The sequence below is a fragment of the Ipomoea nil genome, unplaced genomic scaffold (assembly GCF_001879475.1).
Source record: "Ipomoea nil cultivar Tokyo-kokei standard unplaced genomic scaffold, Asagao_1.1 scaffold1558, whole genome shotgun sequence".
NCBI lineage: Eukaryota > Viridiplantae > Streptophyta > Magnoliopsida > Solanales > Convolvulaceae > Ipomoea > Ipomoea nil.
The window spans coordinates 1,121,352-1,193,440 of record NW_017617986.1 but is presented as its reverse complement, the minus strand read 5'-3'; the positions used below and the strand labels follow the sequence as shown (position 1 = coordinate 1,193,440).

Below are 72,089 nucleotides of genomic sequence, written 5' to 3'. Positions count from 1 at the left end.
CGATAAGCTGGAAAGTCATTGATTGTGCAAAAAAGCATTGCATGCAACTTAAAAGTCTCCTTCCGGTATGTGTCAAACACTAACACACCTTCATCCCATAATTGCTTCAAGTCATCAATTAAAGGCGCCAAATAAACATCTATATCATTACCTGGTTGTTTTGGCTCAGAAATCATCAAACATAAATACATAATAATATGTAATTTCGTTTCATACACAACCAAGGGGGTAGATTATAAATTATCAACATAACTGGCCACGAGCTATGCTTGCTACTTAGATTCCTGTGGGGGTTAATACCATCAGTACAAAGTCCAAGTCAAAGATTTCTCGACTCGTGACCAAATTCAGGAAATGCATGATCAAATGTTATCCATTGAGAAGAATCAGCCGGGTGTCGAAGCTTGCCATCAGAAATCCTTTGATCTGCATGCCATGTTAAGTTCTTCGCATCACTTGGATTTGCAAACAAGCGCTTAAATCTTGGAAGAATTGGGAGATACCGCAAAACTTTAGCTGGTGGCCTTTTCAAACGTACTTTACCAGCAACATTCTCGTTTGTTTTATAACGAGATGCCCCACATATTGGACATGCATGCAAGTCTTTGTAATCATTCCTAAACAATATGCAATCGTTAGGGCAAACATGTATCTTTGTATATCTCATACCCATTGGACACAAAATCTTTTTGGCATCATACGTACTATTGGGAAGTTCATTACCATCTTGAAGCATGTCCTTTACTATTTCAAGTAACGCAGTAAAGCTCTTGTCGCTCCACCCATTCCCAGCTTTCAAGTTGAATAATTTTAATATAGCAGATAATTGGGAATATTTACTACACCCCAGCCATAACGGTTGTTTTGAATCATTCAATAATTCATCTAACTCATTTGACCGATTGGTAAACTTTTCTCCAACATTGCGAAACATTTCATCCAACCGATCTTCAGACTCATTATCTTCATTGTCAATATACACATTAGATGTCGTAGACACATCGCGTTCACTGTGCCAAATCCATTGTGTATAATATGGATTAATCCCATTAACGATTAGATCATCATATATGTCCTCTTCACCTAACTTTTTCTGATTACAACATTTCTTACAAGGACACAACCACCTGTTATTACTATTCGGAAGGTTACTCTTTGCAAAGTCTAAAAATTTTCTAACTCCATCTTCGTATTCCTTACTAAGTCAATTAGCTATCATCCAACTTTTATCCATCACGTACAAGCCAATCTAGCTAAAATAATAATAACCCTAATTAAACATTTGTTAACACTATTTTAACAAATTTCTATAATAATAACTACTACAACAACTACAATAATTTTAGCATTTACATAGTGCAAACAAGTAGCATTTCATGGACGCAAACAAGTAGCATTTATCCATCACGTACAAGCCAATCTAGCTAAAATAATAATAACCATTTGTCAATTCTAGATGCTTTCTTATACATCCTAACTAACCAAAGAACATGCCAAAACAATGTGAATTGAATCTTGCTAAACACAATAGACAAATTGCAAAGTATAAAAAAAACTAATATATACACAAATTACAAAGTATACACAATATAGAAAAATTGCAAACTAATATAGACAAATTGCAAAGTATACACAATGTAAAAAAACTAATATATAAACAAATTGCAAAGTATACACAATATAAAAAAACTAATCACAAAGTATATAAAAACGATTTTTAATATATATATATATATATATATATATATATATATATATATATATATATATATATATATATATATTACTTACCGGCAGTGGGCGTGGAGGAGGAGAGCTGTGGCGGCGAGCATGGAGGAGGAGAGCTGTGGCAGCAGGCGTCGAGGAGGAGAGCGGTGGAGGAGAGCTGTGGCGGCGACATCGTCCAGTGGCGATACAGGCGACCCGAGCTTCCGATCTGTGGCGGCGGCGTCGGAGAGCGGCGGAGACCAGTGCGGTGGATGGCGACGGCAGAGAGCGGTGTGGATGACCGGCGGCGGCGGGCATGGAGGTATGGTGGTGAGGATCGGCGGTGGAGACCAGTGAGGTATGGTGTCGACAAAGATATTATTTTTTTGTTTGTATTCAATCGAACGGTGTTTCTGATCTACTAGGGTATATAAATGGAAAATATACGACGTCGGCTATATAATTAGCCGATGTCGTATATTTTTTAATTTTTTTTATTCACGATACGACGTAATTTTTTTTATTCACGATACGACGTCGGCTAATTAAATTAGCCGACGTCGTAACTTATTTAAATAAAAAAAATTGAAATTAAAATAACATACGACGTCGTCTAATTAAATAGCCGACATCGTATGTTATTTTAATTTCAATTTTTTTTATTTAAATAAGTTACGACGTCGGCTAATTTAATTAGCCGACGTCGTACCTATTTTATTTTTTATTTTTAATTATGATTATATATGACGTCGGTTATTTACTTTAACCGACGTCATATGTATTTTAAAAAAAATAAAAAAATAATTTAAATATTTAACGTCGGATTTTATAAAATCTGACGTTAAAACAGTGACGTTATAGCTGTTTTCTGTAGTAGTGGCAATATTATCAAATGAAACTAAAGTGTAATTAAAATGAGAGTTAATACCACAAATGGTCCTCTGACTATTGGTCTAGTACTCCTTTTTGTCTTCGACTTTTAATTCGACCAAAACATATACCTCGACTTTCATTTTTTACCACAAATAGTCTTCAGTTAGTCTTTCTGTTAAGTGAGTGTTTAATTTAAATGTATTATCTGTTGGAAATTTATATAGTAATGAAGATTAATGTTTCAGATCGACTACTATGAAAGCTAAAATAATATTTGGAGTTGTGAAGTTATAAATATTACTTTAGTTTGGTAGAAAGTTAATTGGAATACAGCATGTGGATAATGAGTTTGCTGGAAGGCTTTGTCCATTCCCCAACATCGGGGAATTGTTTCAGTTGGAGAATGAGTTTGCTGGAAGGCTTTGTCTATTTTCCAATATTGGGGAATTATTTGTTTCATTTGGAAAATGATTATACAGCACGTGAGCTTCCAAACTTTCCAAACTTACATGCAAATGTGTGCTAGGAAATTATAATATATATACATATATATATATATATATATATATATACACGTATATATATATATACATATATATATATATATATATATATACATATATATATATATATATATATACATATATATATATATACATATATATATATATACATATATATATATATATACATATATATATATATATATATACATATATATATATATATATATATATATATATATAAATATTTGCACAGTACCAGGACTATGTGGTCTAATGGTACCCGGGTTGGACTTTCATTTGAAAGATTATGAGTTCGAGCCTCAGTGGAGGTGTTATTGGTTCTTTATGTTTCGACCAGTAGCTTTCAAAAAAAATAATTCATGTTTACCATGATCTACGTACTTTATTTTCTCCAAATAATAAATATATCATTTTAGATATATTTTATGGAAGTTGAGTTTTTAAAAACTACAGTAACTTCCATGTAACTTCGCCAATAGCCATATTTGCATTTATAAATGTTTGGAGAAACATCTGAAAGTACAAGCATTTGTTTTTTATATGCAAGACAAGCAATTGATAAGGGGCAAATTATTGTGGTCCACACAATGTTACGTGGACCAAAACAAAAAATACATTTTTAATATACTAAATGTGCATTATTTTTGTACTAAATGTACATTATACAATATAACCCAATGTATACGCAGAACAAAAATAATGTACATCTCCTGAATATAATGTACATTATTTTTGTATTGAATGTATATTATTTTTGTACTAAATGTACATTATTTTACAGTAGACAAAATATGGTCCACACACATTGTATGGACCATGGTCCACACAATAATGATTGTTGATAAGGACATGCAAGACAGGCAATCAACTTGATTGACAATGAGATATTTCACAGTCTTACAGTTCTAAAGAAAATTCTTAAACAAAGAAATTTAAGAATTTCATTCATCTTCTTGTATCCCATAAGATTAAATCTTGAACCTTGTTGCTTTTATAGAGTGACATTTAAAGCTTATAGGAAATGATCCAGTTTTTTGTCCATGATATTTTCTGTAATTTTGTTGTATCTCACATGTATTACAGATTACAAGCAATTTTTCCAACAATCTATAAATTTTAAAGTTATAAACCTATGATCATTGGTCTTGCCTTGAAAGTTTTGAAGGCAAGATATTAGGCGTGAAAGAATAATTTCTCATCACAGAATATTATCAGAATGGGATTTCGAATTTGCTGATGAGAGGATGACAGAAATCACTTTTGGGTCTGTCATGTTTAATGTACAAGAACATTTTCATGCAGATTGTGCATGGAGTAGTGGAATGTATTGTACATGTGGATTTTAAATGTATGTTGTCCATTTTCCTTTCATCTTCACTTAAAATCATGGGGCTTCAAGCGGTGCCAAGATGATTAGTGAGATGTGTAAAATGATTCTATATAAATAAATCATTTTGTTAGCCATGATTTAATTGGCACGATAAGATATATTCTATCCACGGTGGGGTGTGCGGTTTCAGCGTATCAAAGGCTGGAAGAGATGGATCATCAAAAGCAGATACAAGTTACAGGATGTGATCGGTACAATACTTTTCATTTGTCTCGGCCTCGGCATGAATGTAATTTTTATTTTATTTACTGGTTAAGTTCTGGTTTCTGACTAGAAGATATGCATGAGATTCTTTTGAGTTTTGCATAGTCTGCTAAATACAAGGATATGTTTATGCATGTGTATAAATATTTTTATTTTGAGATTTTATCTCGGTTGCATACATAGTATACAAGATACATATATAATATGTTGGATCTTGAGGTGCTGTAAATTTGTCAAATTTGCATTAATTTGGTGATATTAATTTATCTGTTGCGTTCTGTATGGTTACAAAAGTTGTGGAATTGTTTTAATGTCTTGCATGACATTATTGGTTATTTTAGAACGAACAGAAATTTTATCCTTGTGAAATTCTTTTGAAATATATGTCATATTTCTGGAGAAAGCCTTGAGAATATTTTATTATATTTCTTATTAAGGCAGGAAGCCTTGAAAATATCTTTGATATTTCTTATGAAGGGATGCAGAAAGTTTATGCATGAGATATGCATAATGAAATTCATAAAATTTATGAATGCCTTTAACACAAAGTTTCTCATATTGAGAATGTGTTAAAATTCTGAAAGCCAAAAAGTTTACTAGTTTATCTAGTATGGAAATTGACAGTGAAAAGAAAGTTTAAATTTAAATCATGGATTATGCATGATTTAAGTTGGTATGCTTCTTCAGTTTAGAAGAAACATGAAAAGTATAAGCTTAAAATCAAAATGATCTATTCTCCAAGGTTGATGTTATCAGAATGGAGGAGGTTTATTCTCCAAAGTTGATGATGTCTCAAATGGAGGAGGTTGAATTTTTATTTTAAGGAGTTCTCACGGCTAATAAGTTCAACATGATGATTGAAATTCTTGGCTGTAGAATTTGCAGGATATAAATATTTATTGACTAGGAACCTATTAAGTGGGTTCCGGTATAATCAATTAAATATTTTATTTCACCAGTTCATTAATAGAATATTAAAATTCTATCTATCATCATGTTCAGTTGGCTAAGTGGATGGATTAAAAGAAATTTTGATATACTTGAATAAAACCATTAATTATGGTTTAGTATATTTAATAGAGATTTCTATCCTGGAAAGATATTCTAATGTCTGTTGAATGTCTAATCATGAAACTTGTTTCTCAATTAGTAGATGGATATTTCTACTTGGAGGATGTGTTGTTTTATGGGTTTCTAAGAGCAAAGTTGTCTTTTCAACTACGGCATCTGAATTATTTACGTTAGCTTTGACATGCAAGAAGTTGATTGCCATATCATATAAACAAGTGTTTATAATGGCAAGTGAAGGCACATGGGCTTGAGACTTAGCTATGTAGGAAATCCTAGGTAAATAGTGTTGTAGCACTGGACTTGGTACGCTCCTGGTTTTAACGGATCCGTTTGCAAATTAAAGTCTTTGCAAGGGACATGGTTCTAAAGACATCGGGAGGGATATGGAAAACCTAATTATTTAATTGCAAGTGAAAGAAAGCTCAACTCACATCTAAGTTATTACGTTAGACCTTGAGTTCAATGTATATGAGTACTTCATTTTGTGATTGCAAGCATCAAAAGTTTAAATTAAAAATTGTATCCCAAGAAAAAGTGATGCTTGGTTCTGCATTGTTGTAGGGATGAGTTTTTACTCTTAACTGATCTTTTGAAAAAATGCAAGATGCAGTATATGATATAAAAGATTAGCCTCTGTGAGCATGAAGTGTGGCCGCATCAAACAAGTTTGGACTTTACTTGGTACGTGCTCATTAATGGATACGGACACATGGTCATAATAGTGTCAAGTTACAGTGAGATGTAATGACTGTAAAACTTGTGTGTGTTATATCTACGTTTCTTCAATGAGACTGCGTGATTTAAGGTTCATCAATCACTGCAATCCGAATTAATGTAACGCATATAACACTATGTGAAAGTTCAATCTGTAAAACACTTTCATTTATGCATGAGTTTTGGATTTATCTTGGTACAATATTAATTTTTACTATATAAATGGATGAGGAATGTTGGAAATTTATATAGTAATGAAGATTAATGTTTCAGATGGACTACTATGAAAGCTTTAAATAATATTTGGAGTTGTGCAGTTATAAATATTACTAGTATTTTTTATGCGCGGTGCGCAAAAAAATAGGTGCCCAATATTAATACATTATATTAAAATTTTAAATTTATTTAAATTTTAGATATTTAAATTATTCTAAATAATAATAATAATAATAATAATAATAATAATAATAATAATAATGTAAATGATTTTTATAAATTTGATATTTATATTTATGTAATAATTAACATATAACTCAAATATTTAATGTGTATATATTATTATTAATGAAGAAGATAAGAAAAGATATGGTAGATGCATATGCATGGTAACAATAGTAGAAAAGATAACCGAAGTTATAACGGTAGGGGTATGTTTGTCCAAAATATTTTAATGTACAGCCTTTATAGCATAATGTACAAAAAAAACTTAACGAAAAAAACGGACATAAATCAGGGGTATAACTTTCATTCACACTTATTATGTTTTTAGATTTTAGTTTTGTAGAAAGTTAATTGGAATACAGCATGTGGAGAATGAGTTTGCTGGAAGGCTTTGTCCATTCCCCAACATTGGGGAATTGTTTCAGTTGGAGAATGGGTTTGCTGGAAGGCTTTGTCTATTTCTCAATATTGAAAAATTGTTTGTTTCATTTGGAAAATGATTATACAGCACGTGAGCTTCCAAACTTTCAAAACTTACATGCAAATGTGTGCTAGGAAATTATAATATTTATAAATATATTTGCACAGTTATTTGCATGCGGTTCATAACCTTCCAAAGTTCATAATTACAAAAATTCATGTTGAACATGATTTACGTACTTTATTTTCTCCAAATGATAAATATACCATTTTAGATATATTTTATGGAAGTTGAGTTTTTAAAGACTACAGTAACTTCCATGTAACTTCTCCAACAGTCATATTTGCATCTATAAATGTTTGGAGAAACATGTGAAAGTACAAGCATTTTTTTTATATGCAAGACAGGCAATTGATAAGGACATGCAAGACAGGCAATCAACTTGCTTGACAATGAGATATTTCACAGTCTTACAGTTCTACAAGAAATTCTTAACCAAAGCAACTTAAGAATTTCATTCATTTTCTTGTATTCCATAAGATTAAATTTTGTACCTTGTTGCTTTTATAGAGGGAGATTTAAAACTTATAGGAAAGTGATTACGCACCTGAAGATATTAAATGATCTAATTTTTGTTCCCTGATGTTTTCTGTAATTTTGTTGTATTTAACAGGTATTACAGATTACAAAGTAATTTTCGAACATTATTATCAAATTAAAGATAAAATAAAATAAAATTGATCGGGGAATATTATCGCCAACTAAGCCTAACACTTAGCTTCTTAAGGTCGCATAGAGGTCTCAAAACACACTTAACCACTTAGAAAGTCTAGACTGAACTCTTCCTAGGCTCAAAACCAAGGCTCTGATACCAACTGTAACACCCCCCAAACAAGATCTATATAAAAGCCTTAACACATGTAGATTAAACAACAAAACTAGCACAGCGGAAGATAAAAACAAGAACTGGATAAAAGAAATCCGAACGAGGTGTCACGCCACGTCTACCAAACACGGTAAACGCTACGGCAAACAATCTGCAAGTGTATACATCTATCCCAAAAACATCAGTCTAACTACATTGGCGCACAGGCCACAAAACAAGGATGAGGTTACTAAGCTACCAGGCACTAGACATCGCGCTCGTCTAAACATCACCTGAAAGATACAAAGATAAACATTGGGACGACGCCCGGTCAGCGATAAATGCTGGTAACCCACCAATGCATGTGAAATATCATACATAGATAGATATAAGGTGTAAAACCATTTTCGAAACGGAATACATATATATAAGTCAAATCCAAGATCAACAGTCAACACAAGACTCATCACTCTCAAAGATAACACGGGAACACATCCCAAAACACAAAGGCTAACCACAACGCGAAGGATAAAGACTCACCCAACGGCAACACATGCCAAAGCAACACATGCCTCCGTGACTACACACGTCACGAGAGAAGAACACACAACGCCGGCTTTACAAGCCCTCGCAACATCACCCATCACGAGTTGATATGCCTTCCTTATGCCCTGTTCCAACCTTGTGGCTACCCCCAACCTTATATCTTCTTCCAACCATTACCACCAGGACCCCTGTACTTCTTAGTCCAACCTTATTCCCCCGGGACCGTCGTCCCCCACCAACGACCACCAACGAGACCACCAATTCATAGTACACAAGGTACCGTACACGGCAACACATGCCCGGATAACAGATGTTATCTCCCAAAAACGTGAACCTTACACAAAGGCCACAACTCCATAATCACGTCACGGCCACCACGAGGACCGCTGCAATACCTTGGTGACTAGTGTCCCATACCACTAATCGTGCAATCCAGGTAAAGCCACACACGCACCACAACTCAACAAGAGTCAAACAACGGATCACAACGAAGGTATGAAACATACTCAATCAAGGAACGGGTCACAACCCAACAACATCAACGATGAATAACACAAGTTATCATCAACCAAAAAGAAGGTACAAACCACACACATGCTAGCATTAAGACAATAAACTAGCATGCTTAACAACGGAGAAACTCAAGATAGTTCCGAGGAACACACAAGACACCTCTTGGTCCAACGAAGCACAATGTTGAACACTTAGCACGATTCAAGACACCAAAGTCCTACATGGATACCTACCATATAGTTCTAGACATACGAAACATCAAGAAGACGCTCAAATAGTTCCACAAAAGAACATCGGGAAGTTAAAAGACAAAATACCGAGTCAAACGGATCACGGGGAACAAATCCCATCTCAACACCATTGTGTTCCCCGCGGGTGGACCCACGGGTAGGCTCCCACCCGTGGTTCCGCCCGCGGGTACACTACCCACGAGGCTTATGTTCCCCGCGGGTGGGTGGCGGGTGGAGCTCGACCCGTCGTTCCGCCCGCGGGTACATACTCCTGTGCAAAATAATCCCTTCGGGGATTTTCTTCTCCAAACACCAATTCAAGTCCAAAACATGCCAAACTCACCCAACACAACAAAATGACTTGAATCATGGAAAATGCCAAATAATGGCACAAAGGAACCCTAAACACAAGCTCTAGATATGCAATATCACAAGACAAATGCATAAACCCTCACATTTCATAGCAAAACACCTGTAGAATCCAAGAAATCACATATAGGTAAGCAAAATAGGTTTTGTAGAGCATGGGTTACCTCTTGTAGACCAAAAGACTTCACTTTACACCACAACAAGCTCCCCACAAGGCTTACTTTCCAAACCCACTTCAAGATCAAACCAAAAGAACATAAAGATCCTACCTTTAAGAAAAGACAACTAAGATGGAACCAAAAACACAAGATGAACCTAGATCTTACCCTCCTAGATGCCCAAATAGGTGAAAGGTTGAATCTTGGAAGCAAATCTTGGAATCTTGACAAGGGTCTCAACTTGGCTTGGAGGATAAGCTACACTTCTTTTCTAGAGAGAAGGTAGAGCTAATTTCTAGGAATTGTAGGGAATGAAATGAAGAAGTCTTCTAGGTTAGGTTACAATACTAACTCTTGGTGAAAAGTCAAGAATACCCTTACTATAAGGAACAAGGGAACTCCCTTCAAAGCTCAAGGTACAACACAACTTTAAGGTTGACTAATTAAATACTAGTCCTTGAGTATTAAAAATCAGGATTTTAGGAATTAATTCCTCAAATAAAATAGGATTAATTACTCAATTAATCCATGGATTGAATGTGGATTTTTGGGGTGTCACAACGGGGGTCACTGTAGCACTATCAGCATTGCTGCAAGTGGGGCTTGGGGTTGGTGTTTTTAAAAGGTTGAAACTAGGAATTGAATTTCATACAACTGTTCTTCCAAATATTCTTTCCTTTTTTGTATTGCAAGGTCAATTGCAATATATGTTTGTGGATCGCCCCAAAAGGAGTCTTGGCTGCTAAATGCTTCTCGCTCTTCCTGGGAGAGACATGATTGCACTCCTTGAACTACAGGACTGAGTGCCTTTATAGCCATTGAATGCAGGTTTTTTAGATTCTCATTGTTTTCAAACATGGCTGGTGAATTTTTTGAGTAGTCAATCAGGGTTACCATCTCACCAGAAAACCTTTGCAAAGACTGTGCATAACCAGTGCAGAATTCCTGTTGTAAGAATTAATGTGCGTACGATTATATCATAATGTGCGTGGAATAGGATCTTTAAATTTGCAAGCACATGAATTATTGTGTGTTATGGTAAAACATAATGTGCTTTACAATTATACAGTAATATAAGTGAAAGTAGTTTGAATAAAAATAAACAAAAAACGTCATAGAATGAAGAACACACCTTCACTCTTTCAAGTGGCAAAGGTTGTACTTCAGTCTGTTTTTGACAGTTGACAGCAGGAAAAGCTTCCATTTCCGGTTGATTTGTACAATCAAATTCTTCTGAATACGTTTGAGTGGGCACAAACTGGGGATTACGTTTATGAATTCTGCCTCTTCCAAAAGCCCCAAACTTAAACTCTTCCAACTCTCGGTCTTTTAAATGTTTAGTTGTCCATCCTATTAAAGATGGAATAGCTCTTTTAACAGGTCTATGGAATTGTAACAGAACACGATCAACATAGTGTACCTGAATACAAATGACAAATGTTAGCAACATAAGGTACTATGTTTTGTATTTTAAATAGAACAAATACATATGTAAGACTTACAAGCATGAACAGGAGGGACCCGGGGAAATAACCAGTCGGGGTTGGTTGCCAAGCAAGTACTGCAGTATTCAATCGCTGCAATAGGAAGCGGCACCAATTGAATTCATGGATTTTGGTGATATCATTTAATGCCTCTAAGATGCGTGGACCAGCATAGCCACTCTTAGGGCCATCGATGTACATAGAGCTTAGTATCACCATGAAGTGGATCTTGAACCATTCTCCTCCATCAGTGCACTCCATCATTGCTTTAATAGCCTCACCATACAGGACTTTGGTTGGGTTCTTTGGTTGAATCTTGGCTTTCCAATCGAAGAACAGTGGGAGAGTAGGAGACAACCTGTCTTTCTCATATGCAATTTCAATTGGTCCCCTTGGGAAGCCCAAGGCAGATTCAATGTCATCTTCTGTCATATCAAGCTTGGAACCAGAGTGCAATGTTAAGGTTCCGTCCATTGGATCGTAGTTATGGAGTATCCAATAGCTCAGCCGTATTGGGAATTCGGTAATCTGCAGGCTAAGGATACTCCCAAAACCTATATCATTGACTGCAGCTCGTTGTTTAGGGCTAAAATCTTTCATTCCATCAACCAACTCAGCTAATGATCCCATGTTCTTTACTTCAGGCACACCGTCATAAATTCCTTGGTTTCTATTTTTTTATCGCTGTCTTTGTTTTCCAACCTGTCCAGCCCCCCCCCCCCCCCCCCCCCCCCCCCCCCCCGCCCCCCCCCCCCCCCCCCCCCAGATGATGTAGCAATAACCATATCTAATTTCTGTTGGCTTTTCCGTTTTTTACCTATTGTTTTTTTTCAAAAACATAAATAAGTGCAAGGATGGGTAAATGCATGATCAATGTGCAGTAAGTTGAATGTAGTTTGCACAAGGAAAACAACATAAGTTATGTAACATAAAGATATGGGAATTTTGAAAGTTAATGTGCGTTAGGATAGTTCTTTATATACGTGTAAGTATAACTTATTCAGTGAGTCTGAAATTTAATGTGCGTTAGGTGACTACAGGTTATGCGCTATTGTAGTACTTATTGTGCGTTAAGTCGTAAAGTAAATTGAATACAAACATTACTGAAGGTGTGTGTTTAATAAAAACCTAATGTATCAATTTGAAGTTCAGTTCGTTGAAAAAACATGTTTGTACAATTAGATACTAGTATGCGTCAATGAGTATATATATGTATATATATTGCAACAATTTAGCTCATAGCATGGTTGAAGTAGTATGACGTTGTGTTTGCATATAAACTTTATTTTTTTGTATCATTCTGAGATAAACCTGGAAATCACACTGTGCGTGAAATTAATCAGTAAATGATATTATTGGGATGAACAGGGGTCGAATTTACCTTGCACAGTAGCTGCTATTTGAGTAGATTGTGGAGCATTTCCTGGAGACGCCATGCGTGCGATGTTGTTAAAAACAGTTTGGAATGGAGAATGACGGCTGTAATCTGTAAAATTTTTTAAAAATTATATTGGAATCTGAAGAACGCGAAGGTAGGAAGATTTCTGTGGAGTACTAATTCAGTTGTCTTAGAACCGGAGTGCGCGAAATTTGTTTGAAATGATAGAACAGTGATATTTTTAAGTTGAATGCGCGAAATAAACTAACACAAAAGCATACCGAAGTATTATTCTAACAGACGCACATCAAAGAGATATGATACGCACACTAAGGATATAAGAGACGCATATTAAAGATATACGAGACGCTTATTAAAGATATTCGAGATGCATATTAAAGAGATATGATACGCATATTAAAAGAGTAATGAGAGAAATGATTTATCTCAATTGGTACTCAAACGAACGCACATTAAGATATGAGGTCTCGCACGTTGTTCGTTAGTAACTCGCACGTAATGCTGAATATGAACGCACATTAATTTACTTGATTTTTTTTTTTCTTTGTTTTTAATAATTATTATTTTCCATGTTATTTTTAGTATGCAAATGAACGCACATTAAGATATGCAGTCACGCAAGTTGTAATGTGCGCTAAAATATAACCTAATTTGCTTAACGTATCAAAAGGATTTTTATATAACAAAAATATATTAATGTTTGCTAATTACATAAACTAATACTAAGTGGGCTATTTGTTTTCAAGACCAGCCTTTTTGTTGTTCTCAATGGACAATTGGTTATTTTCAGCATTTAAAATCGCTGCAATGTACTTGATCCTGAGATCATCAAGATCTTTTTTTCTTTCCCTTCTTGATGCCACAGTCCCAATCGTTCGATCCAGTGCGCATGTATGTTCCATGTGGCGCATTGTAAATACACCACAGTCATCCTTGTTTGTTGAATCTCGACATCTCATCTCCATTCTTTTTTATTGGAGCTTTTTTAAGTGTCTCTGAAGAAGTGTGCAGCATCCTACTGTTCAAATATCGTGCAAAATATTGTTGCTGCAATAAAATAGAAAATTATTTCTTTAAAAAATTATAATAAAATGTTAAAGTTTGTATAATGACTTAAAATGTGTGAGTCAGTACTTACCAATGTACGAGGTAGATTGCCATATTTTTCTGTGCTAGTACCACCAACGGAGGAATTGTCAAGTATATCAATCCGTGTATACCCAGGGAATATATCAATGCATATTACATAGATGTGATTAGATTTGATGACTGGAAAAAAGAAGTGCAAGTTGGAATTTGTTATAAATGTTTTAGCACAGAGAAACAATAAATACAAATCTTATGTAAAGAATTTGGAATATAATATACCAAACGTCGGGTCAAAGGATTATCATAAGCTTCAAGCTCCCCTTCCACATCCTTTTCGAACTTATAGTAGAATGTATCAGTGATATCTTCTGTTGGTGCATTCACAATACAATTCATCTACAAAATCATGACGTTTAGATATTAATTATACATTTCATTAATAAGTGATGTTATTTTATATATCTTTGTTTGAAATCAAAGCTTGTGAAACCATATGTTATCGTGTGCATGCCTAAATGAAAAAGTTTACAATTACAGTTTCAATCCTATATATGCTTCAATATGTTATTAAATGTGCACGAAACTATAACTGGTTCAAAGAATAACTTACCACTGGATTTGTCCTAAAAAAGAATCTCTTAACTGAGTCTTTGGAACTGCAGTTATACTCCAAGTAGTTTAGGATCAAACTCCATGTGTCTAACACTGCCGACTCAACATGCTCTTTCTTTAGCAGTGATTTCATATTGATCAAGAATAGGAGTTTTTCACCATTCTCAAACACTTTATCATAGCTACAAAGATGCAGATAAAAATATTTAACATAAAGATTAGAAAAAACAAAAAAATAATAAAATAAAAAATTCAAGATATTAGCAGGATCAATTAGCAAAAACACAAAATAGGGATCTTAGGCATAACTTACTGAGTCGATTCGTCTGCCTTTTCAATCCAAACTTTAAGTGTTTCTCAGCAGTAGTGATTGGTGATGAGAGTTGCACCTGTCTTAAAAAGAACGGGGATTTCAATGTTTCTGACCTTTTTCGTGTTCTCCGTCCTATCTGCTGATGATCTTCAGCAGGCTCTGATATAGCCTTTCCAGCTTTTCTTCGAAGCTGCTGCTTTTGGGACTATGTCTGCTTGATCACCAGGAGACACTGCATCGAGAGGAAGATGAGCTGCTTGAACACTAGGACACGGCTTTGGTATGCGTACAAGTTCTGAAAGACATACTGCATGCCCAGCATCCTTCGCATTCGCCCCAGCATCAATACGTGACACTGGAAGATTTATTTCAATCTCACCTTGCTCTATGTCATATACTGAAATGTCTAGTGTGACTGTTAGGTGCTCTTCATTTCCAGCAATCATAGTTTTCTCAAACTCATCATCAACATGTGTAACACTATCTAGCAGTGAAACTTGTTCTGGAAGCTCAGCTTGCTCAACCTCCTTAAGTCTAGTATTTTCTGCAACGTCTGCACGAGTTTCACTGGCAACAGCCTTAATGTGCTCACTATCAACTTCCTCGGCTCTAGTTTGTTGTGCAACGTTTGCAAGAGCTTCACTGGCAACAGCATTAAACTGCTCGCCCTCAACCTCATCAACTCCAGTTCGTTCTTCAACGCCTGCATTAGATTCTCTGGCAACAGACGTAACCTGCTCACTCACAACCTGCTCAACTACAGTTTGTTCTATAACATGTGCATGAGCTTCTCTGGCAACAGCATCAACCTACTCACCCTCTTTTTCAGCACATTCTGGCTGTTGGTCTGAATCTTCATGCTCCTCTTCTGAAACGTCATCTTTTTGTTGTTCATTAAGGTAGATAGAGGCAACATGTGCAATATCATCCAGAGTATTTGTATGTGGTTGTGTTGGAATGGGGGTTGTTTGAAGGGGGCTAATTCCAGAGTTTGAAGCAGGGATATCACAAGATTCCCTAATATATTTCAGCTTATTCTGTATTGCAAATTCAATTGCAGTACATGTTTCAGGGTCAAATGCACTTCTTTCCTCTTGGGAAAGAGTTGATTCCACCCCTGAAATTGCAGCAGCAAGTGCTTTGTGTGCAAGCGATTTCAGATTCCTGACCCAATCTTTGTTGTGGATGACGGAGGATGATATGCTGTTGTATTGAATAAGATTGTTCACCTCATCACAGAAGTTTTTTAAACTCTGTTCATATGCAGTGCAGTATTCCTGTGTGGGAAATGAACGTTTGTATGATTATTACATGATGTGTATCAATGTTAATTACATCTAACAGACCTTAATGTGCGTCCTGTATTGTGTTAATGTGCTTTCAACAAATATGTATATAACCGTGGTAATATGCAAAGGGTTATCAACTAGTGTGCGCCACAGTAAATCATAACGTGCGTGATAAAAATACTAAACGTGCATATGATTATAACTTTATATGCGTTTAAAAAAATGAACATACCTCCTCAGCATCAATCGTAACATTCTGTACCTCAGGGAGACTCTGAGCATCAACAGCAGAAATGTGAGAAGCTGGTTGGGTTGGTATATATTTTGGATTGCGTGGCTCGACTCTTCCACGTCCAAAACCACCAGCCTCAGCTTCTGTCTTCTGCCGCTTCTTTAGAAGTGGAGTTGTCCACCCTACTAATGCCGGAATAGACCTCTCGACAGGTCGGTCGAAGCGGAGGATCACCCTATCAACATAATGTACCTAAATACAAATGAAAAGATAGTTAAAATAAATATCTGCCACATTTTGCCTTTTTATTTTTTTTTTGCAGAAATTCAATATGCTTCAAAACTTACAAGCATAAACAGCATGCAACCGGGAAAATATCCCTTTTTTTTCTGCCAACTGACAGCTGTAGGACTCAAGGTTTGGAGGGTGAATCTGCACCAATTGAAATGGGGAATTTTATCTACATTCTCCACAACTTCCAGAATATGTGGCTTAATATACCAATTTTTTGTACTTTTAATGTACATGGAGTTGAATAGAAGAATAAAATGGAATTTGAACCATTTCCCTCCATCAGTTCAGGCAAGCATTGCTATAACAGCCTCTGAATACTTCACGGGCAACAGACTCTTTGCCACAATATTATTTTTCCATTCGTTGAACAATGCATTAGTAGAGGAGATCCTGTCTCCCTTGTATTTAATCTCAAGGGGTCCCCTAGGGAAGCCTAAAACAGCTTCCACATCATCGTCAGTTACGTCCAAAGTTTCTTTTGAACGTAGAATCAGCTTGCCTGCCATGCCATCATAGTGTCTTAGGATCCAATAGCATAGGTGGTTCGGGAACTCTTTGATTGTCAGATTTAAAAGACTTCCAAATCCCATCTCCAGAACTGCAGTTTTTTGTTCTGGACTAAATTTTGCAATGGCATTAACCAACATTGATGATGACCCCCTGTTCCTAGCTTCTTTAAATTTTTCAAGAATGTCATCAGATTTAGGCTTTCGGGATCGAGTCTTTTTTGAAGACTGAATAGGTCCATCATCCACTGGAGCTACAACAATCTGCATATTACCTTCCCTCTTGCGTTTGGAACCTATATTTGCAAACAAATACAAACTTTTGCTCTTTTAAACTGGGAAGGAGACTAAATGCAGAATGTGTGTGCATTGTTCGAAGGTATGCGAGTTTATAATTTATGTGCGTCAGTCTACAAGTTAGGGTGCGTTAAACATGAAAACAAAATGCGCACAACAATTTCATAATTTTTGGGGCTAATCATAAAACATAGAAATAGAATATGCGTATAAATAGTAAACAATGTGCGGCAAAAAAAAAAAAAAAACCATAAAGATTAATCCACGTGAAGTATACATTCAACGAAATAATATTCCTGAATTTGAATTTATTAGGGATTGTCAACTAAAATCACAATGCGTGAGAAACTGAAATCTTAAAATTATACATACAAGACCTAACGTGCGTGAAATTAATCTGTAAGCGGCGCATGTGATATGAATGTATGAAATTTACCTTTTCTAGAAGGTGGCTGTTGGCTGGATTCGGCCGTGTGGGTTGCATGTTCTTCAGACGCCATATATGCTTTTAGTAACTCTAAGGAGTTGATAATAAAACTGTCCGCGACGCAAGGTGTTGGCAGTTAAGCACTGTCAAAGTACTAAAAGCTTTTAAAGGTTGCTGCCTGAATGTGAAACAAACTGGAAATCGCGGTGTTAAAGGTAAGAAGCTCTGATAATGAGTTTCTAACCGGTCGCGGGGAAGAAAGGTTTGCGTATTTTGTTTCCTTTTTTTTTTTTCTAAAACTAATACCCGGGGTGGTATTTTAGTTAATTTGTGTTGACATCGCACGAAATTGAATTGAATTGACCTGAATTCTAATCGACGGTTTAGATAATTGGACGAATTTAAATGAAAAGAATTCATTTTTTAATGATTTTGTTAAAACGCAATGAATGAATAATCTAACGCATATAAACAATTAAATACAGGCATGTTGTTTTCTTTTAGATTTGTGAACAGTTGGCAGGGCAACATATATTTCCGTATACAAGGAATAAACGGATGAGCCCATTAGTGAAATGGTAGAAGTCTTTGAACACATTGACTTTGCCCAGGATCGAATCCCCCCAAAACACTTAAAATTTTTCTGGCCGTTTGTTCGCACAACAAGAACAGAATATAAGCATATTAAAGTATTAGTGTGCGCATATTAAAGATTAAATTCACGCACACTCGTTAAAGTACTCGCGCACTTGCGCATGTAATCCATGTGTACACGCACATTAAGCTATTTGGACACGCGCAGCGTAGTTTTATTAGCTAGGCACACACACATAATATATACAATTAAAAAAATTATTATATTATTGATTTAAATCAGTATGTCCTCGTTTAATTAACAAATTCCACATTGTAATGATCTTGTTAAAAGTTGTTGATTAGGGATTTTAACGCACATAAAGGCTATACTAAAGGGATATTCTATTTCTTTTTATTATTATTAACTTGTTATTAGTTGTTAATCTAGGTTATGTATTTTTGGGAAATGAATGAATAATCTAACACATGTAATCCATTTGTACACGCACATTAAGCTATTTGGACACGCGAAGTGTTACGCATGTTAATCCATGTGGATACGCTCATTAAGTTATACATAAGCGCACATTTTACGATTGAGATAATTGGACGAATATAAATGAAAGTAACCAAATTTTTTAATGATTTTGTTAAAAGGCGTTGATGGAATAATGTAACACACATAAACAATTAAATGCAGGCATATAGTTTTGTTTTCAATTTGTCAAAGTATCAAGACGCATATAAAGCTGTATAATGATTGGATGGTGGTTCTGGAAATCATTGTAATTCAATCCATGGTGGAACGACAGTGTGGGACATTCTTCCTCCGGGGACTAAAGGAACAATGTATCCTCATCAATGCGAGGGGTTTGAGTTCTTGTGGAGAAACATTGGTGGGGATATTCACATCGAGAATCTAAAAAAGCTGCAGTCTGATTGTGGGAAGGGATGCATAATTTCGCATGCGCTTGGTACTGGGAAAACCCGCCTCACGATAGTGTTTCTCCAGTCGTTTATGAAGATCTTCCCCGATAGGTATCCTTTAATCATAGCCCCTCGAAGCATGCTTCTTACCTGGGAAGCTGAATTCCGAAATTGGAATGTGGATATTCCCTTCCACAACGTGAACAATCCAGCGTTGTCAGGTAGGGAAAACCGTCACCTGGGCTTCTTTGTCCAAGTCAGTTGTTTCAGGTTTAGAATGTGTTGCTTTAGTAATTTATTATGATGAAAACAACAAGAGAGGGGGGGGGGGGGGGAATATGAGCAGGATAAATATTTTGAAGAATAAGAAGGAGATGAAGAAAAGATGAAGGATCCAGCGTGGGTGAGAAAGAGTCACCATACTGCATTGTGTATATCCATGTATTGCAAAGAAACCAACAATTAGACAATATATAGGTAATAAATTTTGATGTTGGATTGTAGCATCTTACCTTCCTTTTATAGGTTCATAATAACATGGTACGGGGTGTGGGTGGGGAACATTTACTTTCGTGGTTATAGATCATCATATTTTAATATGTGCTTACTTAGTTGCTTATGTGCGTTTCTAAATAATACAGCGTGCGTCAACGAATAAAATTGTCATGCATAGGCAAATTAACCACCTCACCCCTATAAATCCTCCCTCACCACACACCGATACGGTGGGGTTGCTTGGTCAGGTGACAAGACTAATCGTTGTCAGCAATTTATCTATTTCCCATAAAGGAAATCTTTTCAAAATTGAATCAAAGAAAATATTGGTAAATGTAACTTTTTTGATATCATCTCAAATTATAAATTATTATCAACACGCACATCGTAGTGTTTATTCGCGCATATTACAGTGGAAATTAAAGCACATTAAAATTTGTTGGACACCGTCACTATTCAATTACCAGTCGTATGGGCAAGGTAAGTGAAAAGACTAATCGTTGTCAGTAATTTACCTATTTCCCATAAAGGGAATCTTTCAACATTGAATTGTCATTTATGACTATTAACTATGCATGTGTAGTTGGCGAAACGGACAGTCTTTTGCAGTGGTCATTCAATGCTTTAAAGGACTAAAAAAACGAACATGATTTTTTTCACGCACGCAGTACTAGTATTTGGCGCACTTTATAAATCTATCTGGAGCACATTAAATGTGTGGACTCCATTTCATTTCAATGTTTTTGAAATGTCAAAATAAAATGTGTCAAGTCAGGGAATGTGAATAAGTATTTCGCCTATAAAATGGAAGGAACACCCAACGACCGAGTATCAAGGGTTTTCTTTATATTTTTATATGTTGAAATGGCATCAATTGAGTTACTCACTCCATGTCAACATGAAGCATCATTTATTCCTTGTCGTGTTCTTCATGTTGTTCATAATATTTACCCTCATGTTCTTCATACTCGCCCCCCTTCTTCTGGTTGTGATTGTAATTAGTTACAAAAACAACACATTCTAAACCTGAGAATAAACATCCCCTTAATAAAATACAACACCACAATAATTCAGCCGCCCCCAGATGCCCCCATCTTTCCCCACTTCCCGTCATCTATACGTGACTGAGTGGTTACTGCTATGCTTCGACATCCTTTGAGTAGAGCTCGGCGGTGATAGCCGTGGGGGAGCGCGTGGTTATCAACTAAGACGGCACACTCTAAACCTGAGAAGGTTCTTTTATGGGTCTAAATCGTAACAAATCCCGATGTTGTGGTTTACATTCATTGAAGTCAATCTTCTCAGGTTTAGAATGTGTTGTTTTAGCCCAGACATACAGCAGGATCCTCTACTCCTCGTGGAGATATATCCTTTGGTACCTTAATGCAGGCTTAACCGAAAGAAATATCTCCAAAAGGTGTAGACGGATCCTGTCGTTTGTCTGGGGTTCTTTATCAATTAAATAAGCTATCATCGGGCCTTTGATTTGAATTGTTGTGTTGGTTGGTGTTGATTTAGATCGTTAGGGGATGTTATTTATTATTATTTTCATTATTTTAGTGGTAGTAGCAGATCAATGTATAAATTAGTTCAATGTAAATAATAAATCTTTGTTTGGATGTTATATATTTTTTCTGTTTATTTACTTGATAGTCATTAAATAAACAAACAAAAATCAAACGCGCATTGTTATTGTTATATCATTATTATTATTATCCACACAGTAGGAGTAATACCCTTTTTTGAACGTGAGTGGTGCAAAGTCCGTAATATGCGTTGATTTGCGTGTTTTAAATGCATGCAATAAGAATACAATGTTGCATACGTAAATTAGTAAACGTGAAAATATTACTGTTCGCATATTAAGAACTAACTTAACGCATATTCGTTAAAATAAAATATTACCTATTATGAGAGATGATGAGTTGCCAACATATGTTTATGATGGAGAAGAATACCATTTCGACGAAGAGGTGACCTATTGCATACTTACATTTTTTTTATATAATTTTATTGATGTATTTACAGTTTCATAACTTTCACGATTTTATGGATCAACAGGTGCCCGACGCGACAATTGCAAATTTGTCTAATGAGGATCGAAATAAGGATGAGGCTGCGTAAGGATGAATAACGATGAATGTGTGAACATTTTATGTTTTTCATGTTATTTGTTATTCTGTATTATTGTACTCCAACAATTTTAATTTGAATGATATATTATGTTTATTCTGTTTATTATGGTGATATATTATGTCATTATTGACGCACCTTCTTTTAAGAACACCCCATCGCACATTGTCATATTAATAGATGATGATAGATACGCATAATAAAGTAAGTGAGTGTACAATCTCATGCACATTAAGAATGTTAGATACACACTAATAAAGTGTTAACATGCGCATATTAATTAATAATAAAGTCTTCTAAAGTTGACTGGTCATTCAATACGTAAAAAAAAAAAAAAAAAAAAAAAAAAAAAAAAAAAACGCTCCCATTGATTTTTTTTATTTATTTAATTTTTATTTTTTATCGGGTCTAAGTCAGTGACTTTACAATCTCATGCACATTAAGAATGAAAGATGCGCATAATAACGTGTTGACGTTCGCATATTAAAGAATAAATTGAAGCATATTCTTTTAAGAATACCCAAGACTCACGTATTTTCTAATGCACATTATGTTATTGTATTGCACATGTTAAGCTTTTTTTTTTATTTGCCACGGATTATAGTTTAAATAGATAACGAAACGCAAATTTTGTTGCATTATTACGCATATTGAGCATACGTATTGCGCATATCAAGCTTTTTGCTTGTTTTTAATTTTCAGGAATTGCTCTTTAACAGTTTTTTAATATAATTAATATAACGGATGAGCCCACTGGTGAAATGATAGAAGTCTTTGATTAACTGATTTCGCCCAGGACTGAACCCCCATAAAGGCTTGATTTTTTTATTATATTTTATTTGTTTTTCGTTTAATAAAATATAATAAACGCATGTTAAGGTGATATTTCGCGCTCTTTAATTGGTTTCCCGACGCACTTTAAACTTTTGGCTTCAAAAAATATCGTATTTCGATAAAAGTTAATCAAATGTATATTTAAACGCATATTGTTCTTGTCGTCCGCGCATGTAACAGAGCAAAGGAAAGCACATTAAGTGTTTTATAACAATCCACGTAATATTCAAAGATATTTGATGTTAGAACTTTAAGGCATTTGTAGTTGGGGAGACGGATAACATTGAATGGTCATTCAATGCCTTAAAAAACGCACCCATTCACGCAACATTGAAATCTTCAAATCACCAAGTTATTCGCCTATAAATTGGAAAGAACAACACACAACCGAGCATCAGTTTTCATTGAAATGGCTACCTCCTACGTGTCCGCACGTACAGGAGAGCCATCTTCTTTTATTCCTCATCTTGTATGTCCTCTTCACCCCGCCCCCCCCCCCCCCCTCGCCCTCCAGATTGTAGTGACTATAAATAAGTACAAAGACAACACATTCTAAACATGAAAGAACACTCGTCATCCTCAGCTGCAATCTCGTCATGCTGCAACCAAACATCATTCAAGGCTGAGAGAGTTGAGCATCCGACATCCCAAATAACAGCTACGGCTGCCAGGAATCTATCATATACAGCAAGCTTAGAGACCACGAGCCTACATGCATCCACACTCCTTGCTCATGTCCAAATCGAGCTTGTAAGCTTAGCTGCAATCTCATCAAACATCATCCAAGGCTTAGAGTTGAGCATTGTGGCAGGCTGGCAACATGTCGGATGATGCCAGAACTAGAAGAAATGTCTTCAAAGTACTAGAAAAGATGCACTGAATGTTATTGGTGTTGTTTCAATGTCTATTTACGTTTATAAATACTAATGTATTAGAGTGTAAATTATTATTTTTATTAATATAGAAACCAACGCTCATTGTGTTCCAATATCACGCATTTTAAATTTATATGTCGCGCATGTTACATTCAAAGCATGTATGTGTCATTTTATATGCAAATTATTTCATAATCAAACAAACGCACTTTAAGTTTTGTAATCGCGCATACTAGACTAATTTTCAACGCAATGACTGAGTAATTACGTTTTTATACATAAACCAACACACATTAATGCACAAGTCTTTGATTAAACCAACGCACATTACATTTTTATACATAAACAAGCTCTCATGTCTGCCTCTATTGTTGTTATTACTAATATATTATAATCAAAGTAATAGATGAGCCCATTGGCGAAATGGTCGAAGTCTTTGATTAAATTGATTTCGCCCAGGATTGAACCGTCATAAAAACTTGAACTTTTTATTATATTTTACTTGTTTTTGGTTTAATAAAATATAATAAACGCATATTAGACTGATATTTCGAGCACTTTAATTGGTTTCCCGACGCACATTAAACTTTTGGCTCTAAGTCAGTGAGTGTACAATCTCATGCACACTAAGAATGATAGATACGCATAATGAAGTGTTAACATGCGTAGGTTAATGAATGAATTGAAGCATTTTCGTTTAAAAATCCTCCCACGCACATTCAAATATTGTTATACGTATTTTGAATTATATTTGATGCACATATTAGGTTTTACGTATATTCACACGCATGTTAAGTGTAAATATAACGCATATTAGAATGATAAGGTCAGTTAGATATGCACCTGTTATTGGAAATAAGTGACAAGTCAATTTCGATGTCAGCAATTTTTATATTTCCCATATTGGGTCTAAGTCACTGAGTGTACAATCTCATGCACACGAAGAATGAAAGACACGCATAATAACGTCTTTAAGGTGTGCATATTAGTGAATAAATTGACGCATATTCGTTTAAGAATACCCCATCGAACATTTTCATATTAACAGTCGCATTCTGGTAGACTAAAAGTTGTCACCTACGAACAATCGCATTCGTTTAAGAATTTGGTATTTAAATCCACCATTATGCTCGACTCAAACCTGTCACCTTCAAACACATTTTTTCTTTTGTACTCTACCTTGTACAGAGTGTTTCAATGGTAGCCGAACTCCACTCCGAAATAGTTGGAAACCAACTTCGCATAGCACTGCGCTGGAATACGATGAGGGTTCGAGTGCTTCTAGTCGCTCGTTTGCCTGAAACAAAAGGTTCTGAAAGAATCAGATCTATAGAGTGTGTACTTCACGATGTAGAGGTATTATTTTTTTTAGTGTAATATAAATCTTAATATTTTATATTTATAAAATTTACTTTTGATGCATATGTTTTTTTTTTTAAAATAATTTCAGGGGACTTTTATTCATATGCACATTCCGCAGTTGTTTGTGCAAAGGTGCCTCAACAGATTTGTGGAAAGAAAAGCTTATCTTCTAAATAGATTTGGCGTGGCCTATAATACCTACCGAAACAAGACATCTACTCTCTGGTATATGCTGATGTTCTGTGAGAGAACTGGTGCACTATTATTGAAAGAAGATGCTGAGTTCCCAACATATGCTTATGACCGAGAAGAATATAATTTTGATCAAGAGGTGTTTTACTGCATACTTACATTGTTTTTCCTTTTTTATAATATAATTTTATTGATATATTTACAGTTTAGTAACTTTCACGATTTGATGGATGAACAGGTGCCTGACGCTCCTGTTGGAAACTTGGCTAATGAGGATGTAATCAATGAGGAGGCTGCGTAATAAGGATGAATAATGACGAAAATATCAAGATTTTTATGCGTATTATGTGACTATTTGTTGTTATTTTCGTCATACAATTTATGAATTAATAAAATTTATATATTATCATTTTATGTCTATTATGTTATCATTGACGCATATTCTTTCGAAGATATCAAAGATAAATTAAAAACGGAAAAAAAAAAAAGAAAAATTATATTTTACTTGCTTTTTTTTTTAATAAAATATAATAAACGCATCTTAGAATGATATTTCGCGCACTTTAATTGGTTTCCCGACGCACATTAAACTTTTGTATTTATTAATAAAATATAATAAACGCATCTTATAATGATATTTTGCGCACTTTAATTGGTTTCCCGACGCACATTAAGCTTTTAGATTTATTAATAGTATATAATAATCACATATTAGACTGATATTTTGCGCACTTTAATTGGTTTCACGACGCACATTAAACTTTTGGCTTTAAAAAATCATTTATTTCGATGCAAATTAATTAAATTTATATTTACACGCATGTTGTTCTTGTAGCTCGCGCATGTAACAGAGCAAAGAAAAGCACATTAAGTCATTTATACCAATCCACGTAATATTCAAAGATATTTGATGTCAGAACTTTAAGGCATTTGTAGTTGGTTAGGGAAATGGATGACATTGAATGGTCATTCAAAGCCTTAAAAAACGCACCCATTAAAGGAAATCTTGAAAAATCTAATGTGTCTGTAAATCACGCAACATTCAAATCTCAAATCAATGCATGTGACCAAGTTATTCACCTATATATAAATTAGAAGGAACAACACACAACTAAGCATCAGGTTATTGAAATGGCTATCTCTCACTTTTCCGCACGTACAGAAGAATCCTCTTCATTTATTCCTCATCTTATCTGTCATTTTCATCTTCCTCGCCCTCCAGCTTGTAGTGATTGTAACTAACTACAAAAACAACACATTCTAAACCTGAAGCATCATTTGTCATTCTTAGCTTCAAGCTCATCATCTAGTTTCCAAACAACATCCAAAGGCTGAGAGTTAAGCATTTGTGGGTGGCTGGTGATTTGTCGGATATTGCCGGGACCAGAAGAGATGTCTTCAAAGTACTAGAAGAAATAAATATGTGGAATCGATTATGTATGTACCATTTTATCTGCAAATTATTTCATAATCAAACAAACGCACTTTAAGTTTAGCAATCGCGCATATTAGACTTATTTTTTACGCATCGTATGTTAACTAATAATTAAACGCATATTAGAAAAAGAATGTGTTAAATATTGCCTTTGTACGCATATTAAGCTTTAATGTCGCGCAAGTTAAATGTTAATGGACGCATGTAATGACTTTGGCATTTACCACAGACCAAAGTTTTTATACATAAACCAACGCACGTTCGGTTTCCGTATTACGCATATTAAGCTTTAATGGAGCGCACGTTAAAAGTGTAATCAACGCACATTAAGAATTAACTGCACGCAGGTAAAGTATTAATGACACGCACTTTAAGCTAGTAGCAGTGATTGTTAAACACAAATCAGTGATAAAAACAAAAACTAGTAATAGCTGGACATTAAATTCAAGTATCTCAACTGTAAAAAGCGTTCTGAAATGAGTTAACTAAGTATTTGTGTTTCATATTTGCTATCTATTTTCGTTCTCGACTGTAAAGGCGTTGAAAAAATAGTCTGCTATGCCTTTTTCTTACCCTTTTGTTTGTCCTTATTTTTGGGGTTAAGTGGGCAAGTCCTGGTGTCATGGTGATCTCCTCTAACACCACAAAAATTGCACCTCCTGCCCTCTTGTTTTTCCATTGCCAACTCCTTGCTGCTTTTGATACGCTTACCGCTGCCCTTGTTCTTTGCATGTTTCGGGGGAAGTATGTTGATCTCTGAAATTTCTGTTGATCCACAATATGATTCTATAACAGTCCTCTTGCTGTGCTGAGGGGACAATTTCTCCTTTCCTGACAGTAGCAGCTGTTTCTGTTCATTAATCACCTGGGAAAATGCAGTCAATTGCTCCATGTTTGAACTTTCCAGATCCATACAACAGTGTATATCAGACCACACTTTGTTCAGCAACATCTTCTTTTCATCCTTTGATCCATTCTGATCATAAATGACACCATCTATTTCAAATGTACCTTTTAAAGATGCATCCTTAGTCCACCGATTAACCACGTACCTCAGAGGGATCTTTTCAAGGTCTCTAAAGACCACAAATATGTGTCTACACAACAGTCCAACCATCTCAAACATCTTGCAACTGCATTTGGCCTCATGGTCATTTTCATTGTGCACCACAGTAAATCTTTTGTTCTTTCCATCCATAATATCATAGTGCAACATTCCACCGTCTTCTCTAACACTCAACACCATACATTTGAAACAGGGGGCACATATTTCTTCCTGAACTTGATAGAAAACAGTAATGGTGTAGACAATTGAAGCGTGCTTTTCAATCCCTAGAGGCGTCTTCATATCTGGATTGTAGCCTTCATTGTCAATGTTGAGCTTTGCATTTGTGTTACGTTGTGATTTAAGAGCACTGTCAAAGTTCATCATGAATTCAACTAGGCTTGATTGGGGACCAGTAAACCGGCTGTACGTGTAGTTCTCACTTTCGGAACGAGAAGTTATCCTGAGTAGACCCCCCATAAAGCCATCTCTAAAATACGCTGGGATCCAATGCTTTCTAGCCTCAAACATAGTTGTAAACCAATTGTGCTCGACTAAGTTGTACTTTTCCATGAGCTCTCTCCACTGCTTCTCAAAATCAGGAGGTTCCAAAGATGACGTCCAAACGATTGAGTTCAGTTTGTTCCTGAATTCCTCATCCTTGTTCAGCGTAGGACCCACCTTTTCCCCAACTTTACACATGATGTGCCACATGCAATAACGATGCCTGGCTTGCTTGAAAACTGTTGGAATCGCCACTTTCATAGCTGGATCTTGATCGGTGACAATTATTCTTGGTTCTATACCCATTGCCTTTTTAAATTTTTCAAAGAGCCAAACATAAGACTCAATGTCTTCTTTCAACAGTAGTCCAGCACCGAATGTTATACATTTTTTATGGTTATCAACTCCGGTGAAGGGTGTAAAAAACAGATTGTACCTACAAGACAAAAAGCGTCATCACAGTATACAGGTGTCAAACTGCCGCACTTAGAGGATTAGAGTAACGCACATTAAGTATTAATATAGCACACATATGTAATTGAAGTCTAATTCTGGATATTCCGCATTAATATGCGAGACAGTAGTGTTTAAAATGCGTGGTGTAAAAAGAAAATGTGCGCTTATTTATATTTCAACTCTTTTTTTCAATAAAACAGTGAACGTGTCTAAATCTTAACATGGTTCAACAGATCAGGCAATGCTAAATGTGGATTAATTAATGAATCGTACGCAAGAATGTGAATGGAATAATATATACCTGTTTGTTGAGTATGTGGCATCAAAAGAGACAACATCTCCAAATGCAGCAAAATTCTTTTTTGACATTGGATTTGCCCAAAACAGTCTGCTCATCTTCGTCAACTTCGTAGTCAAAAGCAAATGCAGGGCACATCTCTTGTTTCTTAATAAGATTATGCACCAGTATTTGTGCATCAGCTCCCAATATGTATGTTCTGAGATCCCTTCTAACATTCTTAAAGTCAACTACAGTCGCCCCAACTTCAGAGTAATCCCCCACAATATGACTGTATAAACCGTGTGATTTTGATGCTCCAATATTTGCTTTAGCGCAATCGAGTATAAACTTTTGGTGAACACTGGAGATGTTTCTATTTCCCTTTAGAAACTGCCTTGCCAGAACCGAAGACATGCTGTGATTATGTTTTTCAATATAAAAGTTGTAACTTGGTACCCAGCTGCTCCAATGTACTTAAACATAATCCTAGCTCTGCAACCAGTTCTGTTTGAAACCCTTCGCCGCTTTGGACGGGAAGGACCTTCCCCTGCATCTGCACTTGACTGCGAGTGACAATGTTGAGCTCCTGTATTCTTAAATCCTTCTCTGTTGCAAACAATTTGCTTTTGAGTTTTTGTCCCGTCACGTGCTGTAACGACGGAACTAGACCTCGTGTCAAACCCGACTTTGGCAGCATAATGATTGTAGAATTCAATACCAGCATCCAATGTTTTAAAAATCATGTTTACTACTGGTCTGATTTCATATTCACAATGAGGAGTCCATACTGTGTCATTCCAGAAGATATGGTCAATGTATGACCATTGCTGCTGCTACTGGGACTCAAACTGGGGTTGTTGGTAGACTGAATGTCAATGGGAACTGTAACATATAAGCATGAAGTTATGATTGCGTTGTTGCAAGCCTCTACGTGCGTAATGTGAACACTTAATATGCGTTAACTTAATCAGATCATTGTCAATATGGCAGATTTATAAAATACTAGAGTATGTGCGGCAAGTGAGAAATTAACGTGCTTTAGGGTAATAGTTAACGTGCGCATGTTGAACAGTTAACATGCGTGAGTGTTTGTTAAAATATTATGTCATTACTTAACGTGCGTCAGAGAGTCCAGTAACATAACATGCGTCTGGAAAGGAATTAATGTGCGCGTGCTCAACGGATAACATGTGTGAGGCAAACAGTAATATGTGCATTTTTAAAAATTATCATGCGACTACCTAATCATCTACGTGCGTAAGGCTCTAGGCTCGGATTAATTAAAGTAGCTCAGTAATTCGGTGGTTAAGTTGCATGCATGTAGTGCTTAATGTGCGTGTAATTAAGACAAGAATGATGCCAATACAAGTGCAGATAAAATTAATTCCAGAAAAGCGATAGAATTTGGGTAATACCTCGATCGAATTCTTCCATTGTTCTTCGGTTGACGTTTTTGATGGGTTTAGGGTTTATTTTGACGAATATGATATTGAACGACGAAGAGAATAGATCTTATTGCCAATTCCGTAGAGATCGTAAATTCGTCTGAGATTAGGAAATATCGAAGATTAGGAATCAGTGGTGAATTTTGAAAACGCTCGAAGAAGAAGAGGAACAGATTTTTTATTTTTTTTTAATATAATCAAAAGGACAAAAATGCCCTTAATGGGCAATTCGCGCTTAATTTTTGCTGTTAATCTGATTCGTTCGATCAAGAGCTACGTGGGGCTTAGATTCAACCTCATTATTCACGGGAAGGAGTAAATGCACGAGAGCCCTTTATATATATATATATATATATATATATATATATATATATATATATATATATATATATATATATATATATATATATATATATATATATATATATATCTACAAATCTAATAAGAGCGAATAATGTTAGGCCCTTAACTGGAACAAAAAAAATGTCGGTACTAATTGTTTCTTAAAATGAATGGTTTATATTATTTTGATTTTAGTATCTTTTAATGATTTGCCTTTTTTACCCTCTATTATATTATTTTCTTCCCTTAAATAACTCTAAATTCCGTTAGTTTAAACTTTAGTAACGGAATATTCCGTTAACTATTTATTATTATTAACATACTCTTAATTTATAAAAGGTCTTAGGTTCGAACCTCATCCCAAGTATAGTTGGCATAATTGTTAAACATATATTATGAATATGTTAAAATGTATTAAAAAAATATAATATAAAATTTAAAATAAACTTTGATAAAATAATTAGCTCGACTAAATACATAACATTCAAAGTTGAGCATCAAAGATTATAAATCAAGAACTACTTTAAAATTATTATTTGATTTTCATGAATTTTTTATTTTAAAAAAATCAAATTTAGGTTAAGTTTTTTTTTTTTTTGGTTTAATTAATCTTCATCTGATTATTTAGAACAAAACATATTATTTCAATTATGCTTTTGCATTATTGAAATGATTTAGGCCATTATGGTATTAATATTTTTTACTATATCATTATATCAATATCTATTGTAACCATATATTTTGAATTATTTATTAGCATCCTCTATTGACAACATTTATTTACCTATGCATGAACGTCTCCTATATAATATTACATTGATATACTTATTTAAAAATAATTATTGGGCATTATCCCATTCGCGCAAAGCGCGTAAAAAAAACTAGTATATATATATATATATATATATATATATATATATATATATATATATATATATATATATATATATATATATATATATATTGGATCCGGTGAGGTCACCCTAATTAGGTGAGATCGTGAGATTAGATCCTGATTGTCCTTCTTTTTTGTTTGACGGTTGTGATTAATTTGTTTTTTTAATTGACTTGGCGCGGTAATGAATTAGAACTGGGGCATTAATGTAATTTCGCTATGTACGTGCAGCTGTAGAATGTATGTATGTATGTATGTATCTCAAACATTACAAAAATAGAATTGTAAATAATTTTTAAGTCTCACTAATTAAACCAAAAGCATAAAATGAAATAAAGGAAGTACAACTTAATTTAAACAGCAAGCATATATAGTTACTATGCATGAAACTAATTGATGTTTTAATACAATGGGTACCTAGATCAATTAAAAGGGTACGGAATTGTAAAACACGGGAGATGAATTGTTAAAATGGTAGTTTTTCATTCAAATTATAAGCAATAAAGAAAATTTATATTGAAAATACAATTTTGCCCTTTATACATTAGTATGGTTTAGATTTTTTTTTTCCCTAAAACTAGTATCTTTACCCAATCTTTATGTTGTGCATCTGGATGCAAAAACGACGTCGTTTTGACGTCTAACTTAAAAAAACAAATTCAGAATTGCATAACTACACATTCATAATTTCATCACTATACATCCAAAATTACATAACTACACATCCATAATTTCATAACTATAAATTCAAAATTGCATAACTACACATCCATAACTTCATAATTATACATCCAGTGACGGAGCCAGGAATTCTGTTGGGGGGGGGGGGGGGAATAGAGACGGATTCGGAAATTTTTTCCAGTAAAGGTGAAACATTAAAATAAAAGAGATATTTAAAAAATGAATAAATAAAGTACCTAAGAAATATATGTGTAAATATTATTGGATATGGGCAAAAATATAACACATCGAATTTCAATATATATGTATGTATGTGTGTGTATTAAATATTTAAAAAGCTATTAATATAACACATCGAATTTCAATATATATGTATGTATGTGTGTATTAAATATTTAAAAAGTAATTAATACGTGACTCTGTTAAAGCCATAGGGAAGGAGCCAAAAAAACTGTAAAATTATGTTAACAACCAAAGGGTTTAAACCCTTGACCTTCATTATAACCAAATACATAATTTACCAACTAACCTAACCCATTTCCTATTAATAATCAACAGTTTTTATATACTAATATTCAAACATGTATTATATATACACATATACATACAAAGATTATATATGGGGTGGAGGTGGGGGTGGGGTGAGGGGGGCAGCTGACCCCCCTGCCCCCCCTTTGGCTCTGTCCATGTATACATCCAGAATTGCATAACTACACATCCATAACTTCATAACTATAAATCCAGAATTGCATAACTACACATCCATATAACTTCATAACTACACATCCATATAACTTCATAACTACACATCCAGAATTACATAACTATACATCCAGAATTGCATAACTATACATCCAGAATTTCATAACTAAAAATCCAGAATGAATGAACTAAAAAATGAATAACATAATGTTGTTGTTGGGAATCGAAATTGTTTTTTTTTTTAAGTAGGACGCACATTTTGATGCAAAACGACGTCGTTTTTGCATCCGTATGCACCATGTGTTTTGGGATTGAACTAGGTGTAGTTGAGAAAGAATAATGCGATATTATTCCAAGAGAGTTTCGACCTTTTACATGATGACCCCGTGGGGGTAATTATACAAGAGAACTAGCTTTCTACAAGGAAAGTAGGTCAAAAGGTAGAGCCGAATCGACTATGGAATCTACCATAATTGATGTAGCATCTACCAAAACTGGAAAAGGGAGCTATTTAGACATGGAAAGGAATCTCCGCTAAATCCGCCGCTAGTCGCTCCTGGGCGTGCACTCAGTCGGGGACGCACCGGCCGCCTAGTGAGGTAGCCTGAATAGGAAGGTTGAGGCACTCAGGCAAAGACGCTGCAGCCGCTGAGCCTGGTCGCTTATCTAGGCTCTTTCGAGGGAGCTCGATTGAGGACACGCGTGACTACCAGGCCTGATCACCATGCCTGAGCCAGCCAGCTCCTGTTTGGATACGCGCTCATCTGCTGGTCTGGTCTCCCGGGTGCATCGCACGACAAGCGGGGATAACGGAAGAAGCCCTTTCCCTTGATTCTCCAAGTGTCGCGCCGTGCTCGAGCCAAATTGCCCTTCTACTCCCTAGGCTAAGCGCCCGTTGCGGGGTATCTATCACCAGTCCCTCACTTTTTGGATTTAGCCAAGCAATAATTCGAAAAAGTAAAAAAAAAATAACCAAGGGCATGCCGGGAAGGCCCGATTGCCTTGATACGATTATCCTCTTACGCGAACCGGTGCCCAGCCGGGGGGCCGCACACCTGCCGATTGGTTTCGCCTCTGCCCTGACTGGTTCTGTGAAGCGGTATGGTCGTAGATATGTAATTATGACAAACCCCTCAACTTTTGCCGGTTACAGACTTACAGTCTCGAAACGCGTCTTTCCATAACCGTTTTTATCAGATATAACGTCCGTCCCCATGCCGTTCAATCGAGGACACGTGGCGTGATTTGGTCAGTTGACCAACTCTATAAATACCCGAAGCCTTCCCCCCTTTTTCCTTCTGCATTCTTCATCCTTCGACCTCCAAAACTTCCGGTGCATTCTCTCCTTTCACGACCCCAAACCTCTCCTTCTCCGGCGGCTGGCGTTCTTGTTCCCCAAGTCAGTTCCGTCGGCTCCACCGACCATCGACTTGTATTTAAGGTCAGCTCATCCATCCTTTCCTTTCTTGTCTTCTCTTTGCCTTTCGTTATGTCCTCTTCCCAACCTCCATCCTCATCTGCCGCCGGTGACCGTCAGGGTCACACTACTAACCCTCTGGCCACCACCTCTTCACTGGCGGCGGCCCAAGGTCCGTCGATGATAGCCCAGGTGGACCCTCCTATCGACCGGGAGTCAAGATACTTTGACGTCCTGGACTAGCCGGTGGGCCGCCGTTCTAGTCTCTGCGAGGTTGACTTTTTGCACGCCTGTCGACGGTAGCTGACCGCCCGGGCGACCGTTAGTGACGGATCCACCTCAAGGTGGGTATGTGGGGATTCACTACCAGTCGGTCCGGTGCGGTTTCCGAGTGCCCGTCTCTCATTTCCTCTCCATTTTGCTCCAATACTTCGGTATCGTGCCGACCAGTTGGTGCCCAACTCCTACTGTCTTTTGACCGCCTTCCTCACTTATTGGCTATTGCCACCGTCTCGAAGTGGAGGCCACCCTTTCTTTGTTCCACCATCTTTTCCGCTTGACCGCGGTCGCCCCGGAACACTTGCAAATACGTTCTTGGAACGGCTGTAACAAAATATAATTTAAGAAAAAAAAAAACAAAACAAAATTAGTAATACATAATTTACACAAAAGAATTACTCCAAAAGTCATTTCAAAGTGCATAAACCATGTTTGTGTCGAAGTTCTTCAAATCTAGTACTATCTAGAGCTCTTGGTGTTCCTTGTCTAATGATTTCTCCATTTTCACTATTTTCAAAACACCATGATGACGACGACATGTTCGTAGACATTGAAACTTTTGTTGCCATGCAGTACACCTTGGGCCTCCATACTTGCTTTTGCCCATACCCAGGTATTCTCACCTAAGTCGACTTGTAGTGTCTCCAACCACGCCCTCTTTTGTTGCAGTTAAAACACACCTTATTAACAAACTGGTTAAAATATCCTGACTACTTTTTTTGCCTTTTGTGAGTTTTCTTTGACCCAAGTAGTGGTTGGCTGATTTCCTTGTTTGCTGACATAACCCAAACTTGCGTTGTTAGACTGGTTCCACTTGTCCTTAATATGTTATCTAGGTTTTCAGCACCTGAGTTGAGCATCCTAACTTGCTTTCGCAGGTTTTCTAACTCTTTTTTCAAAACTTTTCATTTGAAGTTTTAAGTTCTAATTTTTCTCTAAGAGTTTCTTCATTGCATTTCAATTCAGAATTTTCAATTTCAAGAGATTTAATATTCTTAGTCAAAGTGTGATTCAGTTTACTTACCTTGCAGTAGTTTTTAACATCTCCTCGTAGGCTTGAGCAAGGTCAACATCTTCATCTTCAGATCCATCTTCATCTTTAGATCCATCTTCATCTTTGGACACTGCTTCTTCTACATTTGTCACTTGTTTTGCAATCTGCTCAGTGTAATATGTTGTGACAAAGAAATTTTCAAAATCAACACCTTCTTGCAAGTCATCTAGATTACAGATACTCCTATAGAATGCTACATAGTTGCTATTTGTTGCTCCGGCTCCCCTTCATCTGCATCTTCAACATCGCTCCACGTGAATAGGCATGTGCAACGGACGGGTTCGGACGGTTTGGGTGCGCGGAAGGTTAATCCGATTGGATTTTGGATACCATATTCGAGAACCTATCCGTTTACTTTCTAACTTAATTCCGTCGGATATTCTTCCGAATTACCGTTCGGATATCCGACTCAACCGTCAGATAGTTCGATTATTGATGATAAAAGTGTAACTGCAAAAATAATAAATTTATTTAATTAAAAGAAGTGATTTTTAAAACTTAACTACTAAAATACAGAACTACTTAAGTAGTAAGACACTTCACAAGTTCACAGTTACAAATTAAAATTTACATTCCTAACTTCAAAACATAAAATGATAAATGATAATTGATTAATTGATATTTGATACAGATTACAGACTAACTGACTAAGCATACAAAATAACAAAAATAAAAAACACTGAAGTTCAGACATTAAGCAGTAAGCATTAATCCAAGCCTCCAAAAGACCAAAAGTCCAAAGTCCAAGCTACCAAGCCACAGCATTCAGCAGTCAGCAGTCAGCAATCAACATTTAGTCATTTACAAGTTCACAAAAAGAATACCAGTAGACCACTATATCTCTATATTGAAATACCCTAATAATATGATAATAACCTATTTGGCTATTCCTCTTCCTGATAAGTAAAAACACAAAACATTGATAAGCTTTAAAATATTTAAACTTTAAACAATTGAACATGAATGAGTGAGAATATGAGATGAATACATTATACATGATAGATAATTTATAAATTTTATATAGAGTGCTCAGATTGCTATTTTTCCATATCAACTAAGGATTGGGGGAAATTGCTCAATATGAGTATGGCACAAAACACCACACGACATAGGCAACATTATGTCAAACCCAATTCTATATATTCAGAAAACATGGTGGAAGCATCACCATTGCACAAGGGGCCAAAGACAATTAAGTAATTAACAATAACAGAGATATGAAGACTGGAGAGAAGTGAAGCCATATACATTACCACTTTACCAGACACCATTCATCATTCAGGTGCCAAAGACAGAAAGGATTACTGGATGTCTGAATCAGTGATAGCTGAGCTCAAATGCTCAATGGCAACAACATTTAAAATGTCACCAAGCCATTAAACACTTTCCATTTCCCAGCCAAGGAATGAAGGCCTGAGGGACATTGATATTAGATACACATACACTGTAACACTGATACAGTCATACAGACATATCACATAATAATCATTGATCAAATATCAAAATAAATACAGAAATGCTTTATGGAATATAAAATATAAATTCAGAATGATTGAATGAATAATTGAATATATAAGCATATAACCATCCAGGTATACACTGCCATCAGCTTCCACTATATTACTTAACAAGCAAGACAGATCAAAAATCTCAGAGAAAAATGTATTAGAAGTCACATACAGTGAACCAGAAATCCTAACAGTCATTTCATAAAAAGATTTTAGAATCTTTACCAAACCAGAAATGGTTTCCCAATCCATGAAGTTAGGCATATTCTCACACAAATCAGATTTAATTCCATTGTCTGAGCTTGCATACTCTTCAAAGACTTTATCATACAGCAAAGCAGCACTCAGCATCATATAGGTGGAGTTCCACCTTGTAAGAACATCAAGACACAAGGAATTCTTGGCTTCCACCCCCATTACATCAGCTAGCTCCCTAAACCTTTGAAGCATAGCAGGTGAGCTTCTCACATACCTAACATCATCCCTCACTTTTTTAACAGGATTATCAGATTCTTTCAACCCATCATGTACCACCAAGTTAAGGATGTGAAAAATGCACCTTATGTGCAAGAACTTACTCCTAACAGCAGTACAACCCCATGACACAAATTTCTTCTTTAAGAATCCTAGGCCAGTATCATTGCTAGAAGCGTTATCAACTGTGACACTGAAAACTGATTTTTGACCCCAGTCCAAAAGACAACTTTCTAAAGCCTTTGCAGTACTTTCCCCCTTCTGGGAATAGATAGGAACAAATGAAATGATTTTCTTTTGGAGCTTCCACTCACTGTCAATGAAATGTGCAGTTATGCACATGTTGTTTATTCTCTGGACTGAGGTCCATGTATCAATTGTGATACTAAACCTCTGACTACTAGTCCTAAAGAACTTCCTCTCATCAGAAAATATCTTTAAAATGTCCCTACTAATAGTCCATCTTGAAGGGATTTTAAACCTAGGACAGCAAACTAACACAAACTTTCTAAACCCATGTCCCTCAACTATCCTAAAAGGCAATTCATCCAGAATAATCATCTCAGCTAAGGCTCTCCTTATCAAGTCTTGATCAAACACCCAAGTACCTAACACCCCTTCAGTTCCTTCACTACTTTCAGTTCCAGCAGAAGAAGGTGCAAGTTGGATAGTAAGCAAGGACTGCCTTGTATCCTTAGAGTGAGGATTTTTAAGGCAGTTTAAAATATGATTTCTGAGAGAAGAAGTCCCATGTTTCTTGGACTCACAACAAAACACTCTAGCACAGTATAAACATTTTCCCTTGATCACAATGCCCTCAATGTCTTTGATCTTTTCAAAGTGATCCCATATAGGAGATTTGGTCTCAACCACTTTCCTTTTCTTAGGAACAGGTGGAGGGAAAGGCTGCTGAGACTGAGATGTATTTGTCTCTACAGATGTGGCTTCCACCTCAGGTTGACTTCCAAATAAACCACTAATACTTTCCATCTAAAAAAGGAAAGTATCAGTGAATGGAAAATCACTCATGGAAAATCATCAACAATTATGGACAAAGGCATCAAGCATGCACATTACCACATATATTCATATAATTACTTAAAAAGGAAGAATTCAGTTAATTTCACATGTCATCATGTATGCAGAATTGCACATAAACGATTTAAGGGTCACATATCCATAAACTTAATACAATTTACAATTTACAAAGAAATCCATAATCAGGCATTCAAGCTAAGTAGATGTATGCTACTTTATAATGCTCATCATCTATATGGATTTCGCACACAAGGGCTAGGGCTTCCACCAGATTAGGGACAATTAATTAACCCTTTAAGCCTTTAACTCCTTTAAGGGACAGCATAGATTTACACTTATAAATTATAAATTTATAATGCTCATCAATCATCATTTATATGGAATATGGATTTCCAGGGGCAAAGGGACACAGGGGCTAGGGCTTCCACCAACAGATTCACATTATCACAGACTGATAGACTCACAGAGTCATAGTCAAAGTATCACAAATTAGAGACAAGTGACATGCAATTGATGCAAATATGCAATCTCGAACTTCTCAAGTCTCAACAGACCACATTATCACAGTCCACAAACATCACAATCACAGAAACCCTAATCAAACTATCAAAGTATCACAAATTAGACACAAAGTGACATGCAATCTGGAACTTCTCAACAGATCACATTATCACAGTCCACAAAAATCACATCACAGAAACCCTAATCAAACTATCAAAGTATCACAAATTAGACACAAGTGACATGCAATCTGGAACATCTCAACAGATCACATTATCACAGTCCACACAAATCACAATCACAGAAACCTTAATCAAACTATCAAAGTATCATAAATTAGAGACAAGTGACATGCAATTTGGAACTTCTCAACAGATCACATTATCACGGTCCACAAAAATCACAATCACAAAAACCGTAATCAAACTAACAAAGTATCACAAATTAGAGACAAGTGACATGCAATCTGGAACTTCTCAACAGATCACATTATCATAGTCTACACAAATCACAATCTATAAGAGTATAAGACTATAACCTAACAATCTATAAGATTAGGGTTTAGAGAATAGAGATTACTTCGTTTCTCTAAATTAAACCCCCGAGGATAAAGGGCTTCGATTCCTAGCCAGCGAACTGCAATCCACCGGAGTATCGCACATCCGCGCCGATCAGAGACTCAGACTCTCAGAGGTCAGGGGTTACCGGAAAGGAATGGGGCTTCCACGGTTCCACCGAAGAATAATAGCTTCCACCGGAGACAAAGAAGTCTAACTCACACTCTCAGAGTCTCAGAGATTGAGAGAAGCTGAGAGAGAAGAAAGAACAAGAGACTTTGAGAAAACTAGGGTAGAGAGAAGAGAGAAGTCGGAGAGTTCTCTGGAAGAATGGAAGAGCTGCGCAAATGAGACTAGGGTTTTAGATTTTAGCCTTCATATTCTATATATACTAGGCATGCACGGCGTCGTATTACTTAGGGTATACAAACCCTTACCCTATATCGGGTAGTCGGACGGGTTCAGGTGGAAATTATACCCCCTACCCGAACTCATTAAGCCGTCGTCATTCTTGGCTACGGATCGGATTAGGCTAGTCGGGTTCGGTTTTCACACCACTCTTTTGTGTCAGGTTTGGGTTGGGCGGGTTCTGCACAGGCCTACACATGAGGGTATAAGATTTCTTTCCTTTGTTATTTGCACACTCAGACTAAATGTGTCCATAACCCCCACATTTGTAGCGTTAAAATGATCCTATGTGCTTGTAGTTTCCATTTGAGCTTTTAGATTTCTGATTACTTCGAGACCCATCTCCTTTTGACTTCGCCCTTTGAGCCTTACCATTACCCTTCACTTTCTTCAGGAATTTGCTGAACATTTTGGTCAGCATGGCCATGGATTCACTCATCTTAGTGTCCGAATTTAAACCAACACTAGAATAAGTTACTTCAAATGCAACTCCTTTGTCTTTTCTTTAGGTGTTTCTCTTCTTCGTCCAATTCCATTTCATATGTTTGAAAATTCCCCCATCAACTCATCTGAGGTAAGAATTTTGAGATTAGTTGACTATTTGATTGACACCGCTTGCATCTTGAACCTCGATGGTAGGGATCGCAAGACTTTTCGCACCAATTTTTCCTCACCACATGGCTCCCCTAGATTGATAGCATTGTTTGACAAATTATTGATCCGTGCACTAAAATCTGAGATTGTCTCGGTTTCCTCCATTCTTAGGCTCTCGTATTAGGATAACAACATCTACAACTTGGAAAGTTTAACTAAACCCATACCTTCTTAGTGAATCTGTAAAGCATCCCATGCGGTCTTTGCACAGTTAGTTGCTGAGACGAGTACAAACTGGTATGGAGTTAGAGAACTATGAATTGCATTCATAGCTCTATTGTTAGCTGCATACGACTTCTTTTCATCTGCAGTCTAGAGGCGTCCACCCGTTTAAAACTACTTGCCAGCACTCTTCAACCAATGACTTAATAAAAGTCTTCATCCTAGCCTTCCAATAAGCATAGTTGTTAACTCCTTACAACAAGGGTGATCTTGTTATCGACGCACATTCTTAGGATCTCGCTAATAAATTGAGCGACACAGCTCTAATACCAATTGAAAGTTTATATAGCAAGAATGTAACCTTTAAACAAATTAACGCAATAACAAGAGTTGTTACTCTGTGATAAGAAGTCCTAGCCAAAATTCAATACGAGTAGTTACTCTACGTAATGCTCCAAACAAAATGCAATGAAAATAATCAGGTTAAATAGAAAATACACAAGATACTTTTTTATCGCAGTTAGAGAACACCTCCTACTCTATGGGGCCATGCCTAAAATTTTCCACTATAGATCAACCGGCGTTTTTACAAGTAAAAGAAAGCTAAGGTTCAAATTATTTACAAAAAAAAACTAGGCCTACCACATATTTTTAACATCAACCTTATACTACAACTTTGTAAGAAAGTTTCAAAAATACAATTTGTGTGTGCTCATATGGTAATTACACAAATTGTATGCCAACTTGGATTTTCAGATAATTTGTACTAATATCAAGTGGAACAGCTTCTCCAGATAGATAGTACTCCAATATGTCACTTTTCTTAAAGTAGGGGTGGGCACATTCCAGGTCTGACCCGAATTTTCCATGGATTCGACCCGCTGAACTCGACTCGGGTCAGGTTCGAAATGTCAAGGGCCACACTCGATGAAAAGAAAAGGAAAATAGAGTTTTTCGGTTCGGATCTCGGGTAGGAAAATTTAATTTCGAATCCGACCCGAGACCCGAAATTATATATTTATATATAAGCAATTAACTTTCCTCTTATGCCCTAACCCTACCTTTTCATTCTCCGCCTCTCACCTCTCATTCTCTCTGTATCTCACTCTCACCCAGACACCCCCTCAACCATTCACTCCCTAGACCCTCCGCCTCTCACCCTCTCAGGCCTCACTACCTCAGCCACTAGTCTTCAGCTCTCCGCGGCGCTGGTCTCCGCGGATCCACCTCTCCGCATCTCCATGGGACCGTGACTCCAACTCCGGCTCTCCACCTTCACCGTCACTGAATCGTCGTTTCGTCACTCCTGGTGAGTCGTTTTGTCTTCTCACTTTTAGAGTCACAATCTCTCATTCTCTTACCCCTCTGGCTCACTAGTCACTACTCACTACAGAGGAACCCTTAAATCTCTTTCGAGTTGCGTAGCGTACACCGTAGATCTGAAGAAATCTCCATTGATGCTTCGACTTGCTCCACTTCTCTGGTGACCGGCGGTTTGCATCTCAAACTCCAAACACGTCAAAGCCTATGGCCATGAAAATCTAACAAGTACTTTATTAGTTTTTTTTTTTCAGAAAATTTAAGTTTTAACCATGTTTATAAAATTTTCCCTTTTATATTAATTTACTGAAGGTTTTTTTTTAATTTTATAATTTTCCCTTTGAGTTATTACCATCTGAGGTCCTCCGAGTATAGTGGTTTTGCCACGTTTAGTCCTAAACTTTCAAATTGACCATTTGTGGTCCTTCGACTTTCAAATTTAACCATTCGTGGTCCAAGTTAACCACTCATGGTCCTCCAACTTTCAAAATTTAACCAACTATAGTCCTTTCAAGAGGACCACGAGTGGTTAAATTTTGAAAGTTGAAGGACCATGGGTGGTTAACTTGGACCACGAATGGTTAAATTGGAAAGTCGAAGGACCACAAATGGTCAATTTGAAAGTTTAGGACTAAACGTGGCAAAACCACTGTACTCGGAGGACCCCATGTGGCATTAACTCTTTTCCCTTTTTACATATAATTTTAGAAAATTTTCCCACATATTCTAAAATTTAAAAACTGCATCACTGTGTTTTTCTTGTTCTTCCAGCGTTTTACTAGTCACTACTTAACTTCAGTTAGTAACTTGTGTTATTCTTTTATTAGATACCCTTTTTGTAACACCCCCTAAAACCAAGCTATTTAAAGCCTTAAAACATGCAGATAACTTAAACCAAAACACCAAACACAGCGGAAGACTGAAAGATAAGATATAAATAAAACGAGGAAACGGGGTGCTATGCCACGCTCACCCAAGGCTGAACGCACAGGCTAAATCTGCATTGTTTAAATCTACAACCATCCAACAGAGTTCTACGTCTATATTGGCTCATAGGCCACAAAAGACAAAGGGGAAACTATGCTAGCAGGCACTAAACCGCGCACTCGTCTAAGAATCACCTGAAAGAAGCATATAAAACATGGGACGACGCCTGGTCAGCGAATAATGCTGGTAACCCACCAATACATGTGAAATATCATACATAGGTAAGATATAAGTTTGTAAAGCCATTTCTGAAACAGAATACATATATATATAAGTCAAAAACCAAGAGTAATAGTCAACACAAGACTCAACACTCTCAACGAGAATACGGGAACACATCCCAAGACCACAAGGAACAACAACGACTCACAAGAAGTCTCAAGGTATGGTCTATCATCACACAATAGACCAACACCCGACATGCATAACTCAAAGGAATAAGACACAACAAACGGCAACACATGCCAAGGAAACACATGCCTTTGTGACTACATACGTCACAAGAAGGGAACTCACAACAACGGCTACACAAGCCCTCGTGACATCACCCATCACGAGTTGATATGCCTTCCTTATGCCCGGTTCCAACCTTATGGCTACCCCCAGCCTTGTATCTTCTTCCAACCATTACCTCCAGGACCCCTGTACTTCTTAGTCCAACCTTTTCCCTCCTGGAACCGTCGTCCCCCACCAACGACCACCAACGAGACCACCGATTTCATAGTACACGAGGGTACCGTTCACACACACGGCGACACACGCCTTACCCAAAACACGTGAACCTGACACACAGGTCACAACTCCATAATCACGTCATGGCCACCATGAGGACCACTGCAATACCTTGGTGACTAGTGTCCCATACCACTAATCGTGCAATCCAGGTAAAAGACACACACACATCACACCACAACAGGAATCAATCAACGGATCACAACGAAGATATGAAACCATACTCAATCAAGGAATGGATCACAGTCCAACAACAACAACGATGAATAACACAAGTTATCATCAACCAATAGGAAGGTACAAACAACACACACGCTAGCATTTAAACACCGAACTAGCATGCTTATCAAACGGGTAAACCAAACGTAGTTCCGAAGAACATACAAGACTCATCACGATTCAACAAAACACAATGTTGAACACTTAGCACGATTCAAGACACCAAAACCTACATGGGTTCCTACCATATAGTTCTAGACATACGAAACATCAAGAAGACACTCAAATAGTTCCACAAAAGAACATCGGGAAGTCCAAAGACCAAATACCGAGTCAAAAGAATCACAGGGAACAAATCCCCCAACAACCACAACACGTACCCCGCGGGTGGGCCCACGGGTAGGCCCCTACCCGTGGTCCTGCCCGCGGGTACAAGCCCTTCCACATTATGTACCCCGCGGGTGGGCGGCGGGTTGGACCCCTACCCGCCGTTCCGCCCGCGGGTACACTCCTGTACCACAATAAATCCCTTTGCGGATTTTCAACTCCAAGCTCAAATTCAAGTCCAAAACATGCCAAAACTCACCAAATACAACAAAATGACTTGAATCAAAGGAATAGCCAAGCAATGGCATACAAGAATCCTAAACACAAGCTCTAGATATGCATTTTCACAAGACAATGCATAAACACTCACATTTCATAGCAAAACACATGTAAAATCCAAGAAATATTCACATAGGTAAGCAAAATATATTTTGTAGAGCATGGGTTACCTTATTCGCTTATCCAACCAAAAACAACGCCAACTTAGGCTAGGCTCAACTCATAAGCCAAACGGGAAACCTGTGAATCACATAAGGGGATTTAAACTCTAACCCTTCCCTAAATTACCCACAAGCTCAACCATCTAGGCTAAGCACAACTTAGTAACATAATCAAGGCATTAAAACTAATAACCAAGCTCAAATATTAAAACTACTAATTAAAACTATTAAGCTAGGTGAGATTCGAACCCTAGCCACCCTTAATACAAAACACAAGCTTAACCAAAATTTTGAGTTTTCTTGAGGATGCCATTGTTGGTTTTCCGTCATGGCACTACATGTATAATGTATAGTAACTCGTTTTGCTTTCTTTGGGTTTCCCCCTTCCTAATAATAAAAAAAAGTAATGTGTAAATTAAACTAAAATTTAATTTATTTTTCTCATATATATTTTTTAATCTGCAGGTTGCATTGTTTTTGTCTTCTTGATGGTTCCTTTGCATTCCCATTAGCATTGATAATGCATGAATGGACTAATTGGTTTGGGAACACAATGAATGGACTAATCGGTTTGGGAACACAATGAATGGACTTATCGGTGTTGGTGCATTGGTGGTATCAAAAACTGCAATAAACAATAGAAGGCCTAAAAAATAGAATCTTTTTTTTTTATTTTGTTGCCCCCAATGTTAAAGCCTGGCTCAGTGGCTATGTACTTTTTTAAAAAGTAATCGAGTAATTGGCAAAAATGAGTAAATACCAGCAGAGGTTTTCCGATTTTGGTGACACCGCCACTTTTAGTCCTCAATTTTTAAATCTATCACTCTTAATCCTTTTATTTTTAATTTTTAGCCATCTGTAGTCCTTCCGTTAGTTTAGGCCAGTTGATCCCATTATGTTAACGATAGAATTGTCCTTTCACAATTGTTGAGATTATTTAATTTATTTTTTGACTTTGTCCTCATCAACATCTCGAAGAAACCCATTCCCGACCCCCATAATCTGATCCAACCATCCAAATAGAATGTTTTCAAACTCCATCCATCACTGTCGTCTCCTCTATGGATTTTAGTTTTGGAAAACCTATGAATTTCTCAAGGTCTGAGCATGGCGGAGGAGCACAACTACCAATTGCCCGAAAGCCACCGTCTGTGCGCCAACAATTGCAGCTTTTTCTGAAGACCGGCGACGCAGAATTACTGCTCCAAATACTACCGGTACACGATCTGCCTCAAGGGTGCCCAATGGAAACCCAAGACTCCAGTGAATTCCATATTCGCTGTGCCGTCAGTGTCTATACCGCTAGAGAATTTGAAGGCAACGAACCGGCTCTCGGATTGCCCGAAGAAGGTTGGGTTGACTGGATTTTGGTGCTGGTGCGGGGTCACCTTCTGTGGTGCCACCAATACCCCGACATTCATGGATGTTCATTCGATTTTAAGGCCGGGCAGAGAAGCCATTGCCAAGGCCAACCCTTTGGTCAAGGTGGAGAAGCTAGAGAAGATATGATCTCATTGGTCGTCGGTAAGTTTATTCTGCAACAAAATGGGTTGACGATGATAATATTTGATAATTGTCTAAGGAATCAGCTGAGGAGGATGCTCGCATTCGACACACTTGTTTTGAATGGTTTCGTCGAGTTTTCTTGGACTGAATCCACTGATAAGGATTGCAAGCTCAAGCAGGAAGAAGAAGATGGCGAGGCGTCATTTCGAGGGCAGCGACTGTAAAAAAAAAAAAAAAAAAAAAAAAAAAAAGGGGGGGTTGAAAAATGGATTATTTAAGTGATTAGATGTGAATGGACAAAATTGTCCTTCGGAAAAACGGCTTGAGGGAGCAATTCTAACCGAAGGATTGTAGATGGTTAGAAATTAAAAGTAAAAGGACTAGGAATAGTTGATTTAAAAGTTGAGAACTAAAAGTGACAGTGCCACCAAAGTCAGAAGACGTCACTGGTATTTACTCTGGCAAAAATCAACATAAATGATGCGGAGTAAATGCAACATAATAAATAAACTTTTAAATGTTGGATAATCATAACTCAATTAATTTTGGCAATATATAAATTATTTTATAAAAAACATTATTACATTATTTATTAACTTCAAAGAATTGGAGAACTATAAATGACATAACAAATTAAAAAGTTTATTTTTGGGCCTATTAGATTTTTCGAGTATAGTAACTCGGACCCGAATTAAATCCGATCCGAAACACCCGATTCCGATGCATGTTTTTTATATTTCGGTTCGATTTTCGGACTTAGAAAATTGGTATTTTCAGTCGTGCGATGCACGAAATAGAATTGTTATAATATATTAAGAATATTTAAATCAATATATAATTATTTAAGAGTTAATTTCACCAGGGGTCGCTTATCTTTCCTCACAATTTCAAATTTAATCCTAGACTATAGTTATTTTTTTTTTTTTATTACAAAGGAAGGGGGATACCCATACAAACTATGCCTACAACAAGACTCGAAGCCTAGACCTCCTACATAGGGGAGCAATCCAATACCAGTGGACCACAAGCCACTTGGTTATAGTTATTAATTATTAAGATTTATTTATGTTATAATTCTTACGTTAATATTCTTACTATTATTATTAACACTTAATTACTTTTAGATATTATTTTTACCACTTATTATTATTATTATTATTATTATTATTATTATTATTATTATTATTATTAGTTTCTTTTCAAGTTTTGTTAGTATATAATGACCGTGAGGCACACAATAATAATATAACCATAATTAAATATTCTTGTATTGTATTCCGTGAGTCACAATAATAATATAATAATAATTAAATATTCTTCAATTCTATATTCTTCTAGGATTTCTATTACCATCATTAATTATTCCTTAATTTACCATAATTAAATAATTTGACTAATTATAAAGAGAGATTATTAAATAATGCACGGGACAATTTTTTAATTAAAAAATTTAAAAATTCATTAATAAAACATAAGGTTCTCATAGTTTTTTCTTAGAAACTATTTAATAAAGCATTTTTTTTAAAAAAAAAATTGGTGGGCCAAACCGCCTACGGCAGTTTGCGGTGGATAGATCTCGAAAAAATACGCAATTTCAAAATAACATTTGTCCAAAACGGACAACCGAGTCAAAAGTTATGCCTTGCCGAACTTTTGACACTTCACAACTTTACCTAGAATTCTTGTACGAATGGGAAAGTAGAAATCAATATATTTTATTGAGAAGAGAGATTTTTTAGGAATTGGGCGGGAAGTTAAAATTTCAGGATTTTGTTTTTATATATAGTATAGAGTATAGATGTGCAAAGGGAATGTATTACACTATTTTATAATTTTAGAATATAATTTTTACCCAGAATTATTGTACGAATGGGAAAGTAGAAATCAATATATTTTATTGGAAAAAAATCAATATATTTTATTGGGAAAAGAGATTTTTTAGAAATTGGGCGGGAAGTTAAAATTTAGGATTTTATTTTTATATATAGTATAGATTTAAACTCGAAATATTTTGAGTGATCCAATTACCCTTGGGTCGAACCCAAACCCAAACCCAACCCGTACTCACCCCTAGTTTAAAGTTTCTTCACGAATTTTGTGATTAAAATGTCTGAATTTCTTATAAAACTTCAATTTTCTTCATTACACAGCCGCTATTCATAGACTTTAGACAACACAAAATTAGGCTTATTGGATCACAACTCCCCGCATGATTTATGTAGTGAAGTTGAGGAAGTTTTTATGGATTTATTTTCAGCCACATATTTATCGAGAGAGATTTGCATCTTTTGCCACCACATCTAGGATTCCTTCTTAATCTCTCCAAATTAGGCTCCAAGATTTTACAACCTATTTTTACTCTAACTAAAATATATTTGACTAACATTTACAGTGGACCAACATATGCCAACAAAAAGAACTTAATTAATATTTTCATATTAATTACATACTAACAACTATATCTTACATCGCGTCACGACATGAGCATAAAATATTTTTGATAGAGTAACATAGCACTAACTATAAAATAAAGTTGAAGACTTCATTTATAAGACATGACTCATGAGTCATTAATCACCTAAAGATTAATCCCCGTTTGAGAGAATCCATCCCATATTAAAAAACCAACTCAATGACCAAACACATTAATATTCAATAGGGAAGGTTTAGAAGTTAGGGAGTATATATTCCCACCAATATTTAGTCCTTGATATTTCTTTCATAACTCAATAACACTCAAAATACTTAGTATAATTTTGTCGTGTACAACTACTAGAGTACACAGTGACTAGCCTCGGAGGCAATGAGACTCGCACTACTTAGTATGATATTTGTCATGTATGTGTCACTACTAGAATACAAGATGACTAGTCTAGAAAACTGATAGAGTCATTTACATATTACTTTCCTTTTTGTAATGTACCACTTACAAAGTTTCACTTATGAAGCATTACAATATTGCACTAGTCATATTAAGGATAAATCCAACACCCCAAAATCTTATATTAGTCAAAGTAGGATTATAACAATTTGTTAATCATAGCAATCCTCAACTAAGTTATTAGAATATCTCTAATAATGTACACATATATTTATTTACAACAACTATAAAATATAAAATTTTAGATTTTGTTCAACAATATATATGCCTTTTAGAAAAGATTATTGTTAATTATTTTGGTGACATCTTATCCGATATGTCACTCCAAGAAATAAAAGTAAATATAATTTTAGGGAGTAAAAACAACATTATATTTTTCATTAGAAAGAGAAGGAATGAAAATAAATAGTACGTCCAAATAATCATTTGTTAAAAGGGGTAATTGTAATTGATACAATATAATGGCTGGATCGATCGGATGCTAAGATTGAAGAAGAATCCTCTTGATGTCATCAATCAACCCCTGCATTTGGTGCCTAGAGTGTAATGGAGAAGGGTACACACAAGCACAGTCCAACTCCCCATCTCTAATGGTGTCAAAAATGGCGATGGTGGGGCCGATTCCATGAACAGAAGAGCAGCCAATGAAGTCTTCCAGCCCAAGTTGATGGTGAGTGATGGCGATGATAGGGTCTTCAAACACAGAGAGAAAAGCAGTCCTCATGGATGAATAAGGGGTTAAGCCTGGGTTTTCTATGGCCTTGCCCATCAGGAAGTTCATATCACCCATGTCACTGAAATGCTTGTTATTGTTCTTGGCATTTGCAACGGATGTGTAGCTTCTTTTTGCCACTTCCCATATGTCTTCTCCTCCCTTGATGTCATGTGTGTTGAGGATAGCAGAATGATAAAACCCTGCACCGTACCACCATTTTCGATCTTGATCATTATATATAGATTAATTAAGGTCAATAAAGCCTACCTAACACAAACCACCTAATTTAAGGCAATGGTATTTCAGCCAAAAAAATTTGACGCAGTTAACCTCCAATGAAGATGCCAAAGCGACAAAATTTTTACAGCAATGGCAAAAATTTGAGAATTTTATTTCTCTGTTTTGCACTTTTTCTTTTTAATTAATTCTTTTTATTTAGGGTTATATGTTAAATATTTAAACATAAATTGTATATTATTAAAAATAAATTATATCATTTTGAAAGATCTCATCAAGGGATAAAAATAAGACTAATATTGAATATAAATTAATTAAAAATGTAATTAATGTTATATGCTATATTATTCTAGAATAAAAATATTATTTTCATTATAATTATATTTTATATTAAAATAATTAAAGTATTAATGTAAAAGTTTAAATTATTTTAGTGAAAGAAAAAAATTTGGTGCAGAAAGTGTAAATGGGTTGGAAATAAATTAAAAAAAAAAAGTATAAAAATATGCTAAAAATATTTATTTTTTTATGCAGAAATTTTTTTTTTTTTTTTTTTTTTAGTTGGGGGATGCCTAATAATTAATTCAAATAGTTGGAGTTAGCAGGAAACTGTGGACCAGATTAATCCAGGACAAAAGGATAATGCTTTGACTGCCAACCACATTTACAAAAAAAGCTTTACTATGTGTACTCTATATTTCTACTACTTCACTTTTATTTCTTGATGTGATAATTAATTATTATTGACAATTGATTATTATTAATTATCTCCACTCTATAGGTCTTAATGAAAATATTTAACATCAATTTGTGTGAGAGCGAATAAAAATTAAAGGTAAAATTTAAGAGTAGAATTAGTATTTTTCCTTCACAAAATTAATCAACACTCATTTGATTTGCATGTGACAGAGTGTCGGTAAGATGTAAGATTCGGTCTGACAATTACAATATGAAAGTTTTACCTTCTTATGGAGTGACTTCTTATTGGCCCCAACACCAAACTTCCTACCTAAAGAAGCTAGTGAGTTTACCTAATTTTTAGGGTGAGAATTTCACCTTACTATGAAGGGGTTTCTTATGAGCACCCGCGTTAAACCTTTTAACTAATGGGTCATTGAGTTTAGTCTCTTACAATTTTGTCGAGCAACAGAATAGAACTAGGACGAAAGATTTGGACCATGCTTGGTAAAATAATTAGTCTATCAGTTAATTTTTGCTTGTTTGACCACTATTAGTTGTTTAACATGGTTAAATAATCAATATGAGTGGTTGATTAATTAATTTTTTGTAACATCTTATTGCTTCAAAACATTAAAATTCAAAAAGTTATTCAAAGCAACTTTTTCGATAAACTTTTTGAAAAAATCATTTGATATGTAATCAACTAACAGCTAATAGCTAACACCTAATTTACCTAACATCTTTCTACAATCAACTAATACTACCCGTTAATCAAACCTACTAACCAATCAGTTAATAATAGCTATTTAGCTGTCGGACCGGGATGTGGGGCCCTTAGGGTTGGGGTTCAGCCTTTTGGAACAATAATAGCTATTTAGCAAACAACTATGGTCTTTTGTGATGCAAGAATTAATGAAGATAAGGCATAGAGGGGATAAAACTAACCAGCATGGTTGGTGCTAAGCACGGGATCAAGAATTGAACGGCAGTCCATGAGGGTGACAACTGCATACTTTTCGTATTTATGATCTGGAAGCTCTTTAGAAGCCCGGGCTGCAATCAACCCAGCCGCACTCAAAACCCCAAACAATTTTATACCTCTGGCTTCGCACCCATCCAGAATCCGGCGAGTGTCGTGTTTGCCCAACGTCAGCCGCACCACCTGCGACGCCCGAGGAGATTCCGTGTCGTGGAAAGCTATATTGGATAACCTAAAAGAATTCAAAGAATATCCCAGCATGTCCAATCCCCTTGCCCAAAATGGCTTGTTGGCTTTCCCGTTTGGAATGTAATCCTCTATTCCCAAACCCACCTCGCCTTCGCTTTCTATTTCCCTTTGTGTCCCTTCCTCCTGCCCGCCGCCGCCTACCAGGGGGTGCAGCAGCTCGGTCAGCAATGCGGCGGCGGTGGCGCGGTCGCAGGCTGACGTGTGCAGCCGGAGGGCCAGTACCCGCTTGCCGCCGTTCAGGTCGTACACGCTGGCGAAGAAAGTGTCCGCTTCGGAGTCGGACGAAGGGTCGGGATTGTGCCAGGTGTTGCGATTTAATTCGTGCTCGAGGATGAGGTGGAAGTCCGAGATGGAGGAGGGAGCGGCGCGGCGGAGGAGAATCTCGGCCGTTGAGGAATGATCGAACGGCTGGATTTGGAGGCGAGGAGTGGGGGGAGTGAGGTAAGAGAAGGAATTGGTGGCGGCGTGGTAGCGGAGTTTGGAGTTGAGGATTGGGTGGGCAATTTGCAACTTGAGGAGGGCATTTTCGAGAAGTGGAATATCAACGGGTTTCGATAAGAGGATTGCCAACACCGTTATGCCCGTCCCACCGGGCACCGCTCTACACCAGCTATACTCAGTGCCGCCCACCGGGCGGCTCTTGGGCTGCGCCGCCTTTGCTGCGGCGGCGACGCCGTCTTGCTCCGCCATCAAATCTTGAAGTAGAGGCTCGGAGTTGGAGTGATAAGCTGAGGAAGTAGAGTTGCCTTGAACTGAAATGGTCAAATGGGGTGCAGCTAGGCAGCTACCTACTGCCTACACGGCTACACACGTGAATATGTGAGTGAAATGTATACTTTAATTAACTTGTTTTTTTTTTTAAGTTGGAGTGATAAGCTGGTTTTTTTTTTTTAACCAAGTGCCTTGTAGTCTACTGGTATTAACTTGTTTTTTTAAGTGGAAGGTGATGGGTTCAAACTTCGAATAGGGTATCCCTTTCTTTATAACATATATAAAAAAACAAAATTAACTTGTTTTGTCATATTATATTGATGTACTCAATACAATTTAGAGTTAATTACCGAAATGTTCACTTGCGAAATTATCAATTTGGTCCTTAATTATTTTTTTTGACTAATTAAGTCCCTCAATTTTTTTTTAAAAAATCTTAATCAATTTGGTCATCTGTTTGTTTTGCTATTAGACATTCATTAACTCGATACTAAATTGGTAATTTTGTTATAGTCAATGGACCATTTTAATAATTAACTTTTCAAAAAAAATTGGGCATGTGATGACCGAAATGGTCCTTAGACTATAGCAAAACTACCAATTTGGTCCCAAGTTAACGGATGTCTAAGGGCAAAACAGGTGGAGGGCCAAATTGGTTAAGATTTTTAAAGTTGACGGACTTAATTGGTAAAAAAAAAAAAAAAAAAAGTTAATGACTAAATCGGTAATTTCACTATAGTCAATCGATCATTTCAGTAATTAACTCATACAATTATGACCAATTTGTTTCATAGAAAATTTTGAAGGGAAATGGAATTCAAATTCTATGGAAAACAAATATATTAATTACATTGTTTGGTCAGTGAAAAATAAATTACTGGAAATATTGATTCTATTGTTTGGTTGAGTTTGAAATTGTAAGGAATAATGAGTATAAAGACAATTATACATATACACAATAATAATAACAACAATAATAATGGCAATTAAGAAAAGTTGGTGAGGACATAATTATAATACTTGTTTTCTGTGAAAAAACAAAAAAAAACAAAATACCAAGGGTGGCCATGGAAAATGTCTTATTCATTCTTGACGAAAATATTTTTCATTAACCAAACAAAAGAAAAATAAGTTTTCCTCAAAATTCAAGAAAAACATTTTCCAGTGAACTAAACATGCCCTTAATCTACTGAGTTTTCCAAAGGGTGCTGATGTCTAAGTAGCTCAAGTAATCCCTTCCTTCATATCCAAAAATCTCATTATTGGAGGGAGAAAACTGACAATTATCACTATAGAATACAAACATTAAGAGTCGTGACAAGGTGCGAAAATCCGTTTTATCATAATATCAAACACGTCACATGAGTATGAGTCGTTGTAATTGAACAATCCTAGTCGAGTAGGTGGATACATGAGTATGAGTTGCAATGGGACAACCCTACCCAGGTTGGTGGATCAGTTTACTTAGTAATCATTATATTTTAAGTTTATCTTTGTGTGTGAGTTGCGTATGATATTCTTAATCAATTTGAACCACTCAGAACAATTGCAATGGCCCATGAATGGAGTCTCTGTGATTTTCTTATCTTTGAGACGGTAAAGAATGTCTATTCCCACAACGTTTTACTTCCGGTCGTCTGAAATTATTGAGAGAATACTAGAATGTGTGTTCAAGATACCTAATCTGTAAAATGTAGTATAAAATTGTGTTTCCTTTTCCTCTTTTCAGTTGTTTCAGCTCTTTTTTGAAAGAAAAATTGGCCGATTGGAAAGTTAAATGCATCGAGGATTTGGAATCTCAAATATGGGAATAAGATCAATTTGTAACATGAATGAATTGAGGGGAGGAATGATATTCTAGTTGTGAAATTCACTGACAATCCGAAACGGTGGTGGTGCACCCTTTGTTCATGCTGAAAAATCTAGACATTATTTTTTACTCTAAGAAGAAGAAGACTCAAATGATAATTTTATTCGTGAACTTAACGTTTAAATAACAGCAAGGTGATAGAAAGACTAATGGTGAAAACATTTTGATAGTCAAAGTGTCATATTTGTTTAAATTAAAAGACAAGAACCAAATATAAAAAATCACTATAATCAGAGTATCTTGGCTGAAATTCTCTATAGGAAGTGTTATCATTCATCTTGATATGGGACACATGCATTGAATAATCATTTACATGCATCGCCAATACAGTGTTAATACAAATATAAATATAAATATTCTCTTAACAAAAATTTAATAATATACGAATAAAATCATAAAAATTAAAAATAAAATACTACACAGAATGTCACCATCTAAGAAAATATATGCTTTTGTAATCTTGTAAATTGTAATTTTACACAATTATGATTTCTACTTAGATAATGATATTTTTGTATTTATATATTGACTTTTTTTTTTCTAAATACACACACACACACATTATTAATAAAATTTTTGAGTACTCGATCTAACTCTTATCTTTGTCACTGGCTCCATCTTTGAGGGCCACTCTATCCACATAAGGGATGGGAGGGGATTTTGTTTTTGGCGGATTCTAAAGTTGTAGATAATTTCCTTCATTTATTAATAAATTAAGCTTATAAGTCTTTAAAATTAATTAATTAATAAATAAAATTTTGTCGACAAAAAGACGCAAATTATGCTGTGCAACCGTGTGCATCATGTTGTTGAGGGGAATCGAAATTGATTTTTTTTTAAATGGGACGCGCGTTTTTAGTCAAAATGACGTTGTTTTGCAACCGTGTGCACCATGCATGGTGCACACGGTTGCACAACATAACTGTTGACAAAAAGATCAGAGGTAAGTTCGAAGCAATTGTTACAATCGTTATATTGTGGGCCAGAGTCTACAGTGCACTGTGGATCCTGGTCCACGATATAAATTGCCCAATTGTTATACTATGGACAGAGGTCCATCTTGTATTATGGACCTTAAAAAAAAAAAAAACTATGTTGATACATTATGTAGGGGAAATAATTATTTTGGCCCCTAAATTGTTACCCAACTGTCAATGTAGTTCATAGTTTTCAATTTCAATCAATTTGATCATCGAATTGTTTTAAATTTCGTCAATTAAACCCTCTTAGGGACCAAATTGACGAAATTTTAAAAATGTGAAAATTACCATTTTGGTTCCTGAAAAGGTTTAATTTGACGAAATTTGAAACAATTCGAGAATCAAATTGGTTGAAAATGAAAACTAGGGATTACATTGACAGTTGAGAAATAATTGAGTGACCAAAACGGTGATTAACTCTATTATGTACTTGCAATTAACCGTTTGTGCATTTAAATAAATTAAAGGCATATAACATGTTAACTACAGACACATAAATAATTAACTGTAAGTACAAAATATGTTAACTGCAAATACAAAATATGTAAGTACAATATATATATACACACACACACACACACACACACATACATATATATATATATATATATATATATATATATATATATATATATATATATATGTATATATATATATATATATATATATATATATATATGTGTGTGTGTGTGTGTGTGTGTGTGTGTGTGTGTGTGACATATTTTGTATCTGCAGTTAACAATTTATGTGTCTGTAGTTACTATTTTATGTGTCTGTGGTTAACATGTTATGTGCCTTCAATTTATTTATTAGGCGCATAAACTGTAATTTTAGTTACAAAATATGTCAATTGCGTAAATAATCTAAAGGCTATTTTGAAACAGATCCACAATACAAGATAGACCCTGGTCCTGTCAATTTATATCATGAACTAGGGTCCATATAGCATTATGGATCATGGATTGAAACAGTGAGGTACTTCATACTCGTAAGGTACATAATTTCATAACACAAAATGTAAAAAATCATAACACAAGACAAATAGCATAGCATTATGGACCCATCTGGATTGAAAAGACGAGGTACATAATTCATACTTGTAAGATATAGAATTTCATAACACATGACACAAAAAATCATAACACAAGACACATACACATGTTATATATTTACTTATTTTTCAAATCTGATTTAGGTACATAATTTATGTTTATAAGCACGAAATTTCATAACACAAGACACTGAAATTAGTAACATAAGACACAATTACTAAAAAATTTTAGGTACAAAATTCATACTCATAAGATACATAATTTCATAACGTAAAATATAAAATGTCATAACACAAAACATAATTACATGAACCCGGCTCTATAGTGCAATGTGAACCATGGTCCATGGTATAACGATTGCCTTATCCTTAGTATAATTTGCCAGCTCAAAGATGCTGATTGTGTACCAAACTACCAACTATCATGTGAACAAAATCCACAAGAAAACAACAAATAGAATCGAAAGCCCATTTCGTCTCGTTTATAGTACCTTCACTTTTACGCAGACATGAAAGGCCTTTGTCACGCATACACATAAAATATAAAAAATTATTTTAATAATTATTCTTTATATTTAATAAAAATAAAAATTGCTGAATATTTAATTAAAAATATTCGGTTTTTTTTTTTTTTTTTTTTGTATTTTCATAAACAGACACATTAAAATTTAAAATAAATAAAATAAAAATATGTGAGTAAAATATAATTAAAAAAAAAAAAAGGTGAGGGGATCCTACAATTTGACTATTTGAGAAAGGAAGGGGGTGTTTAACTGTTAATGAAAGTTGATATAATTTTTTTTTTTTCAAAAAGTAAAATTAGAAAGATGTTCTAAGTTTTTTTTATTTTTATTTTTATTTTTTTATTTCTATTTTATTTTTTATAAATCAGCTTTTTGGGTCCAATAAGGTTATTTCAAAAACTATTTACCAAACATGTATATTAGCTATATGACCAAAAGCTAAAGTTAATCACAGTTAAAAATTATGCGAAAAAGTTATCTACCAAACAAGACATTGTTTTAGAAAACACACCCATTATTTCAGTTTTAACATGCATTCGTTGGCCCAAATACGTTTTCGTCGCAAATTATGTCATGGAATCGTGTTCACCGAGAATGGTGAACACAAGGCAAAACGATGTCCTTTTTAGGCCAAAAAAAAAATTTCGCGGATGTGGAGTTAACGGCGCGCGTTTGATCAAATTATGAATTTTCTGTTATGAGATTATGAATTTTATGAAAATTCATAATCTGATAACAGAAAATTCATAATCGCATAACAGAAAATTCATAATCTCACAATTGAAAATTCATAATCTCATAACAGAAAATTCATAATCTTATAACAGAAAATTCATAATCTCATGGTTCCAAAGTGAATGTGTAGGCATGGTTCCAAAGTGAATGTGCAGGCATGGATTCATAATTTATGAATGTCCGTGACTTCGGACGGGAATATGTAGGCATGGTTCCAAAGTGAATGTGCAGGCATGAATTCATAATTTATGAATGTCCGAAATTATGAATCTAATGAAAATTCATAATCTCATAACAGAAAATTCATAATCTCATAACAGAAAATTCATAATCTCATAACTGAAAATTCATAATCTCATAACAGAAAATTCATAATCTTATAACAGAAAATTCATAATCTCATGGTTCCAAAGTGAATGTGTAGGCATGGTTCCAAAGTGAATGTGCAGCCATGGATTCATAATTTATGAATGTCCGTGATTTCGGACGGGAATGTGTAGGCATGGTTCCAAAGTGAATGTGCAGGCATGAATTCATAATTTATGAATGTCCGAAATCTTTGTTCACCTCAAATTAAAGTGAAACCGCAAAATGTGAAAATAAAGAAGAAAAGTCACGCAATTAAAAAAAAAAAAAAAGATAACGGTGTACTAACACCGTTAGAACCGTGTTCACCATGAATGGTGAACACGGTTCCATGGCATAACGTCTGCGTTTTCGTGGATAAATAGGAACAATGCTCAAATAGATAAATGAACTGAAATTGCACCGCGAATCTTGAATTCAATTATACTCTTAATGTTCTACTTGTTTTAGAAGAGATATTACATTATCAATTAATTAGGTTATTTAATGAACATAAATAACGAAATATAAATGCATAAAAATAAAACAAGTATTCAGAGATTAATCACGCAGTTTGGAGGGCTTCTCTTACGTCTGCGGGGCAACTCTCGTCTGCCCAATCCACTATAGATGTTCACCAAGGAGTATTACAAGAGGTAAGTACAAATGACCCTCAGCCTTTACCACTACAACACCTTCCTAACATCTACTCAGGATTGTACGTGCATGCCGTGACGATCTTCAACCGAAGCTTCAGCTGTACCAGGTACTGTCTGTGCAGACCAGAATTGAACTACAATAATAATAATAATAATAATATAATTTAGCTGATTAATTTAAATAGCACTTGTGTATATTTCAATCAATATAGCAGTTCACCAAAAAAATGGCAATTTCTTCTTTGGAGAGGCTTCCTTTTATAGCTTTTCAACCCAACACTGTGATCCTTAGAATCAGCATCACATTTCCTTCGATTAATCACAGCCACACCCTTCATTTGAAATCTTCACTGTAATGCATTTTCTCTTTTTAAAATCCAATGCTTGTCATCCACTTAAAATAACTTTTGGTGATAGAAAGTGGTCCAAAAGATTTAAACTAATCTTAAAAACAATTTAAATCTAATAAAAGAAAACTAAATAAATTAGCCAACAAATGTTTTAATGTGTACTAAAATTGTACACTTACAATCTCCCCATTTGGCAATTTATTTGATAAAAACTACAATATCTTATACCTTGGGCAAATAAGATAAACAATTTTATTCAAGGCCCTTAGTATATGTACTAAACAATAATTTTATTCAAGGCCCTTAGTATATGTACTAAACAATATCCTAAGGTGAGAATTAAATAGCCAATTACCAAAAACTCTTTTGGACCATGTTCCATCCATGAACCCGCTATATTAAATATCACATAACATGTACTGTCGAAGAATCCATGAGGCTTCACACTTCATAAAATAAGCATTGACCAACCACAATACACAGTAGATGAATTAGCCAAATAAAGGCTTTATACTTGGCGAGAAGAGTGATATATTAATCAGAGATTACCAAAAGAGAGTACCATAGAGTAGCCATAGAGTAGTAGTACCAAAAAGAATTACCATATGCAGCAGTCATAGTCAAGCTCTTACTTCCCCCTGAATCCAATAATTTTACCAAAATCCCACAAAACCAACCATTCAATAGTTTTACCAAAACTCCCCCTTATTCCAACCATACTCCCCCTTAGTATATACTCCCCCTTTTGCCAATAAATTGACAAAGGTGAATATCTATATTAGTGGATTAAGTCTGACGGAGTGCCCGATAGAATATATTGAACCTGCACAAGAAAATTAGTAACGAAAAACATTCAGAACTTGATAACATATAAGCACAAAAAGACCCACAAATCAACTTGATAACATATAAGCACATAAAGACACACAAATCAAGTTGGAGCAGATTAAGTAGATAAAACATACCAAGTAATACACACATTCAATCACAAATTCGTAGCAAATAACACAAAAAGCACACAATTGGGCCACTCAAAAAGAAAGATTGGTTAATAAGACAATAAGCACATTCAGGTAAAATAGGAGATTCAAACACAAACTAACCAAAACCCATCTCAATTTTTTTTTTTTTTTGTTTTGTTAATTAGAACAAGAATCCAAAATATTGCAGTTGATATAGAATCCATAACCTGAGCTGCATCAACAAGTCAAGACCAAAAGACAACATATAGTGGAAATGGATATCTCAATAATTCATATACAAACCAAAATTTTCAGAAGATCAAGATTTAAATAGACAAAATATACTATTCAAACCGATCTATGTTGTTCAACCAGAACAAGCACCCAAAACCTTGCAGGTGACATCAAAGCCATTATCTGAATTACATCAAGCCAAGACAGAACAATAAGAAAATGGATGGGGAAAACAATAGGAACAGATCAATTAGAAAACCAAACTTCATGAATCAAGCATAAGATAACAAAACACAACTTAGTCAAACCCATCTATGTCATTCAACAAGTAACCCAAAACTTTGTAGATGAAATTAAATCCAAGACCTGAACTACACCATCAAAGCCAAGACAGGCATACCAACACTAAACACTCAGAAACACAAGTGACAAGTGACAAGGATAAGAAATTTCAAGAAAACCAAGCCTAGGATAACTGAGTGTGTTTTTTTAATCAAACCGCTCTGTTTCATTGCAGATGGAATCAAATCCACAATCTTATCTACATCAACAAGAAAAGATTTACAAACATAATCCATGATTAACAAACAATAACTTCAAGTGATGACAGACTTATGGACAATAATAATGCACCAACGGAATAAAATTAAACATAAATTTTCCTGAAAATCAAGCATAGGATAACCAAACAAGAATTGTCAAATGGATCCATGTCTCTCAACCAAAAGAAATTTAAAAGCTCGCCTCTGAAATCAAATGCACAAACCGAAGTCATGACAGACATACAAACAATAACTAATCAAACACAAACCATCTTAAGCAACCAATCAATATAAACGCTAAATTTCCAGAAAGTCAAGTATGAGATAACTGAACGCGTATTGATCAAACTGATCTATTTCCTTCAACTACAACACAATCAAATCATTGTTACTTGACACCAAATCCACGATCTGAGCTACATCAACATGAAAGGCACACAGACGAACATGAGTAATTGGAAACAGACATGTTTGGCATTCGATCAACACAAAACCAAAATTTCCAGCAAAATCAAACATACATATTTAACACAGGAAAAAATAACCTAAGCAAAAATAGGTTTATCAGTTCAAAACCACTCAAAACAACGGAAGTAGAACATTTAGAAAACACATATAAAACAGTCAAGAACAAAACACAAAGAATCAATCCGCAATTTAGAGTAGTAGGCAACGAAAAGGACAAATTGCGAGAAAATTAAAAAAATGGGAATAGGGGGCAAATCAACCATAGAGAGACACACTCCAAATAAAAAGTAAGAGACATATATGCAATATGAGTGTAACACCCCCTCAAAACACGCTATAATAAAAGCCTTAACGCATGCAGATATCATAACAAAACACTAGCACAACGGAAGATAAAAGGGTAACTGGATAACATAAAATCCAAAACAGGGGTGTTATGCCACGCTTATCAACACGATAAACACTACGGCCAAATCTGCATGGTATACAACTATCCAAAAAACTCATAGTCTGAAGCTAAATCGGCTCATAGGCCGTAAAGCAAGGGAAAGATACTACACTATCGGGCACTAGACATCGCGTTCGACTATACATCACCTGAAAGAACACAAAGATAAACATGGGATGACGCCCGGTCAACGAATAATGCTGGTAACCCACCAATACATGTGAAATAACATACATAAGTAAGGTATAAGCTGTAAAACCATTTTCGAAACGGAATACATACATATAAGTGTAAAACCATGAGTCAAGGCCAACATAAGACCCATCATTCTCACAAACAACACGGGAATACATCCCAAGACCACAAGACAACACGACGCACAAAAGAGTCAAGGCATGATCTATCATCACTCAATAGATTGAAGCCCGACAAGTACAACGCGAAAGAATAAGACTCACACAACCGGCAACACATGCCAAGGCCACACATGCCTTTGTGACTACACACGTCACAAGAGAAGAATACACAACACCGGCTACAATAGCCCTCGTGACATCACCCATCACGAGTTGGTATGCCTGCCTTATGCCCTGTTCCAACCTTATGGCTACCCCCAACCTTGTATCTTCATTCCAACCATTACCTCCAGGACCCCTGTACTTCTTAGTCCAACCTTTTCCTTCCGGGACCGTCGTCCCCCACCAACAAACCACCAACAAAGCCACCGATTTCATAGTACACAAGGTACCGTACACACACACGGCAACACATGCCTTCCCAAGAAATACGTGGACCCATCACTCAGGCCACAACTACATAATCACGTCACGGCCACCACGAGGACCGCTGCAATACCTTGGTGACTAGTGTCCCATACCACTAATCGTGCAATCCAAGTAAAGCCACACACACCACACCTCAACAGGAATCAATCAACGGATTACAACGAAGGTATGAAACACACTCAATCAAGGTATGGGTCACAACCCAACAATAACAACGATGAATAACATAAGTTATCATCAACCAAACGGAAGGTACAAACAACACACATGCTAGCATTTAGACATCAAACTAGCATGCTTATCAACGGGGAAACCAAAGATAGTTCCGAGGAACACACAAGACACTTCACGGTCCAACGAAACACAATGTTGAACACTTAGCACGATTCAAGACACCAAAGTCCTACATGGATACCTACCATATAGTTCTAGACATACGAAACATCAAGAAGACACTCAAATAGTTCCACAAAAGAACAACGGGAAGTCAAAAGACCAAATACCGAGTCAAACGAATCACGGGGAACAAATCCCATCACAACACCACTGTGTTCCCCGCAGGTAGACCCACGGGTAGGCTCCCACCAGTGGTTCCGCCCGCGGGTACAGTACCCACAGGCCACGTTCCCCGCGGGTGGGCGGCGGGTGGAGCTCTCCCCGTCGTTTCGCCCGCGGGTACATACACCTGTGCAAACTAATCCCTTCGGGGATTTTCAAATCCAAGCTCAAATTCAAGTCCTAAACATGCCAAATCTCACCCAATACAACAAAATGACTTGAATCATAGGAAATGCCAAGCAATGGCACAAATGAACCCTAAACACAAGCTCTAGATATGTATTTTCACAAGACAAATGCATAAACACTCACATTTCATGGCAAAACACAAGTAGAATCCAAGAAATCACATATAGGTAAGCAAAATAGGTTTTGTAGAGCATGGGTTACCTCTTGTAGACTAAAAGACTTCACTTTACACCTCAACAAGCTCCCCACAAGGTTCACTTTCCAAACCCACTTCAAGAACAAACCAAAAGATCATAAAGATCATACTTTTAAGAAAAAGACATCTAAGATGGAACCAAAAACACAAGATGGACTTAGATCTTACCCTCCTAGATGCCCAAATAGGTGAAAGGTTGAATCTTGGAAGCAAATCTTGAAGTCTTGGCAAGGTCTCAACTTAGCTTGGAGGAAAAGCTACTCACCTTTCTAGAGAGAAGGTAGAGCTAATGTTTTAGAAAGTGTAAGGGGTGAAATGAAGATGTCTTCTAGGTTAGGTTACAATATTAACACTTGGTGAAAGGTCAAGAATACCCTTACTAACATTAGATAGTGTAAGGAACAAGGGAACTCTCTTCAAAGCTCAAGGTACAACATGACTTTGAAGTTGACTAGTCAAATACTAGTCCTCAAGTATTAAAAATCAGGATTTTAGGAATTAATTCCTCAATTGAAATATGATTAATTACTCAATTAATCCATGGATTGAATGTGGATTTTTGGGGTGTCACAATGAGAGCATGTAGGAACAGAACCAATAATTCAAAAGATAACTTTCCTGATCTTGAAACAGATCCTATCACAGATGCAGAATATTACACAGGCAAGGATGAAGAATAGTCAAGATTTGATGAAGGCAAGTATATTGAAGTAGAGGGCACCAATTTAGGTAACAAAACACATAAAAAACTCAGCTTTTGACATAGGAATATTTGCAGGTATTTCACAAGACACATTAGACAATGACACCAAAAAAAAAAAAATTCAAGAAATTAACGAAAGGAATTGAAGAGTAATGAACCTGTAATTCTTAATTGCAACCCTCAATTGCAAATTTGTCAATTTTCATTTTGAGATGCCTTAGAAATTTCCTGAGCTATAGATTAGATGTCCCAGCTTTTTGATGCCATAACTCAGCTTCATCAACACTAGACCTGCAGAAAAACAACCTTGTTGGTCAAAATGTAGCAATTGTCAGTTGACCTCTTACCTTCCATAACGCATTGATTTGCGTCGTCCATGACACTGCAGGTATTTTTGGTGAAGGACACGTTCCAATTTTGTTCACAGAGTTGGCTTATACTAATGAGATTTTCACGAAGACCATTCACAAGCAGTACTTTTTCTAACTTGGGTAGGCCAGTCACATTTAGAGTGCCTACGCCGGTGACTTGACCTTTAACACCGTCACCAAAAGTGACTTCCCCTTTGCTAGCCTTCACGTTGCTTAGAAATTTGACATTTCCTGTCATGTGACTAGAACACCCACTGTCGAAATACCACTGCTCTTCTCGTCCTGCACTTTTAGATTGAAAAGCGACAAACGAAATATAGTCAGTCTTTTTAACCCAAATCTGTTTTGTAAAGGGCTGGATGTTATTGTGCCTGAACTTCTCGATTCTTTGATCCTTGTAAAAGTAGTAGCATTCGGGTTTGGTATGACAACACAACCTGCAATAATGACATACGGGGTTATAGAGTTTGTACTGTTGCTTGTTTGACCTTATTATACCACTGTTATGTTTCGTTGAGCTGGATTCAGGAATGTCTCCTGGATCAGGTCCAGACGCTTTGACGAATACCGTTTTATCCTTTGAGTTGCTTCCGGTGAAACCCAAACCGAATTTTGCTGAAGTTTTTCTTCCGGAATCAAGGATTTTGTCAAGTGTTGAAGTGGTGTCCATCATTTGGATTTGTCGTTTGTAGGTGCTTAGCTCCTACTTCAGGGTCTGTACCTCCTGTTTCAGTCTCTCTTCTCGGGCAGATGCCTCTTTAAGAAGCAGATCCCTATCAGCTATTTGAGTTTGATACACTGTACTAGCATTTGTTACAATCCCTATCTCACTAGCCAATTTGCGATTTTCATTTCTTAAGGCTTCCCATTTGGGGTACAACTTATTAAACTCAACTTCAAAAGATAAAGCATTTAATTCTAAATCTTCCGCTGAGACATATTCACCTCCCTCTGAGTCAGCTCCTTCTTCAAGTTCTGAACATCCAGCAATACGTGCAGTAAAAGCAACAAAATTACCCGAGATTTCTTCGACATCAGATCCAGTTGTTTCAACGTCAGGCTCGTCGTCGCTCCAGGTAATGGCTGACATAGACTTTTTGCATCTAAGGTAGGTGGCACACTCTGCTTGTACATGTCCAAAACCTTCACACTCATAGCATTTGATTCCTTTATTGTTAGATTTTTCTTTGGACTGCCCTGGACGTGATGTTTGACGAGCTTGTCTTAAGACCAGCTTTGGATGACATTGTTCCTCTTTGTGGATTTTTGTTGCGTGAATTATTTGATACCTGTTTCAAAATTTTAGAAAATTGTTTAGTCAAATCAACAACTGTATCATCACCTGGTTCGTCTGAATCAGATACAAAATTATTTCCTTCAGCGGCAAAAGCTACATTTTTTTGTTTTTTCGTTTTCGTGTGATCAGTTAAAATTTCCATTTCGTAGGTTCGAAGATTTTCCATTAATTGAGTAACTGTTTTGTTCTCCCAGCCATCGTGTTCCTGAATGGCCGTGACTTTCATTCTGAACCTTGGTGGTAAGGATCTCAGAATTTTTTTAACAAGTTTTGCTTGTGAGAAAGGTTCACCAAGGACCATCGCACGATTTGCCAGTTCTTGTACACGTGTGTGAAAGTTTGTGATGGTCTCATCCTCATTCATCCGAAGCTCTTCAAAGTTGGACTGGACCAGTTGCAACTTTGATTGTTTCACCGACGTAGTTCCTTCGTAAGTTGACTCAAGAGCCTCCCAAACACCTTTAGCTGAATCAATACCTGCAACTATAGAAAACTGACTTTCATGCATAAGGGAGTAAATCGTATCTAAGGCCTTATCGTTATATCCAACATTAGTTATTTCAGTTTGGGACCATTCGGTTTCAGGTTTAGTTACTCGCGTTCCATCATCACTGGTACTGGCTTTAGTCGGATGAGTTCAACCTGTCACCACGGATCGCCAAACAGCGTCTCCTTGGGCCTTAAGATGTGTACGTGTGCGAGCTTTCCAATAGGCATAGTTGTCGCCTGTCAACTGGGGAAGAACCTTCACACGGTCCATTATGAAACACTCAATAAACAGTGAGATTGAACAAAATAGTATAACAAACAATAATAATAAAAAATGCTGAAAGCTTGAGTTCAAGAAGCACGGAATAGCCAGATCGATAGACTAATAAATTAAGTCTACAGGCTCTGACACCAATTGAAATTGCACCGTGAATCTTGAATTCAATTATACCTTTAATTTTCTACTTGTTTTAGAAGAGATATTACATTATCAATTAATTAGGTTATTTAATGAACATAAATAACGAAATATAAATGCATAAAAATAAAACAAGTACTCAGAGATTTATCACGCAGTTCAGAGCGCTTCTCCTACGTCTGCGGGGCAACTCACGTCTGCCCAATCCACTATAGATGTTCACCAAGGAGTATTACAAGAGGTAAGTACAAATGGCCCTCAGCCTTTACCACTACAACACCTTCCTAACATCTACTCAGGATTGTACGTGCATGTCGTGACGATCTTCAACCGAAGCTTCAGCTGTACCAGGTACTGTCTGTGCAGACCAGAATTGAACTACAATAATAATAATAATATAATTTAGCTGATTAATTTAAATAGCACTTGTGTAGATTTCAATCAATATAGCAGTTCACCAAAAAAATGACAATTTCTTCTTTGGAGAGGCTTCCTTTTATAGCTGTTCAATCCAACACTGTGATCCTTAGAATCAGCATCACATTTCCTTCGATTAATCACAGTCACGCCCTTCATTTGAAATCTTCACTGTAATGCCTTTTCTCTTTTTAAAATCCAATGCTTGTCATCCACTTAAAATAACTTTTGGTGATAGAAAGTGGTCCAAAAGATTTAAACTAATCTTAAAAACAATTTAAATCTAATAAAAGAAAACTAAATAAATTAGCCAACAAAGGTTTTAATGTGTACTAAAATTGTACACTTACATGAACAACAAACAAATATGCAATCAGGGTGGAGCCAAGATTTGTTGGTGCAGGGGGTCGATCACTGCGGTTGTTGTCGTCAATTGAAGAAATGAAAGAGATGATTTAGGCACTTAGCTACTACAATATCTAAACTTTTTGTTGTTGTGAGGACGGATGAATCCATCTCCAATAAAGAATAATTCATAACAAAAATTCAAAGATTTAAAGAATAAAAAAGAAATGAAAAATTACCTATCGATTTGCAAGTTGAAAATTGAAGAAAATTTGATTGTCTGCGCATTGCGTTTCTGGTTTACAGGTTTGAAATTTGGATGGTTTGAGTATAAAACTTAGCAATCATTATTGTGTGGACCATGGTCCACACAAGTTGTGTGGATCATATTTGGTATGTTATAAAATAATGTGCATTTTGTACAAAAATAATGTATTTTTAGTATATTAATAATGTACATTGTATTTAGGGAAAGTACATTATTTAAATACTAAAAGTACATTATTTTATATAATGTACATTCAATACATAAATAATGTACATTTAGTATATTAAAAATGTACTTTTTGTTATGGTCCACACAACAATGTGTAGACCATAATCAACGCAATTTGTCAAAACCTAGCCTAGAAATTTTCTTGAAGGGTGAGAATTATAGTGGTGAGGGGACCACAAAATAACTATTATAATATTAATAAAAAATATTTTTGTGGAGAGGGGCCAAGCCGCCATTAGCCCATACTACTTTATACTAATTCAAAACAAAAATTGTTTTGGGAGGGAGGACAATAGTTATGATGTGCAACCGAATGCATCATGCGCATGGTGCATACGATGCAAAACGACGTTGTTTTGACTAAAAACGCGCATCTCACTTAATAAAAAATTCAGGTTCGATTCTCGATAATAGTATTATTGTGGATATATAGTTATGAATTTATGGATATATAGTTATGAATTTATGGATGTTTAGTTCATTCATTGTGGATATTTAGTTCATTCATTGTAGATATTTACTTTATTCATTCACTGTGGATATATAGTTATGAATTTCTGGATATATAGTTATGAATTTATGGATATTTAGTTCATTCATTGTGTATATTTAGTTCAATCATTGTGGATATTTAGTTCATTCATGGTGGATATTTGGTTCATTCATTGTGAATTTTTACTTCATTCATTCACTGTGGATATATAGTTATGAATTTGTGGATACATAGTTATGAATTTATGGATATATAAAAATGCTATTGCCGGGAATCGAACCTTATTTCTTCTTTAAGTGGGACGCGCGTTTTTTAACCAAAACGACGTCGTTTTGCATCGAATGCACCATGCGCATGGTGCATTCGATTGCACAGCATAATTTGCGGGAGGGGGGAGGCCCCCTGCTCATATAAGGTGGCTCCACCACGGTATGCAATTAGCTATTGAACTAAAAAAAAAACATTGTAATTGAATCTCTGAACGACCTAAAAAATTATGCAATTAAACCAGAATTGATATGTTTGACTGGTAGTTATTGACGTGATAGTTAATTTATTAATGGAAAAATGACACTTTTCCCTCCTGAGTTATATACTTATAGCACTTTTCCCCTCTGAATTATTCGTGTAAGCACATTAGCTCCCTTAATTATTTTAAAAGTGACGGTTCCCCCCCCCCCCCCCCCTCCCGATATATTAAATTGACATTTCTACCCTTAAAATAAACATTTTATTTATTTTTCTTCTCCAACAAATTATTGCGTATATGTAGGGATGACCACAGTTTGATTCGAATTGAACCGGACACTATAGCAATCGAATTAAATGTTTCCGGTTATGATTCAGATCTAGAACCCAATATTTGGATTTTAATTTATTAAAATTATGAATCGAAAAAACTGGATCCTGAACCGTGAACCGGCGGTTCCAGATCCGGTTTGCGATTTTGAAACGTCTTTATTTTAAAATAGTCTAAATTCAGCAATAAATGTATTTTATTTTTTTTTCAGTTCGGAAAATGAACCGGCCGTCTCGGTTCTCGATTTTAATAAACTCTAAATATCGGGTTTCGATTCTAAATTGTGAAGAATATTTCAGTTTAGTTGCTATAGTGTCTGTTTGGTTTGAACCAAATTGTGGTCATAATTTGTTGGAGAAGAAAAATAAATGAAATATTTATTTTAAGGGCAAATATATCCATTTACATTTCAGGAGAAAAAAACTGCACTTGAATAATTCAGAGAGAAAAAAATGCTATTAGTATATAACTCAGGAGAAAAAAGTATCATTTTCCCTTTATTAATTTTTTTAAAATTTTAAATTTCAAAATTAGAAAAAAAAAAAAAAAAACTTTGCCTCCAGCCAGAGATATTCTTCCGTCTCATGCTGGAAGTGAAATTTATTACAGTATTATTTTTAAGGGAAAAAGGCACTTTTGGTCCCTGAATTATTTTACTTTTGTAAATTTGGCCCCTATAAATTGATTTGAACAAATTTAATCCTTTAATTATCTATAGTGTGGCACATTTAGTCTCTGAAATTATATAATTACAAATTTAGTTAATAAGCTCTTTTACCATGAGTTATATTTGTCAATTACTTTACACATTAAATTAAAGCTTCTTTCTCTCCCCATCTCCATCGCATAAATTCCTCACTAACCCTAGTAATATGTCATCCATGTCGGCACTACACCTAACATCCGAATAATCTTCCCGGCCAAGTTCGTCAACATCGGAATATGAAGAGTGAAGACTATCCTTTGAGAGGTTGGCGCCCATAAAGATGCCGCAAATGGCCATCGTCATAGTGGAAAACATAGCGGTAATAATTTTTTTTTTTTCCTCATGGATAAATTCCTTACAGATAACATCTATGTATATGAAGTTTGAAGACAAATAAAAGTAACACTTATTACTTTCAATCACTGCTTCTTCATTATAGATATTGTTGCATTGAATGAAACTTCCTTTAACTTTCTCCCACCAATCAAAACATTATTAACTACAAAAAAAAAAAAATACATTCACACAGTCTTGTCATGTCCTATTATCTCATTTGAAATAATATTGCAGAGCTTTGCATAGATTAGATTATCCAATTCAAAGTTAACAAGCTAATAATCAGATATGGCGTTGAAGGTTCTTGCGGCGCTGGACTCCGCAAGAACACATTATTATCACTACAAAGCTATCATCATAGCGGGCATGGGCTTATTCATGGATGCCTACGACCTCTTTTGCACCCTCCCATCATGAAACTCATTGCTCACATCTTTTATGCCCACCGATGCGGCAATATAGACCAACAAGGCCAGCTTAACTCAAGCAGCTGCAGCGGATTTTTAATATGCACCACCAGGACTTGCGTCCTTCTTACCCTCGGATTCTTTAGATTCTTATTAGGTGTGGGGATTGACGGCGAGCCGGCGACTACCCTTTCTCCACCACCATCATGTCCCAATTCGCTTTCATTGCCACTGTGTTTCCAATTCCATGCATGGTTTTGGAATCTTGGTGATCGAGCTCCACTAAGACGAGGCCCGTTTATGCCAACTTTATGTGACCCACCAACCTCTCAAAGGACAGTCTCCATACTCCGATGTTGGCTAGCTTGGCCTGGAGTATTATTCTGGTGTTAGGTATAGTGCTGGAATGAATGATAATTTATGCTATGGAGATGGGGAGAGAAAGAAGCTTTAATTTAATGAGTAAAGTAATTGACAAATATAATCTCATGGTAAAATAGCTTATTAACTAAATTTGTAATTATATAATTTCAGTGGCTAAATGTGTCACACTATAGACAATTCAAGGACTAAATTTGTTCAAATCAATTGATAGAGGTCAAATTTATAAAAGTAAAACAATTCAAGGGTCAAAAGTGTCGTTTTCCCCATTTTTAATTTTGAAATTTAAATTTTATTAATAAATTAATCGTCATGCATGTCAACAATGACTGATCAAACGGGTTACTTT

The 72,089-nt window shown here is 35.8% G+C and overlaps 2 protein-coding genes and 1 long non-coding RNA gene across 3 annotated transcripts; all 3 read right to left on the bottom strand.

Moving 5' to 3' along the window:
* Positions 1–27,356: 27,356 nt before the first annotated feature.
* LOC109189551 (protein FAR1-RELATED SEQUENCE 5-like) lies at positions 27,357–28,655 on the bottom strand. Its single transcript, XM_019340161.1, has one exon. It carries the CDS (start codon positions 28,653–28,655, stop codon positions 27,357–27,359), a length of 1,299 nt encoding a protein of 432 aa, XP_019195706.1.
* A 21,316-nt stretch (positions 28,656–49,971) lies between these two features.
* On the bottom strand, positions 49,972–53,329 carry LOC109189606. The gene is made up of 2 exons (XM_019340218.1): positions 52,193–53,329; positions 49,972–50,529 (listed from the first exon to the last, which is right to left on the bottom strand). The coding sequence occupies exons 1-2, from the start codon at positions 53,163–53,165 to the stop codon at positions 50,096–50,098; spliced, it is 1,407 nt and encodes a 468-aa protein (XP_019195763.1). The 5' UTR covers positions 53,166–53,329; the 3' UTR covers positions 49,972–50,095.
* Positions 51,642–52,190, bottom strand: LOC109189607. The gene is made up of 2 exons (XR_002055592.1): positions 52,134–52,190; positions 51,642–51,723 (listed from the first exon to the last, which is right to left on the bottom strand). It is a non-coding gene; the product is annotated as an uncharacterized LOC109189607 (long non-coding RNA).
* Positions 53,330–72,089: the final 18,760 nt, after the last annotated feature.

Coding starts and splice junctions, on each gene's coding strand:
- LOC109189551 (XM_019340161.1), bottom strand. CDS start 28,655: ATGGGTATAGAACCAAGAATAATTGTCACCGATCAAGATCCAGCTATG.
- LOC109189606 (XM_019340218.1), bottom strand. CDS start 53,165: ATGGCGGAGCAAGACGGCGTCGCCGCCGCAGCAAAGGCGGCGCAGCCC. Junction 50,530..52,192: donor GCTTAGCACCAACCATGCTG/GTTAGTTTTATC, acceptor GGTACGGTGCAG/GGTTTTATCATTCTGCTATC.